Genomic DNA, 72,089 nt, shown 5'->3' with positions numbered 1-72,089 from the left:
GAATACTGATGGTGTTAATATTACTAAATGAGAGTTTCTTGGAATGAGTTAGGACTTAGTGTTATGTAAGGAAGAGCATTGTTCCAACAGGTGTGGCGAAATAAATCCATGGGGTAACGCAATAGTTTTGAATGGTTTATGTGGATGTCCGAAGGCCTTGCGTGACGTGGTAGCCAGTGCCTTTAACACATATACATGAATCTCTCGATTTCGACGGTTATAAAGCCTTTATGATGACTTAGATACGAATAACACGAAAAGTTTTATATAATAAGCAACGAAAGTTTTATAGGGATTGTTTATGGTGACAAAGTAAGAGAAGAAACGAAGTTCTTGGTAAATTAGGGTTAAGTACAATACGTATCGTTCAAAGTATAATATCCGTTGAATGAAAGATTTGATTTGTAAAAGTGAAAGTAAAGTTTCATATGTATTTATCAAAAATAAGTAATCATTTACTTTATTTTATATAACGGGTATGATTTCAAAAATTTGCATGAATGGCAAACAAAATAAATTTATTTTTATAAAGCTTTGAGAGGATAGCACAGTAAAAATAATGTGTGTAAAATTTTGGCAAACAAAATTTTCATATTTCGGAGGTTACAAGTTGGAAAAGATTGATGAGAATCGAGTAAAAGACTTTTGAAAATTTCGAGTGATATTTGAGGTAATAAAAACCATTGGATTTATATGTGATTGACGACTATTAGAAGGGCATAAATCTTTTTGACCAAAAATGCTTAAGTGTGAAGTTGTTGCTTATAAGTGAGTTACGAATGGGGGTGTATGAGATTGAGAGTTAACCACTCATTGATTTTTGGAAAATTTCGAACTGGTATGACTAATATTGAAGTAAGAAGGATGATGTTGTGGTTATCATCGAATAAAAATTTCTCGTAATAAGCTAGGATTTAGAGTTGCATAAGAATTAGTATCAAATAAGATTCTTGGATAATCTTTAATATAGAATTTGAATTGCTGAAGTAACGGAATAGGGTTTCCTTTAAGTATCGTTGTGCCAGGTTGTCCATTGTATCGATTTCTTTCATGGCTAGAAAGTGGGCAGTTTTGGTGAGATGGTCAATAATAACCCGAATGATGTCCTAACCGCCTACCGTTTTCAGTAGCTTCGTGATGAAATCCATTGTCATTCCTTCCTACTTCCATTGTGGGCTTTCGGGTTGTTGAAGTAACCCAGGTGGCTCTTGGCTTGTCATTCTCGCGCGGTATACTAAAATTTTTCTCACCATCAATATCCTTCGCTTTCATCCTTGAAAGTCAGTTCGTTCGTTCCAACTATTTCATCAAAGTTTCCTACTTGATGAGTATTAGGTTAATCTTAAAGTTCATCCCAACTATTGCATCCAATTTCCCTAATAGATGGGTGTTAGGTTAATCCTAAGGTTCATTCCAACCAATCTTATTATTCTACCGTGAAAATTTTATCAATCTTCTCAAATAACATATGCCTGTGTGTAGGTAACTAATCCTTTTCAACTACTATCTTAAAACTTCCAAGTTTGGTTAATATGATGTCATCTCCAAATGACCCACCTGTTAATCTTAAAGTACTACCTTAAATTATTCCTCTATCTTTCTCAGCTTACCATTTGCTTGTCCTATAGAATACTTAACCCTCATGGTTGTTATTGGATTATTAGTCATAACACTAAGGTTCTTAGATATGAGGTTTCTATTGCTCCAGTATTAAACAACCTTGAGACAATACCACGTTGTGATGAAACGTACCCTAACTAGAATCAGGATCCATGCGAGTTTCTATAACTGAGATAACGATTGCTCTACCGCAAGTTAGTACAAGGTTTTTCCTATTTGAGAACTTTTTCCTTAAATGTCCAGGGTGTCGATATCTATAACAAATTTTCGGGTTATCAATTCTGCAATCAAGGCCCTTCTTGTACAGTATCTGGGCTACGTGGTTATTCCTTCCCTACCTTTAACAGACTATAATGCGTATGCTCAAGTGATCCCTACCAAAGTTTCCCTGGATCACCTCATATTCCTCCTCTAGTAACATTGGAACTTCTGCATGATTTACTTCAATATAATCACGCTGGCCTGGCGTCATTATATTGTACTAAATCGTACGTTCATTCCAATATCACTTCATATGATCAATGTAACGTGATCACTTCAAGTTCTACTCAATTTCATCTAACGGTGCTTTACATGTGTTGTCTCAAAATAAAATCTACATAATTAATCTCACGGTTTCTCGGCGTGGATGCGTAAGTTCCATAGGTCGTGCATCAATGCCTAAGTGCTCCGAAATTTCTTCAAAATATTCGGGTTCAAGTAACACTGTTAGATTCCTTTCTCGAAACTCAATCTGGGTCTCGTGTCGAGTTGTACGTGTAGCAAGTAGTGATACGATATGTCTCGAGGTGACTCCCAAGTCTTTGGGTATGGCTGAGCATCAGTAGAAGACACTATGACCTTGTTAAAGGGAATGCCCTCTCGGCTTCTCCAATGTCTAGGAGTGTTAGGGACCTAAGTCCAGAAGTGTCGTTAGATCGTCGAGCAGTGGTAAAGAATGAAAGAGTTAAGTGACGGTCATGAAAGCGTACAAGGGTATGTGTCAACTGAACAATCTTCTAGATTGCGTGAAGTAATGTTTCGATCTCTGGAACAGTGGAGCAGTAGTAACAGGTGGATTACACTACTAGTTCTTAGGGTTAGACGAGCGGGAAAGTAGTTCAAGAAAACATCTGAACTGGGAAGGATATGCTCTCCACGTCGGTACAGCGAATAATAGACATGTAGCAAGCGCGTAATCAGGCATAACAAATACAGCAGCCTAGATCGTTTACAACAGTACGTAGCATGGCAATAGTAACAGTATCATACCGAAGTAACGTGTTAAAAGGAGATAGTAGCATGCAGTAGCGAGAGTAAGCAAAAGCATACAGCGAGTTTACATAACAGTAAAAGGGAACGGTAGTATGCAGTAGAAGCTTAGTAAGCAGTAACATGCAGTAAGTTCAGCGGAAATAAGTAAACTAGCAAGTTGTAGATTAGTCCTATTAGTGAATCCTACTCGGGTCGGTCTTAGACTCACTAATGCAACCTAATTCCCTACAACCAATGCTCTGATACCAAATGTGATGCCCCGTACTAAATCATCATATACGGACCATCAACAACAGGATCATTACAAGGTCAAACACTATATGCGTTTTCAAAACAAGTTTGCATTCATGATAAAAGGTGATGTCATAACCAACGTCAAATGTTTTACAACCAAAAGTATGCTTCTATGAATAGAAGCAAGGGTAATAGTACGTGACCCTTAGGTCGTTACAAATCATTGTTCAAAAGTAATTAAGTTTGAATGCAAGATAATATGTTTCATGCGGTGACAACTCTATTAAAGCGCAGCGGAGTCTACAAGGCATGACTAGTACAACAGCGGAAGCAAGCAACCTTAAGCACCTGAGAAAAACATGCTTAAAAACGTCAACACAAAGGTTGGTGAGCTATAGTTTAAGTATAACAGTAATGTAAGGTAGGCCACGAGATTTCAGTGCTACAAAGAGCGTTTCAAACAGTAATCCAAATCAGTATGATAAAGTATATGTTCAACCGTGGGCACTCGGTAACTAACTTAACGTTTAATAATATATCACCCCCTGAAAGTACACTTGGCAAGTGCGTATGTTTACAAAGTATTAAACACTCGTTAAATGCTAGCGTGACTAGCCTGAGTGGGGATGTCAAACCCTATGGATCCATATCTAAGATTCGCGTTCACCGGTTCAAAAACCAATGACTATACGTTACCGAGCTAAAGGGAATGTTTATGCCGTTATATAACCCACACATATATAAGTTTAAGTACTCGTGCCTAGTATGTAAAACGTAAAATGCGCATGTATTCTCAGTTCCCAAAATAGTTAAAGTAAAAAGGGAATGCTATAACTCACAGTGATAAAGTAGTGGTAAAGTATGAGTCGGGAAGTAAGCAAGTATGTAGGTCCAGAAAGTCCTCAACCTAAGTCAAATATTAATAAGTCAGTAAATCGTCCCAATATGTTTAAATGTATGTAAATTAGGTCTTAAAGGTCATCATCATTCATCATCAAACGAAAGGTATAAAGTAAGTTTTGTTCAAGGAAAGAGTTTAAAATAAGGGCTGATTTCGGTCAGTCGCCACGGTCTCTAAACAAACCGAACAGAGGTGATACCAGTGGCCATGGCTCCGTAATTGAGTCCTTTAGTTGTGGTAAAATTTCCAGAAGCAAATTCGTCTTAGTTTGACCGTGGCGACGGTCTAAGTGCGAGTAGGTCAGAATTTTTAGCACAGCGTTAAAAGGACATAGTGACGCTCGGATGGCTATAAATCCTAAACCGTAACTCGGATTAAGACGAGTCATATATGAAAAGTTATCTACTCGAACAGAGCTAACTGAAAATCACCGTTACCGTAGCCCATGTCGTACTGATCAGACCCAGCAATAGTAAAACAGTAGGTTCCGGTGGTTCTTGGTGCTTGATGTTCATCACGGTTCTCATCCTTGATGCATATAGCTTCAAGTGTACAACTCGTTGATGGGTTTACATCATCTTTACCAAGTTTTGAAAATCATAACACAAGTGCAAGTCTAAGACATGTAGCACAACTCAATTAAGTGTTGCAAGTGTTTTGATGAACCAAAGTTACATCAAAGTCTTAGATTTAACACATACATGAAGTATAAAAGTAATATTGAACTACAAACTAGAAAGTAAATTAACTAATCAAGATCTTAGGTTGTAGAACATAGTTCTTAGTTTGATCTTGAAGATCCAAGACTCAAAAGTCTAGATCCTAAGTTATTAAGTTAAACCTTAAGTAATAACACTTGAATCTTTACTTTAATGAAACCATAAGCTACAAAACTTAGATTATCATCTTGTAAGTGTATGTAAGCTCATAAGCTCTTGATTATGACAAAGTTAGAAGACCATAAGCTATATAAACTTATATCTTACATAAGTATTTGAAGTTATAACTAAAGAGTTATACTTCTATGTTCTTGAACCTTTAAAGTTAACTTTAGTTCAAGAAAGTATGAGATCAAAGTTAACTAGTAACACTTGACCAACAATCCATAAACACGAATTTAAATGTACAAGAAATGAAAAAATAAACAAAGTAAACAAGTAACAAGTCATGGGTGTTCATACTTTAAAGATTCAAGCCATAGTCTTGATCTTTAGGAAGTAAACTTTTAAGTTTACAACATGAGCTTCAAGTATGATTTTAACAACACATGAACTTACAATCTTTAAGACATTAAATGTAGAACATAAACTAGAAAGTTTAGTCCTTGTGTGTTCTTGTAAATACAAGATAAATGAAGAACAAACTAAAGAGTTTGATTCTTGATAACATGTAAGTAATAACTACAAGTAAGTAAACCATAATCAAAGACAAGTAATCTTAAACAAGCAAATGATGATAATGATGAGAGTGTGCTACGGTTTTGGCCAAAGAAAATGAAGAAAAAGAAGCTCTTGATACTTACAATTATTTGAGAGAAAAAGGGAGAAAAGTTGAGAGAATTTTCAAGTAACTTTGTGTGTGTGAAGAAGTGAATGAAACTAGTGAAAGAAGTAATACAAAAAAAAAAAAAAAAATGAAACACTCTCCCTTGTACACTCCTAGGTGACAGTTTGCATAAAAAAAATACGAGGGAAATGTCTACTAGGTTCTTGCATGCACATGCCTTAAAAGGTGGTTATTAGGGGTATTTGCATGGGAAAGATGTGTAACCAAACTAGTAACTAGATTCCTTATGTAATAATCAAACTAGTTAAGCCATAAGTAATACTTACATGATAAGTTGGGCTAATGAGTCCATTAAGTATGTAGGGTGGGCTCTTAAGTCCATTAACATTAATTCAAGCCCAAGTTTAAGTAACTAACAAGTAAATCCAACAAAGCCCAAGTAATTAACTAATAAACATAGTTAATTAAAAAATGATTAATAAAACTTAATCATGAATGCAAATAATATCTTAAATATTATTCGTGAAAAGTTCGTGTGTCGCAAAGACGTGTCGGGCATTTAAAAGTCAATCATGGTAACAAGTAAATGTAATAACATACATTCGTTAAATCACAATTATTAATAATAAACATTATTAATTAAAGATGGAAAAACCAGGGTCGTTACAAAGAAAGTGGTGTACAAATTTCGATGCTACCCTAAACGACAAGGTCACTCCAGATGACCTTGAACGAGACATCCTAAAAAGGATCAAGGGTGCAGGGTTAATCCTACGTGCATACTCAAATGTACCGCTGTACATTGGTAGGGTTTCAATCCAGTGGCCTTGGAGCGACTGCAATGCTCTCTTGATTGACCAAGTGAATAATGGTATATCACTTAAGCTTTTCACATTAAATTAATATGTAACATACGTTTCCCTTTTTTTCATAACCTTATGCATTTTGATTTTGCAGTGATTGATCTTGACCTAGTTATGAGGTCAGCAGATATTAGTAGGATTAGACCTGCTCGTTGCTTAAAAAATGTTGACGGCGAGATTATTCCTATTTATGAGCCAATCATCAATACGCTTACCATTTTTGGTGGTGAAGACCGCGGTAAGCGAAAAGCATCAGAGAGTGCCTCCACCCCTCGCAAAAGACGCATGGCACTATATCTGAACAAGAAATGAGTAAGTGATTTTCAATTCGCATTATTTTTATATTGCGCTTTTACCATTTTCGCACTGATTTACTGTACTTGCTTATCTCTTTTTAATTGTACTTGCAGACCCAACAGGTGAGGCTATACTGTTCTACAATATTACTGGAAATATCCCCGAGGATATTTTTGAAGAGCCTGGTAACGAAGACTAAACTCTCCTCTCTGACAATGAAGCATCGAACCAAGAGGAAGAAGAAGAGGAAGAGGATGCGGATGAAGCCGCGGAAGCAGAACGAGCCAATCGTTTGTACCACAAACTCTACAAATTCATCCCCAAAAATAACCAAGATGAATATCGCAAAATGACTTTTCCGCAAGCCGAAAGATAGCGACTTCATAATTGCTACCACGCAATTTGTTTGGCCATCGACAACGTTGAGCGTTTCAACGAAATATCCGATGAGTATGAAAAGAAGGTTAAAATTTCTAACGCTCATCAAAGGAAAGCGCAGAAACTTGAGGCTCAACTCAAAAAAGCTGCGAACGAAAACGTCAAACTCAAAAAGAGAGCGGAAGATGCTGAGAATGAATTTGCTCAGCTTGTCAAGTATTTGTAGGAATTCGGCGACAAAGTGATAGATTCTAAACCAGTTACTGAGAAGTTTGGGACATATGTCCAGGCAGCTAAACTCACTACTCGCTGCGAATGGTATGATCTGCTGTGCGAGCATGGTGATCTTTCTAAACCGCTTCCCTCAGACATGGCGGATGAAATAAGTGCCACCGACGATACCCGAGAAGCGTTAGCTAGAGCAAAGAAGGAGGTTGAGAAAATCACCATACCAGCATTGGAAGACCTAAGTCAACGCGAGGGCGTTACTTTTGCAGATATTAAAGCGTTGGAGCTTTAAATTATCTTAGCTAGATTGTAAATATTTACTTTGCAATCATAAATTGCGCTTTTGTAACTCTTCGCGCTCTTTCAGCGCTTATTATTATTGACATATTTTCGTTTCACAGTTGCAACTTATCGTATTTATATAGCGCTTTACTTTATCATGTATCCATAATTCAGACTTGCCCTTTGCAATTTTCACATTCGCTATTGTGCACATAACAAACGCGTACTTATGCGAAACAATCTTTTATTCATTATGAATCTTCTAAGTCCGACAAATCGATCCTTAGGCAATTTTAGCATTGCGAAGCATCTAAGTATTGGCAAGATCAAATACTTATGAAATTTTATCCTTTCGCAACTTTCACTGTTTAACACAAGTGGGCAATTTCATCACTTGGTTTTTAACGCATTATTTCACAATATATGTTTGCATTACCATAATTTTAAACAGGCCATGTTTAGCGAAAACCATGTCATTTGTTAAAAATATCCGTGGAGTTTTAAACATACTTACACAAACATTAATTCAGTGTTATGAAAAACAAGCAATTGTGTTCTGCAAAACAAGCACTACATGTGGCCACACGCAGTGTTTTTGCTTTGTATAGAAACAATCACTGAAACTAACTTTGCTTTATTCATTATTTTTTCGCGATACAAATTGCAGAAAATAAAAATAGCATATCAATCATTGATCAAATTTGACTAAGCATTTTGCCACAAGCTTTCTATTACAGATATTTGCATCATTCAGCGTTGACTGAATGCCCCTCAACTCCCCTACTTTCGGTCGCCATATTTATGGCACAAAAATGGCTCTACTTCCGCAGAAGTTAGCGTGCCTATTCCCTTATTAGCAGAGAATTTAACCATGCCATGTATTGTAGAAGGGATTGCGCCAAAAATGCGCAAAACAGTGCGCCCAAGAATCATATTGAATCGTGACTGATTTCGCATTATATAAAGATTCAACAAATCTTGGCGTCTTAGCGTTTCATTGCGATCATCAACCAGCTCAATATGAAATTCTAACTGACCAATAGGCCAAGTTAATTCTCCTAAAAATTCAGCGAGCGAAACCACAGTGGGTTTCATCAATGCTTTAATGTTTGCAGACAACTTGCTGAAACATTGCTCATACATTATGTCTACACTGCTACCAGTGTCAACGTGTACTTTCATAATCACAATACCAGTATTCGCAATGCGGCATGAAACCACCACTGGTTTATCCAAATCCGCACTCAAGTTTGCAGGAGTGAAGGTAATAGCAGGACATTTCCAGCTTGCAATTTGTTCAGATATTTAAAATACTGAAATTTCGCCTTGCACTTCTACCACATTAATGACCTGAATTCCGCGTTTATTTTCTTTTTTACTGACCATTTTTACCCCAAGATTCTTCACTGCGGGAGCTTTTCGATCAGCAGCGTTTGGCACTTGCGGAGCATTAGATTCTGCAGGCAAGATAATCGAATTCGCGGTGGTTACAGCACCTTGCGCAATTAAATGTTCTAACTTGCCTTGCTCATATGCCCCTGCGATCAGCTCCGCCAAGTCTCTACAACGATTGGTATCATGACCGTAATCGTCATGGAAAAATCAAAACTTAGATTTATCCCGCCTACTATTTTCCGCTAAAGGTTGAGGATCAGGAAATAAACTTAGCAACCCTTTCTTGCAGCAGAATTTCCTTAGGCATTTTTGTTAGCATCTGAATGATATTGAAAGACTCGTTGTTCCATTTGCGCATAGAATAGCGATCCCGACTGCCATATTCATGGTTATCATTTTGACCTTGATATCTATCATTTCGCGGATAACCACCACCGCCACTTTGCCGCGGATATCCAGAACCGCGGTAATTATCGCTATTGCCATCGCGAAAAGAATCATTGTCATCTCGCTAACTTTTATCTTTACCCCACCCACACGCAGGGGTGATAGTGCTATCCTCTCCACCTCGAAGATAGTCGTATGTTTCTTGTTGTACTTTAGTGAAAGTCGGTGGGACATCCCTTCGCAATCTTCGCACAAGTGTCGGATGCCGCTGTGGATTAATAGCATGCAAAAAACCAGAGATTTTTTGATCTTCATTTAAACTTGGTATCTTTTGGCACTCGTAAATGTACCGCGTTAATAATGCGCTCAAGGTTTCCTTGTTGCCTTGCTTAATATCATGACATTCTATATGTGTCTTTTTCTGCGGCAAAAGATTCTGAAACTGCAGCAAAAATTTATCGAGAAGATCAATGAAGCCAAGAATACTGCGAGCTTGCAAGCTGTGTGTGACGACCCGAAAATTTCTGACCAAATTTAAACTTAATCTTTATATGGTTTCGACACGATAAGCAAAGTCTGTAATGTTGAATCTCAAAATTTTGAACTGTTTTCATACAAACATTTAACTTCGACCATTTTCGACGATTCACGAACTATTACTTATAAATAAATAAACACACACACACACACACACACACACACACATATATATATATATATATATATATATATATATATATATATATATATATATATATATATATATATATATATAATACTTTGAAATATAGTTTGATATAATATATGATTTAAATTATAAAATGATATAAGAGATAATAAAATTTATTAATAGAATAAATCTATATATATATACATAAAAAGTATATTAAATATATATTTTGTGATTTCGAAGTTATTTAGTAAACAACGGTAACGCTCAATTGTCATATTGATTGATAATAAACGAGTTAAAACGAAACTTATGTGATTTTAAAATAAACGATGATTCGAAAATGAGTTTTATAAATTTTAGACTTATTAATAATATATTTAGAAGTTATTGGTTGAATTTTAAAACTTTTTATATTTTACTTGGGGTTGGGAGTGAATAATTAATGTAAATTTTATTTAATAATTAATGACCATATTTTATACCATAATGACTAAAATAGATAAAGATAATTTCTGTAAAAATTTAGGATTTTTTCGAAGACTTTTATTCGCCACTGAATTAATCAACGGGACACGATACACAGTCCGTGAAAACTGTCGGTAGAAAAATCTAAAATTTCAGGCGGCTTAACTATTGTTTCTGTTTCCTATCACTTCTTCTTTTGAGAAATTATTATTTATTATTATATTATTAATATTAATATTATTCGAGCTTTCCTACATGAATTAAAGGAAGACACATTATCATTATATGTGTGTTACTGTTATTGTTGTTAACTGCCATATCACTATCTATCAATATTTATTATCTTTATATATACATATACATAAACTATGATCTTGAATTAAAAACCACTACTAGTCTATCTTTTTCCTTCTTCTTCAAGAACACCATCGACACTCCATCTCTCTCTATCCGTCACTCTCTCTTATTATATATATTTTTTTTCTTTTCTTTCTGTTTCTCTCGTAAACTACTATCAAAACTGTCACCATTGTTCAAAATTGCTCATGATTTCTGTCATGAATTGCTGACCACTGCCGTTCCAGTTTCCCAGCATCAAAAACCACCATCTTTACCTACAACCACAATAAACCATCACTTACTGTATCTATTTCTATTCGGTTGAAACCAAAACCCACCCAACAGCCCGTTTTCTCGATACTTTGGTTATTGCTACCACGCTACTAATTGTCAAACAGAAACAATGGAACTAGACTAACTTCGTTGCTGTTATACTTTTCTTCTGTTTAACCCGAACACCAACCTTCATCTTCTAGCACCAAACATCATCTCCGGTAACCCGTCACCTCTACATACTACCACCGTGAACCATAACCATTAACATACCACCTTCATTATCTCTACTCTCTTTTCTTTCTTTCTACATGTTACAACTACTACATGATCATCTTGACTTGCTACTCGAACTATCTTTGTGTTGTTATACAGTCCATCATCACCACCATCCTCCTAAAACCCTCACCTTCCATCACCATTACAACCACCATTGATTAACCACCCAGGCTGTTGTATCGTGTGTCGTTACTACTCTACAGTCGTTAAAGAGTGCTGCTATCTCATTATTTAGTCCTTTTCATTTACCAATTAAAAAACGATTAAATGATGATTATCAATGAGGTATGTCGATGCCTTTTTGCTACTGGTTAAAATCGAAGGCCCCACCCACTAAGTTCCTTTCGACATGCTTAATTCACAAGGCTATACTCTAATTCATTGGGCCGTGATAATTGATTTAATCCATTTTGAGTCGGTTGAAAATAAACAAAACAACAACAGGATTTTTCTTTAATGATGTTATTGGGCTTATGAAGTTTATTTTGGGTTGTTAAGGTACTTGGGCCTGTTTTAGTTTTCTGTTTTCCTTTGGGCCGTTGATTTGGGTCACTACGTGCAAACCTATCATATTTTCTGTTTCTGTGATCTTGTTCGACCACAACACAAAAACACACGCTATTTAAGTAACGATGATGAACTAGAGTTAATGTTAGGGATGATAAGGATTATGATACGAGAATTAAATGATTTTGATTCACGATTAGATGATTAAGTTATGATATGATGATGATGGATTTTAACGAGTTGATGATGATGAATTTGATATGATAATGATGTTGTTTTGATGATGATTGGAAGTAGTCACGATGTTAGAATGATGATGATCGTGATCAGACATGGAACAATGGAGATGATGAAATGAAAATTCAAGATGATAAATAGTCCTGGGTTTTGATTTTAGGAGGAAGAAGAAGTCACTGTTAATAGTTTAATAAATATAGTTGTCTATAAAAAAACAGAAAAGTAAGTGGTAAACGAATGGCTTAGGTGTGTTGGTAGTAAGAGGGAGATCGCGGGTTCAATCCCAGGCGGTGCCATTTTTTTTTTTTTTAAAAGAGGTAAGAAGGAAACCGAATTAGTTGGGTTAAATAAAATTTATTTGGGGATTCAATCAGAAAAGCGTTAACAGAGGAATGGCTGTGTGTTCAGTGAACAAGAGGTCTTGGGTTCGAGCCCGGGCGATGGCGTTTTTTTTAGGAGCTTGTTTTAAGGTAGAATTCTATTATTATTATTATTATTATTATTATTATTATTATTATTATTATTATTATTATTATTATTATTATTATTATTATTATTATTATTATTATTATTATTGTGATTATGATTATGATTATAGTTACAATATTTATTATTATTATTATTATTATTATTATTATTATTATTATTATTATTATTATTATCATTATTATTACATTTATTATTATTATTTTTATTATCATTATTATTATTATCATATCATTATTAGGAAAATAAGTATTATTATTATCATTATTAATAATTAAAATTACCATGTTATTAAGATTAACATTATTAGTTAAATTATTATTTTTATCATTATTATCATAATTAGTATTATTATTACTCATTATTAGTATTGGATATTATTAACAATATTATTGTTTTCATTATAAAAATAAAATACCTTATTATTATTATTATTATTATTATTATTATTATTATTATTATTATTATTATTATTATTATTATTATTATTAAAGATTATCATTATCATTTATTATTAGTATTATCATTATTAATAAAGTTGTTGTTATTATTATTATTATTATTATTATTATTATTATTATTATTATTATTATTATTATTATTATTATTATTATTATTATTATTATTATTATTATTATTAGTAGTTGTAGTAAATTCTTATTTTTCAAAACTACCATTTTAACGAATAACTATATATAACATATAATTAAAGATATGATATAAGTATATGTTTTTAAATGAAATTTAGTATAAATTCTATATAACCACAAAAATATAAAAATAATATATATTAATAAATGAAATTATGTGATTTCCATTATATGTTGTAATAGATATACAATTGATATAGGTTCGTGAATCCGAGGCCAACCCTGCATTGTCACTTCCGTCGTATGCATATTTTTACTATAAAATATCGTATCGTGAGTTCATTTGCTCCCTTTTACTATTTACATTTTTGGGACTGAGAATACATGCGCTGTTTTTACAACTGCTTTATTAAATGCTTTTGAAATATATTTTGAACTGTGAATACATGAAATACTTTTATAAATGTTTGACGAGATAGACACAAGCAAAACATTCCTCGAATGAATTATTATGCAGACAGAAGTTTTGTGGATTATTATTGAATTAGTTGGACGTGATAATTGCCACTAATTGTTGTGAATATTTTTTCCCTGATTATTATTGCTTGGTAACCTAAGAATTAGAATCTGGTATGGCCCTAATTCACGCGAATCCTAAATGTAGCTACCGGGTTTAACACCCCCACCCAGAATGTTCACTAGACGGAAGAGCTAGTGGGCGTGGTGTTTAGTACTTTCAAGGTTTATATATTATACAGACGAGATGTCCTGTTTTGGGGATATTATTGATGCGCATTATATGTTAAGGTCGGTTACCAAGCCAAGCAATGAATGCAAAGTGAATGTTATGTATCGAGAGAATGATTTTATACACAGGTTATGTGTATGATATTTTGTACACGAGATATGTGTACGGTTACTAAGATTTATGAAAATGGTTTTGTACACGAGATATGTGTACTGTATTTAAATCTTGTGGTCTATCAAAATGATGAATTTTATTGCTTATGATAAACCTATGAACTCACCAACCTTTTGATTGACACTTGAAAGCATGTTTATTCTCAGGTATGAAAGAAATCTTCCGCTGTGCATTTGCTCATTTTAGAGATATTACTTGGAGTCATTCATGGCATCTTTCAAAAGACGTTGCATCCGAGTCGTTGAGTTCAACAAGATTATTATTAAGTCATTGATAGTTTGATATATTATGAAATGGTATGCATGCCGTCAACTTTCGATGTAATGAAAGTTTGTCTTTTAAAAACGAATGCAATGTTTGTAAAATGTATCATATAGAGGTCAAATACCTCGCGATGAAATCATATGTTATTGTATTCGTCCTTATGGATTAGGACAGGTCTTTACACTGTGAAACCACTCCCTTGCGGACCCTTGTAAAACCATAGAAAACACTCTACATGCAACCGGTTTATCCCAATTATAAGTGCTTACCACCCCTTCAAATCGCTGCAAAAAATCCAAGGGATCAGTTAACCCTGAGTAAACTCCCAATGTCGCTGGCACAATTGGCGGTGTAACAATTGGATAATCAGAAATATGTTAGACAAACTTGTCTGCAGCAGTGGTAATTTCAGTAGCCTTTTTTGTGCGAGTATCAGTATTGTCCGCGCAAAACTTGGCGATCATATCTTGCAAAAAATTCGGTTGTTCAAACTTATGTTGCATTGACTTAGGCGCAATGCTTCTAAAAGCATCCGCTAAAAAATGTTGAGCATTTTCTCTGCGAACAGCATCAGATGCTTCACCCGCATCCTCATGCCGAGGGAAAGGTGTTGGTGGTCGCCTTCGTTTAACATGTGGAATTTTTACAAATTCCTCTGCATTGTCCGAATCATCAGAAAACTCACTTTCTTCTCTTGGCGCTTTCGCAGTCTTCGAATTATAAACAGAATTTAGGATAACACGTTCATCCGCACCATCGCTCTCACTATCGCGATGATCAATGACTAAGCGATCAGCCTGTGATCCAGAATCATTCAACGGCCATAAGTAAGTTCGCGGTACGCGAGATTCGCGACAATCTTTTCTAGCTTGTTCAATAGCGGTGCCAAGTATTTTGTCTGCTTTTCCAGGCAAAATCCTTAATCGCTTGCCATCAGCGACAGTTTCTTCTCGATGTTGCTGCAAATTCCTGCGCGCGACCAATTTTTCAGCAGCAACCTTTAGTTGCGAATCAGCGTTAACAGGATTGCCACTAGGCGCTTTAGCTAGCGATTCTTTCCCTGAACTACCCGCGATAGTATTAACGTTTGCCTGCGTACTACTTGACAAGGCATTTTGCAAATCATTAACCAACGCATCATCATTTACGGAACTTCCTGTTTGTTTCGTGTTAGCTGCCATTTTCAACGATCAAATCAGCTAATACGCTTCAGCTACTTCCTGTAAATCATCGGAACAATACACGATTTAAATTAAACCAAGCAGTTGATTGTTTGACAGCACAAAACAAAAAATTTCAAGTTTAATTCGTAAAACGTGTCCCACGGATGGCGCCAATTGATCAATCCCTAATTAATGAGTTACTTAATTACGGATTGAGTGCAATGAGATTACGGAGGATGTGATGTTTGATGATTATTTTGGGCCCCGATGATCGTCTTTCACTTTATCAATCAAGTGATCAACCACCCCGACCCGGTCTTGATTGTCAATTAGCATGATTCACCTTAGCGCCATGTAGAAATCCCTTGGGCAAGATCACAAGTGAAAATCACAAAAGCTTGGGCAAATGGCAGAGAATCAACAACCTATAAATGAGAGGCCATGCTCTCTATTTATAGAATTCGAAATATCCGCGGTCTGCGGACTGCTTAACTATTCGCGGAAACTAAGCGGATTAAACCGCAGTCTTTTATTAAAGCGGAAACATAACCGCTGTACTCATTTTCAGCGAATATTTCATAACTTTGGATTATAGCTCGCGTAATTCTGCTCTTGGCTTTTAGCAAATAAAACATACATATACAATGCTATGTATATGATCAACAATCATTCCCCTTATTCTAGAATAAAAAGAAGTCATTTCTCTACTCCGAGTGAAACACCTCAATATTAGAAGAAATCATCCTCTCAGTGTTCTATGAATAGAGAGATTGCTTCCGAATGAACCTCCGACCAATAAGTAAGTTAAAAAAAGTGTGAGACGTCATGAAATAGTAGAATCAAATTTTCACGAGTTTTAAATCTATCTGAAGTTCAATTTAGACTTTAAACAATAGTTAAGTTGTCAATAAATCGATTGCTAGAGTAATGACCTGTTCATATGACAATATTTTAAATAGATAAAATTAAAATACTTAATATTACCAAAAATTCATAATTCTAAAATTGGATATATTAAGATATAGATAGAGATATATGAATGATGAAGAAGATGATGATATTATTTTGGTAGAAAAAAACATGAAAAACAAGAAATAAAGCATAAGAGTCCAATTGTCCACAAAAGTTTAATCTTCATCCCCTACCTCTACGATCAGTCCAATTTTAATTCCCGTTCCATTTTATTCTTTTCTTTTTTTCAGTTCTAATTTCTATTACAAATCCCAATTTTGCTGCAACAGCCTACCTAGGGCAATATTATATCATATAATTCATGAATAACATGGCTGCCCTTGAAACCCTAAGACCAATAATTCACGGCCAATTCCATTTAAATCACTCTAATTACAACAATTCAAAACATTCTTACAGGTACACCTCTTTCCGTGATAGATTTCGTGTTCTACACCAAAATTCAAATGTTTTCGTTACTAAATCATCGTTATCGTTATCATCTCGCTCAAATATGTCTAATTCATGTGGTCTAGGGTTAGGGTTTCTGAAATTGCATGAAAGTAATAAAAGAATTAATAGAATTCACGTGAATAATAGTTCCTGTGAACATGATACAGAATCATCTTCATCTTCATCATCATCATCTTCATCATCTTCAGGTGAAAAGAGTGAAAGTGAGAGTAATAAAGTGAGTAAAAAGAGAGATAAAGGGGATAAGAAAGGTAAGGGAGGAGGTTGGGGTTGGGGAAAAAACGTTGGAAAATGGCGTTGGCAACCGATAATTCAAGCGCAAGAGATCGGTGTGTTGTTGTTGCAGTTAGGAATTGTTATGTTTGTTATGAGGTTACTTAGGCCAGGGTTACCATTGCCAGGTTCGGAACCTAGGGTTCCGACTACGTTTGTAAGCGTTCCGTATAGTGATTTCTTGAGTAAGGTTAGTGGTAATCAGGTGCAAAAGGTTGAGGTTGATGGTGTGCATATAATGTTTAAGCTGAAGCAAGACCAAGTTAATGCGGAAAGTGAAATTAGTGGTGGTGGTAGTAGTAGTAGTAGTAGTAAAATGCAGGATTCAGAGCTGTTGTTGAGGAGTGTTGTACCTACGAAGAGAATCGTGTATACAACGACTCGTCCTAATGATATTAAGACTCCATATGAAAAGATGCTTGAGAATAATGTTGAGTTTGGGTCTCCTGATAAGAGGTCTGGTGGGTTCTTAAACTCTGCGTTGGTAAGTACCATTTTCGTATGCTTGCAGGATTATGCTATAGTTAGATTAGTTACTTATGAAGATTGCATATTAGTTTAATTTAGATAGTGAATAGTGATGTGAAAGCATGTCATCACATTTGCACAATTACCATTTGTGTTCAGTTTTAAAAGCTTAATTAACTACTATTGATGGCTAAATTTGTATTCAGTACTCAATTATTCTTGTAATTTGGGACCAAGATACCCTCGCCTTTGAGCATCCATCTTGTTTATCTTAAATACGATTCGATAATTTTTTCACAGGTCAATAATGTCATCTACAGGAGTAAACTCTGAATTTCTTATTTGGCTTTGCGTATTGCTTTTAATATTGTTTATCACTAACACATATTTTTGCTTTAATTGAAGACGCTAACATCGTATATAAAAGACTAGGAGGGTTTAGTATTTCTTTAAGATTGTAGAAATCCTGAAGTGGTATTTGTTTTAGAATTTATACGTGTTCAACAGAACTGATATAACTAAGCATATTGTGAAGTAATGTTTATTGCTAGTAACGTACATGATACAAATCGACAGAGCCCATTCCACTAGCTTTGGTAACCAATTAACCATACGATACTTATTATGCAATGCATATACTCAACTGACATAACATATCATGTTTGGTTTTATGTTTCTGTTAGCCCGTATCTACAGATTTCTAATATTTTAACTTAATCTTGCAGATAGCATTGTTTTACGTTGCTGTATTAGCAGGGCTACTTCATCGTTTCCCTGTAAACTTTTCTCAGGTGATCAATCATCAACATTTACAAATTACAGTCGGTATTTTTCAATGAGTGTTTGATCATTAACTTGATTTTGTTGACAGAGTACTCCTGGTCAGCTAAGAAACCGCAAGTCAGGTGGTTCTGCTGGGTCAAAAGTGTCTGAACAAGGTGAGGGAATTACATTTGCAGACGTTGCTGGTGTCGATGAGGCAAAGGAGGAGCTTGAGGAAATTGTAGTAAGTTCATAGCCTCTAGTTATTATAAAATATTACAACACACTTTGTTTTCAAGTGCTTCCTTCTAATTTGCTATTTCTTTTATATGATATTTAAAAAAATATATAAAAAAATAAAAAATAGGAATTTCTCAGAAATCCAGAGAGATATATACGACTTGGTGCTCGCCCTCCTCGAGGTGTCCTCTTGGTGAGTTTAATAATCTTATATTGCTTATTTTATTTCATCCTTTTTATGCTATTTTCTGCTCTAAATCATTAATACAGTTATTGATTTTGTTAAAATGTGTCTTAATGGAAATGTAATATGTGAAATGGCTTTGTTTAATTTACAGGTTGGTCTACCTGGGACAGGTAAGACGCTTTTGGCGAAGGCTGTGGCCGGGGAAGCTGAAGTGCCGTTTATTAGTTGTTCTGCAAGTGAGTTTGTAGAACTTTATGTGGGCATGGGAGCATCACGTGTCCGAGATCTATTTGCTAGGGCAAAAAAGGAAGCACCTTCAATCATATTTATAGATGAGGTTTGTATTTAAGCTTTCTGAGTATATATGATTTTTGGTTACATTAATTTAACTCATTTTTTATTTGCAGATTGATGCTGTAGCCAAGAGTCGTGATGGTAGGTTTCGCATTGTCAGCAATGATGAGCGAGAACAGACTTTGAATCAACTCCTCACTGTACGATGTCAACAGTTAATCTTAGTCAACGCTGTATTCTAGTCTTCTAAAGATGGCAAAAAGAGTGGGTTGAGCTGGGTAATGGGATGAAATGGGTTTGGGTTAAAACAGGCTAGTTTCTATAACACATCAATAGCTACGTGTTTAGTCGTGTTAGCCCTGAGGTTGACTCACAAGTTTCTTCATGCCTTAAGGATTTTGTAATAACCAGTCATAAGGTATCATAGATCATAGATTATTAATAATATAAGATTTGAAAATCAGATATATTAACCTAATTACAATGGTTATGTTATCTAAACTATTATCTGCTTTACCTGCAAATGGTTCTCTTTCAAAAAGTTGTATTAGTTTTTTTTTATGGGCATTATAGTTTTCCTAATAAGGTACGTATATAATTACTCTAGTTATTTAGATCTAACTATGAAAGGACAAAATCTAAGCGGGTCAACACAACCCAATTTGGCTCATTGCGACGAACAAATTCTTTGGCACATCATATCTTCAAGCTTTCAGATATCTTGTTTAGGTCAAACAATCCTCGAAGACTTGTGAAATTTCACAAGTTGACCCAATATCTGTCTTTAGGCCAAATTCCTTTTAGTGTATTCTGATATTGGTTTACTAATATATGCGTTTCTTATTACCTTGCAGGAAATGGATGGATTTGACAGTAATTCCGCTGTAATTGTTCTCGGAGCGACTAACCGTGCTGATGTATTAGATCCAGCACTTCGTCGACCGGGGAGATTTGATCGTGTGGTTATGGTCCGTCTTTTTCTCTCTTTTGGTACTCATCATTATACTTTTTTTTTACTGTTCTCCCAAAGTTCACATATTTCTGTATGTTCATGTTTTGTCTTGAATGGTTGTTTTTTAGGTAGAAACACCCGATAGGGTCGGAAGACAAGCTATTTTGAATGTGCATGTTTCCAATAAGGAGCTCCCTTTGGCAGAAGATGTTGATCTTTCCCAAATTGCTTCCATGACGACTGGTTTCACCGGGTAACCAAACTTAAATGACAATGGTTTATGAAACATCTTATACATGTTTACCTTAATAAGGAGTATATATTTGCACTTGAGCTGCGATTATTTTATTTGGACTTGCAGGGCAGACCTTGCAAATTTGGTAAATGAAGCAGCTTTGTTGGCAGGAAGACAAAATAAAGTGGTTGTGGAGAAACTGGACTTCATCCACGCAGTTGAACGCTCAATAGCAGTAATTCTCATCTAACTCTGTAAATGGAGGTGGCAGTTTTTGCCCATTTTTAAGTAATTGGGGGGATTTGGTTGCAGTTCTTTTCGAACTGGTTAAGTGGGTAGTATTTACTTCGTCTAGCTAAATTGGAATTGGCCGAAAGTTGCTTAAACTGTATTAAATTGCACAAATATTTTCAATGTTTGGTTGTTTTTTTCATTGTTTTTGACATTTTGCATTTCCTAACAATATGGTCCTTACGCACATATCTAGTTGAAGGTCAATCCAATAGGGCTCAAACAAATGACCTGATCAGACCTGGACCACGTTTTGACCCGTTACCAAAAAGTATACACTCACTGTAATTGATAAGGCACATTACCTGTCCAACTAGATTTTCTTCTGCACATCGAGACTATATCCTAGTTATTCATTCGAATGCGCTTCTGTGTAGAACAGTTTTTATTTATATTTTACACACTTATTTACGTTTTGCGATAAAATAACAGGGGATCGAAAAGAAAACTGCCAAGTTGCAAGGTATCGAGAAAGCAGTGGTTGCCCGTCATGAAGCTGGTCATGCAGTTGTAGGCACTGCTGTTTCCAAACTTCTTGCAGGTCAACCAAGGGTCGAGGTTAGAAATCTTAAACACAAAACTTTTCATTTATGTAATTCAGCGAACAATTACTCACCACCAATAAGATTATGTCTAGTTTACCCTGACAATTTTTTTTTTTTAATAATATTAGAAACTAAGCATATTGCCAAGGTCAGGAGGGGCATTGGGATTTACGTACACTCCTCCAACAACTGAGGATAGATATTTGCTATTTGTCGACGAATTAAGAGGACGTTTGGTCACCCTTCTCGGAGGACGTGCTGCCGAAGAAATTATTTACTCTGGCCGTGTGTCAACGGGTGCACTTGATGACATACGACGAGCCACCGACATGGCTTACAAAGCTATTGCTGAATATGGTCTTAATCCCTCTATAGGGCCGATTTCGATGACAACACTTTCAAATGGTGGCATGGATGATTCTGGAGGATCGGGTTTTGGAAGGGATCAGGTTTTATTTTTTTTCTGATTCGTGTTCTTCGACATCTTTGAATGTCTTATTGATGTGGAGCGTTTACATATTATATAGGGGCATCTAGTGGATCTTGTTCAAGGAGAAGTTAAGTTGATGCTTCAATCTGCGTTGGACGTTGCAGTGTCTGTCATGCGTGCTAATCCTACTGTTTTGGAGGGTCTCGGTGCCTATCTTGAAGGTAATGCTCTACTACTACTTGTATGAGTCTAGTGTATGTTTGGATGTGAGCCTTTTGGAGCTTTTAAGAGCTTTTATGTTTTATGAAAAAGATCATTATCTAATCTAAAGCTTCGTTTGGTTAAAAAGTTTAAAACTTTTAGACTCAGGGAAAAAGCTAAAAGCTAATAGCTACTAGCGTTTGAGAAAAAGCTCCTAGCTTTTTTTGTCTTTGTACTCTTTTTTTAACAGTTCCAACTACTCTTTTAAACACTTAAATGCTTCTAAAAAGCTGCCAGCTAGTTTTACCAAACATGCCCTACTTACTACCAGTGTGGCAGAACTCGGAATTACTTGGCGTCTTGGCGAGTACTCGGTTTTTTCAACTAGGGAAGTAGTCAGAGAGTAGTTGGTCAAACTTGGTCAAAATCAGTCAAACTCGGTATTACTCGTAAAATTGGTCAAAATTACCCAAACTCGTAATTACTTGGAAAATCGGTCAAAACCTGGCGAAACTCGGTCAAAGTCAAACTTGATCAACTCGGTCAAAGTCAAACTTGATCAACGTTCTCTACTCCTTGAGTAGAGATTTTTGCAACCTTGCTTACTACTTGTTTGGTGCTTTACTAGAGAATACATTTTGTTTTTTGTTTACATTTTGGGTACTCGTAGAAAAAGAGAAAGTTGATGGAGAAGAGTTGCAAGAATGGTTGAAGTTAGTGGTGGCTCCCGAAGAACTTGCTGATTTTGTTAGAGGCACACAAGCGACATTTCTGCCACTACAGTCAGCATCACCTCAACTGAATCAACTACTGTAACACGAAACACAACACAACATTGTCCGACTCTTGTACATTTAAATAGCCGGGTAATGTGGATATAACAAACATATACAGTTGACTCGTGTTCTGTAGTTTCAGATTCATGGAATTATATATTTTTTCTGTGTCAATATTTAGCCATTCCAGCTAGTTGGGAATCAAAGGCTGTGTGGTTGTACGTATACAACACCACATTTGTAATTTTCTGTGACTTTTTAGCAGTAAAATCATACCTTTCAGATGATTAAAGTCGCGTCTTTGACTTTGTACACTCTCGCGTAGTCTCCAGTTTTTTCGGAACTCAGAGTAAATGTATAATTATCATGCCGGTAGTTACATATCTTTGTTGGTACGCTTAGTTACAGAATTATTTCTTTTCCCATTAAGCGCCTCACAAATCATAGTTATGAATGAGTTGACAACCAACCCTTGTGATTTATAATTCATAGTTAATGGTGTCACTCGTTAAAAATCTCCAAAAATTTTATACAATCCACTAGTGTCACTAGTTTAAAACTCATTTTTTTTTACATCGCATATATTAGTCTACCACTGGACAATACTTAGCTTGTATATTTACTGTTTGACATACAATGTAACCGGTGTTGTAATAACATTATCTGTAAAAACATAGTTAAACAGAAGCCAAAAAGTTCTAAACATATTGAACGCTATGTTGCTATTAGTATAATGCCTGGACCATCTTTCAAATCCCACTTCCAGAAGAACCTTTGTAGAGGATCGAAGACGTCTGGGAAAGACATCATGATGGTGATAAAAGTATGACATGTGATATGCCTTATACTCCTATATCTTTCAAAAGTACCATTCGAAGTGCCTTATTTTGGAAGATCTACTTCATATATTTACTAGCAAATGACGGCAACAAAGACATGCAAGACATCTACTTCGCAAATTTACTAATTGTATGATAGCTTATATTAAAATGTATTGCTATAATAATTAATCATACACTTAACTAATAAATATTTACGTGATATAGTCATATTTGACACCATAATTATTTAGTATTCACTTCCAATTAATTAATTAAGTTTATTTTTCTAATTAACACATAAGTTTTCTTTAATTATAATTTAATTAACTGTTAACATATAACTCGGAAAACCTTATTCTATTAATTAAAAAAATAACATAATCTAGTTACAGAGTATATATGATCCTTTATGTCTTTAGTGACCTATTCTTACACCACCACCACCATCAACAAAATTCAATACCACATGAGTGGTGTATGAGAGAGGTGAGATGTAGACAATCATTCTCCTATCCGAGAATAAACACAAGTCATTTCTCCACCCATAGTGGAACACTCTCAAATGTAGAGAAAGTTATCACTCTTTATTCGAAGGATAAAGAGATTGCTTACGAGTTGACCTCCGGCTAATAAGTAGGAAATTTACAAAAAAAAAAAAAATAGTAAATTAAAATAAAAAATAAAAATGAGACGCCACGAAATGGTAGAATCAAATTTTCATGAATTTTAAAGTATTGAATAATAATAATAATAATAATAATAATAATAATAATAATAATAATAATAATAATAATAATAATAATAATAATAATAATAATAATACATCTAATATTTTTTCACAGATAAACTATGATTTAAGGAGTAACCATTCTTATTATTAATTGCTAATTATTAATTATTATTATTAATATTTTTTTTGTTATAATGAAGATTATAAACCATTGATATATATTTCCTTGTTTTTGTTATTGTGTTAGATTTTTGATTAGTTATTAATATTAATACATAGTTTCCTTATTTATTAATATTAATATAATTTATTTTTTCCTTATTTAGTTTAAATAATTATAATAATAATTTAATAATAATAATGTATAATTTTCTTATTTATTAAATTAATATGGCGGTTTCACATAAGCAAACTTAATATAGTTGCGCCACGTAAGCAGAAAAATCTTATTTTATATAATGTATAGATAGATAGATAAATGGATAGATATACAGATAGATAGATCAGATTTTATTAAATTAATCAATTTTTCATTCACTTTTTACTCCAATAAATTTATAATATTTTCTATTATTAATGGCAGGCTATTTTCCTAAATACTTAATTAATATTCCGATTAACGCACACATATGTCACGGACTTATCTCGATAAGCTCACCGTGCGGCACTTAGTCTCTACTAAGTCAGCCTAGCTCGGACCTTCTAATGATTCAAGTGACTAAAAGAGAACAAAATAGAGAACAAGTGGGAACTTAAAGAAAATGCTTATATTGATTATGTAAGCTTTACAAGAGAGAATACTTGAGTTTTGAGGTATGGTGTGCCAAATGAGACCACCCCTATTTATACTACTCCTAACACAAAATGGATGGCTAAGATTAATCTAAATCAATGGTTAGGATCTAAGTACTAGAAACTTCAAGTATATACATGGAGATAGATATTTCCATGAACATTCCATACCATTCTATGGAAGAACTCATGGGAAAGTTCTAGGGATCTTCCATGATGTTCTTGGGCCTTTCATGAGGTTCTTGGGTTAAAACTCTTAATTGGGTCGTAATCTTAGTGGGTTGGGCCACAAACTTATTAGGTTGTGACATTCTCCCCCACCTAAGCTCGCGACGTCCTCGTCGTGTGATCCTCGTGATACTTCTTGATTTTGTCTGTGAACTGCCACAATAAGTCTTCGGCTTCCCAGCTTGCTTCACTATCAGGCAAGTTACGCCACTTAACTAGGTATTCTCTATAGCTCGGCACACCTCGTCTCCGTACCGTTCGATGCAACAAGATATCTTCCACTTCACGATCGAACGAAGTCGCAACTGCCATTGGTGCTCGTTTGGAAACTCCTCGTTCTGGGTCTTCCTCGTCCCCATGATAAGGTTTTAGAAAACTTACGTGGAAGACTGGATGAATCTTTAACTTGGGTGGTAGTTGAACTCGATAAGATACATTCCCAACACGTCCAATTACCGGGAATGGGCCTTCATATCTCCGGATCAATCCTTTGTGCACCTTCCTAAATGTTTTGAATTGTTGAGGTAAAAGCTTCACCATCACTTGGTCCCCAACTTTAAACTCAGCATGTCTTCTTTTCTCATCCGCCCATTTCTTCATTTTCTTGGCCGCCTTATCTAGTGATGCTCGCGCCAAGTCGGCTTTTTCATGCCACTCCTTCATTATTCTATAAGCGGCTGGGCTGCTTCCATCATATGAAGCGGCCAAAGCATTCGAGGTCAAAGGTTGGCGTCCTGTCACCAACTCAAAAGGACTCTTCCCCGTGGACTCACTCCTTTGCATGTTATAAGAGAACTGAGTAATATCAAGGAGCTTAGCCTAATCATGTTGATTTGCACTTACATAGTGTCGAAGATAGAGCTCCAATAGTGCATTCACCTTTTCCGTTTGTCCGTCCATTTGGGGATGAAAACTCGTGGAGAAATTCAAGTCCGTCCCCATGATCTTGAACAACTCCGTCCAAAAACGCCCTGTGAACCTCGGATCTCGATCACTTACTATCACATGCGGTATCCCCCAATACTTCACCACATTCTTGAAAAATAGTTTTACGGTTTCATCCGCGGTAACTTCGGATGATGCGGCTATGAAGGTACCATACTTAGAAAACCGGTCTACCACGACTATAATACTCCCACACCCTTCTGACTTGGGTAAGCAAGTAATGAAGTCCATGAAAACACTCTCCCATGGTCCTTTCGGTGTAGGTAGCGGCTGTAATAGTCCTCTTGGTTGGCGTTGCTCTATCTTGTCTTGTTGACATATTAGGCATGTCCGCACGTACGTCTCTATGTCGTCTTCCATCCTTGGCCAATAATAAGTGCCTTCTACTAATGCCAGCGTCCTCTTGATACCTGGATGACTAGCCCACTTTGAATCATGACACTCCTTCAAGATTGTCCGTCTAAGATCACCCCACTTAGGCACATATAACCGGTCTTCTTTGGTGAATAATAGATCACCCTTGAGCCAAAATCTTCGCGTTTTCCCATCTCGAGCCAATTCAACAAGGTTTTTGGCTATAGGATCATGCTCTAATCCCTCCTTTATACGATCTTGAAGGAAGAATTGTGGTTTTGTGATTGCTGCAAACTCCGTCTTACGACTTAGGGCATCAGCTACCACATTGGCTTTCCCAGGCTTATACTCCAACACATAGTCAAATTCGGCTAGGAAGTCTTGCCAACGAGCTTGTTTGGGACTCAACTTATTTTGGGTTTGAAAATAACTCGTTGCCACATTATCCGTCTTGATCACGAACCTTGATCCCAAAAGATAATGCCTCCATGTCCTCAAACAATGAACCACCGCCGTCATCTCCTTCTCCTACACAGTGTACTTCCTCTTCGTCTCATTAAGTTTTCGACTTTCGAACGCGATCGGGTGACCCTCTTGCATTAGAACTCCTCCAATAGAAAAGTCCGATGCGTTTGTGTGTAACTCGAACGGAATGGTCACATCCAGAATTCTCAACACTGGTTCTTCCATGACCGCTCTTTTCAACTCTTCGAATGCTGCTTGACATTTCTCATCCCACAACCAAGCTTTGTTCTTCTTTAACAATTCTGTCAATGGAGCCGCTTTCGCCGAGTATCCCTTGATAAAATGACGATAGTAGTTTACTAAACCAAGGACGGATCGTAAATCAGTCACCTTCGTTGGTGCCTCCCACTCTTGAATTGCCTTAACCTTAGCCTTGTCCATGAGTAATTTCCCATTTTTAATTCGATGTCCAAGAAAATCCACCTCCTCTAATCCGAATGAACATTTCTCTAGCTTCACATACAACTCGTTGTCCCTTAGTACTTGGAATACTTGCTTCAAGTGCCTCAAATGATCTTCCATGGTGTCGCTATACACGACTATGTCATCCAAGTACACCACGACAAACTTGTCGAGGAACGGGTGGAATAATTTGTTCATCAAAGTACAAAATGTGGCAGGGGCATTGGTTAAACCAAAGGGCATGACTAGGAATTCATAAGCACCATACCTCGTCAAACATGTGGTCTTAGCCTCATCTCCTTCGGCAATTCGGACTTGATAATATCCCGATCTCAAGTCTAACTTGGAGAAGTATCTCGCCTTCCCAAGTTGATCGAACAAATCAGCAATAAGTGGGATTGGGTATTTGTTCTTGATAGTTACCTTGTTGAGTGCCCGATAATCTATACACATCCGTAAGGACCCATCCTTCTTTCTTTGAAATATCACCGGAGCACCATACGGGGATTTTGACGGTCGGATGTATCCCACATCCAGCAACTCCTTGAGTTGTCTTCGTAACTCCTCCAACTCGGGTGGTGGCATTCTGTATGGGGCTTTGGAAGGTGGTTTTGATCCCGGCTCCAACTCGATCACATGGTCAACCTCCCTCCTATGTGGTAACTTCTTTGGTAACTCCTTGGGCATGACATCCTTAAACTCATCAAGGACCTTCTCAATTTCCTTGGGTACCTCTAGTTTTCCCTTATCTTCGACCGTCTCTTGCTTTGCTACCGCTAAATAGCATGTCTCATTCTTGCTGTACCCATTCTTGAATTGCAAGGCCGAAAGTGACTTGGATGCACTCTTACTTCCACGTTCGGTTGACACCATACAAGTCTTCTCACCATCTAAGATACACAGTGAGTTAGTGAACGGTATAGGGAAACCGCGTACCTTGTCTAGGAACTCCATCCCAAGTACTAACTTGAAGTCATCTATAGGCACGACCGATAGATCAATCGTTCCTTCCCATTCTCCAATCTTCACTTGCACATCTTTAGCCACCCCACTAATCGGTTTAGCATTCGCGTTCACCATCTTCATCATTTCGCCCTCCTTTATCTCTTTAATCCCCAATCTCTTAGCTTCCTCGATGGAGACAAAGTTATGAGTAGCTCCCGTATCTACCAAAGCTCGTACCCAGTTTCCTCGAACATAAACTTCCACAAATTGGAGTCCTTTAGCCATTACCTTGGGTACCTCCACCTTGGCCTTGATAGTGTTGAGTATTTGCATCGATCCCATGCACACATCTTCATCCTGACAACCCGCCTTTTGAGCTTCCATAGCATGAAGGCTAGCTTTCTTCAGACAATCTCAGGCTCTATGCGGTCCATCACATATGAAACATCCATCATTCTTGTAAGAAGTTTTTATGCTCTTGTTATTCCCGGTTGGTGGCTTACGTGTATTATCATTCCTTGATTGGGCGGGCTTATCTCCCCCACCTTTCTCATGGCTCACCTTCTTATCTTTTGACTTGAACGAATCTTTCTTATTAGCATGGTCGACTAGTGCCTCCGCTTGAGCAATTGCGGTGGCAAGGTCTTGGACTCCTCGTCTCTCCAGCTCCGTTTTAGCCCAAGGTTGCAAACCATCGAGAAAATAGAAGAGAAGAATATCATCGGGAATATCTGGGACCTCAAGGCTAAGGTTCGTGAATTCTTTAATATACTCCTGAATTGTCCCGGAATGATGTAATTTACGTAGACGACTCATCGCATCCTTTTGAGCATTTTTGGGGTAGAATTGATTCTTAAGTTCAGTAAGGAAATCATCCCAAGTATCAATAGTAACCGTACCTTTCTCGATATCTCCATATCGACGACGCCACCATAATGCTGCGGTATCCTTCAGGTAACGGGTTGCCGTCTTGATCTTCATTGCATCATCCACTATGTTGACTCCCTCCAAGTATTGTTCCATCTCCCATATAAAATCATCAACCGCTCAGGCTTCCCGCTTCCCTACGAACGGTAACGGCTTGGGAACATCCACCTTCGGAGCATTGGATCCAGTGTTGCCACCCCCACTAGCCATGAATCTCAAACAAGAGTTCATGTTGGTTTGTAAATCCACGAGGCGTTGGTGAATAGTGGAGACCTCCCCCTCCATTTCGCCTCGCAACTTCATAATCTCACCCATGAGCGTACCCCTTAAGTCATGGATCTCACATCTGATGTCAACGTCTAGCACGTTGATTGCACTCTTGCAATCATCTTTCAATTCGTCAAAGTCCCCGTCCAAACCATCCAAACGTTGGTGGACATCTTCGACCTTTGCTTTCACGTCGTCCATGGATGTCTCTACATCCATGATCCTCTTGTCCAAGTTTGCGACAAAGTCTTTGGACGTACCTCGGTTCTTCATGGCTCCTTGGCGAGTCTCTACCCGGCCACGAGTCTCATCACCCATCACACCACTTGTTGCGCTCACATTCTTCTCGGTCTCGATTGCCATCTCCTTGAATCGACCTTACTCTTGATACCAAATGTCACGGACTTATCTCGATAAGCTCACTGTGCGGCACTTAGTCTTACTAAGTTAGCCTAGCTCGGACCTTCTAATGATTCAAGTGACTAAAAGAGAACAAAATAGAGAACAAGTGGGAACTTAAAGAAAATGCTTATATTGATTATGTAAGCTTTACAAGAGAGAATACTTGAGTTTTGAGGTGTGGTGTGCCAAATGAGACCACCCCTATTTATACTACTCCTAACACAAAATGGATGGCTAAGATTAATCTAAATCAATGGTTAGGATCTAAGTACTAGAAACTTCAAGTATATACATGGAGATAGATATTTCCATGAACATTCCATACCATTCCATGGAAGAACTCATGGGAAAGTTCTAGGGAGCTTCCATGATGTTCTTGGGCCTTCCATGAGGTTCTTAGGTTAAAAATCTTAATTGGGTCGTAATCTTAGTGGGTTGGGCCACACACTTATTGGGTTGTGACACATAGTTATGATCATATTCTAATATGAATATATTTGTTGTCATCGAATTGTATATTTGTATGTATACACAAAAGTTGTAACAGACTAGTCAGTTAAGTGATTTTGAGAATGTAGGTTTATACGTTACGACTTATTTTTATTACAAGGTGTGACTTTTGATAATATTAAGTTTAAAAAATATCTAACATTGAATTATCAAAAGGATATCTGTTAAGTTGAATAATCCATCGAATATCGATATGAATGGATGAATTAAAATTAAATTGATATGAAAATAGATATGTATATAGATGCTACTTTGGTTAATAGATATGGATGTGGATACGACATAACTCGATCTATACCCGATTCATTGTCATTCATATCCGACGTAGTTTGTCGAATTTGATGTTAAACCTTAGTATATGCAAAAGAGGAGTGTTTTGTCAAAAAATGTTTGATTATTGTTAGATTTAGGGTTTCGTGCAATTTCTGGAGGGTTATTTGCAAGGGCGAATTTTAATAGGGGATTCGTAGTCCTTTGAGTTACGAACATTTGGACTTTTTAAACCAAATCAGTATCCCTATGAAGTAGATATTCCCAAAATGCTGAAGACGCACTGAATTTGTGAACTGTCACCGTTTTAGTTTTATCTCTTTCATATAGACTCATAAGTTGATTCAAAATCTCAAATGCTCGCAACCCAAAGAGCAACAATTTCAATTTTATGGTTACATGATATTCTAATCAATTCGCCGTCAATTAAGTATTTTTTTATAAATAAATACGTATATATTTTTTAACAAATTAAAAAATTATATTATACGCAAGAAAAAAATCATTTGATCTTCTGACACCCAAAAATGTTTAAGCTCGACACTGATAATTTGATTACCTATTTTATTAATTTAAAATTTGCAAAGTTTAATTAACAGAATTTGACAAGTAAGCATATATCTCTACCCCTTACAAACCGTGTGGCTTTTTGCCACTTGTCACACACTCATTCACTCACCCTCCATCCTCCTATTTGTCAACATTTTATTGGCTACTTCCATCCAACCTGGCCCACATTTTCTAGCTTACACGTGGCACATCAAAAACCTTTTTCAACACTCCTCCCCATTCGTAACTGCACCAAAACACATTTTAGGGTTTCACAAGCGGAACACAATTCCGCATCATTCAACGATTCGAATTGCTATTGAATCCAATTGCAATTAAGATGGAATAGTAATCGATTTATCTACCAACCACATATTCAAATAAATTGATCAATGATTCATTCATTCGATAGTTTTCTGTCTGCTTCTCATTATCGGTTATCGGTGTACAATAGTCAAACAATTCGTAAGTGTTGTTGTTCATCGCCATAGTTACTGCGCCAGTACTGCATTGGTTAAGGATATTTCGTTTCTTCAACATCAGAGGTATTTTTATTTTTTTTATTAATTTTTCTGGGTGTTCATTGAAATTGCGTGCTTCAATTCATTGTTAATTTCATACATTTTTGATTGCACTCTGATTGTGTTAATTTTATGCTTTATCGTGTGCTACTTCAATCTCCTAATTGCAACTGTTAAGGTTTGTCTTTAATAACACAAGTTTACATTTTTAATTAGGTTAAGTTTATGTTGTTTTGATTAATTTGTAATAAGTAAACAAGTATGCTTCTTGATTTGTTTTAGTTACAGGGAGGGATGATTAAAGTTGCAGGGTTCCGTTTGGTAACACTGTTGTAGATTTTATTGAGCCTAAAAGAAGTGACATCACACGGAGATCATGCTTTTGAAGAAACAATGGTATATATCAAGTAACTTTTGCTATAAGTGATGGTGCTTTTATCAATGCTTTTCCTACAATTATTGGATTAAAGGTTAGTAAAAATTTTGTTTTTTTTTAATTCATATATCTACGTTCATCTTACCATCATGCTCATCCTTATCTATAGTAAATAAAGACTACCGGTCACCCAGGTCATGGAGTTGAAAGATCGGTTACTTTAAGCAAGACTCATTATTTGACCTAATTTTTTGCTTCTTTTTTAGTCTTATATTAGTAGTTCATATGTGTGCAGACTTTCATAGGATTTAAGAGTTTAGGTCAAGTTCTATACAAGGATAGTTATCTACAACTTTCACTGAACATGATCAACCCATCGGTTAGTAAATGGGTCAACATCACCACCATGTCTAAATGATACTAACTGCATTTTCAAGTTTTAGATGTTTGACGTTCTAATATTTTGTAGTTTGAAATACCAGTGGTCAATAGGCTCGAAGCTGTTAACGAAAAGAGGTCTGGAGTGGTGCAGATGGTCAAGTTAGCTGATAAAGAAAGAGATAGTTTAGAGCTTATAACATTCCTGTTAGTTTATATACTTATATTGATTCACTTCTGTTTTTATTAAATGATTAGTGTGATTGATACTGTCAGAGTGTGAATAAAGAAGTAGAAGATTACATGTGTAGAGACCCGTCCTAATCCCTCCGGACGAAGTCCATATCGATTATGAACGATTCATAACAGTTGATTACATCGCGAGGTACTTGACCTCTATATGATACATTTTACAAACATTGTATTCGTTTTTGAAAAGACAATCTTTCATTACATCGAAAGTTGACGGCGTGCATACCATTTTATAATATATCTAACTATAATTGACTTAATAATAATCTTGATAAACTCAACGACTCGAATGCAACATCTTTTGAAATATGTCATAAATGACTCCAAGTAATATCTTTAAAATGAACAATTACACAGCGGAAGACTTCTTTCATACCTGAGAATAAACACGCTTTCAAGTGTCAACCAAAAGGTTGGTGAGTTCATTAGTTTAACATAAATAATCATTTCATAATTTTAATAGACCACAAGATTTCATATTTCCATTTCTCATAAACATACGTCCCATGCATAGAGACAAAAATATCATTCATATGGATTGAACACCTGGTAACCGACATTCACAAAATGCATATAAGAATATCCCCATCATTCCGGGATTCTCCTTCGAACATGATATAAATTTCGAAGTACTAAAGCATCCGGTACTTTGGATGGGGCTTGTTGGGCCCGATAGATCTATCTTTAGAGTTCACGTCAATTAGGGTGTCCGTTCCCTAATTCTTAGATTACCAGACTTAATAAAAAGGGGCATATTCGATTTCGATCATTCAACCATATAATGTAGTTTTGATTACTTGTGTCTATTTCGTAAAAACATTTATAAAAATTGCGCATGTATTCTCAGCCCAAAAATATAAAGGGTAAAAAGGTAAATGAAAACTCACGCATATAAATATTGTAAATTAGTTAATAAAGCATTTGCATGTATTCTCAGCCCAAAAATATATATGTAAAAAGGGAATAATGAAACTCACGCATATAAATATTGTAAAACAGTTAATAAAGCATTTGCATGTATTCTCAGCCCAAAAATGTAAAGAGTAAAAGGGATCAAATGAAACTCACCTAATGTATTTTGTAGTAAAAATACATATGACGACATTAAACAACTGAACAATGCAGGGTTGGCCTCGGATTCACGAACCTATATCATTTGTGTATATTTTAACATATATAATGGTAATCAAATAATTTCACCTATTAGTTATATAATATTTATATTTAGTGTTGTAGTTTATATAGAATTTGTACTAATTCCAATATACATTTTATTTATGTATAATATCTTAAATCATATATTATATATTTTTATTTTGTATATATATAATAAAAATATTAATATGTTCACTATATAATTATAGGTAATATTATTGTATATGTATTAAGTATACTTTTATGTACAAAATCTTTATGTGTTATATTTTAATAATAATAATAATATAATAATAATAATAATAATAATAATAATAATAATAATAATAACAATAATAAATAATGGTGATAAACTACCTCACAAAGAGTGAAAAAAAAATGTTGCCATCCACACCCAAGCTCGGGCTCGAACCCTCAACCTCTCGCACATCCGAGTTATCCCCTAACCATTCCTCTACTTCGATTTTTCTGATTTTTAAACACAGATTAATTTACTTAACACCTTTCCTGTTATCTTCTTCTTCTCCAATTCAAATTACCAAAAACGAATTTCATCATCATTCATTATCTATGTTATGTATCATTAACAGATCATCACCATGAATTGTATCTTGATCAACATCTAAATTTCTATCTTCATCTTCATTACTTAACCATAAACATCATAATTATCATATTCATAATTTTCACAGTATCATCATCAATTATCATACCTTCATCATCCTCGATCATACTTCATCTTCATCATGTTGTACCATCTATCATTCTCGTAACACCATCATTATCACCAAATCACCTAGTCACCATTATCTTAATCACTGTTCCTCTTAATCGAAAATGCATCATCATCGTTTATTTTCAAATTTTATTATTATCTTTTATCGTCATTAATCATAAACCCTAATCCTCATCGTTCATATTAAACCCCATCATCTTAACACCCGTGAACACCACAGCTGCAACTGATTGTTCGATAGTTCGGTTCAAAGCACGTTTGAAACAGAAAAAAATAAAAGAAATCGTGCAGCATGCGTTGATAATAATCAGAATATAATTGGTTCAATATGGCCCATCTTCTATAACATACCTATACGGACTCAAGGTCCAAATCTTATATTATCGGCCCATCATGATAACAAGAAGATCCATAACAAATCTTAAACAAATTTATAAAACTCTGCACTTGTTTTCTTTATTGACTTCCATATGATATTCAACCAAGAAGAATACAACCACTTTACAGCTCATTACCAATCCATTCAACATTGTCTGCCATGAAAGTTCCTTAATTCCCACTTGTTTAACTTTCGATAAAGTGATGTCCCCTATATCTATATCGACAATCATTAATCTGGACACATAAACTATCTATATTCCTTTGTTTTAAATACTCGACAGAAGGAATAAAAAAAATAATAGTTATGATCAAAACAAAAAAAAAATATATCGGAAAGAGGTTCAAGTGATGTTGTGTTTAATGTGTGAAGTTTGAATTGCAACAACAGCCTGTCTTTTGTTTGCCGTCGATTAGAAAAAAAAATTGTATGCAGCAGTGAAGAAGAAAACGAGTAGATGATTATGGATTGGCGTTTAAATGGTGGATGATGGTGTGTTTATGATGATGCAGTTCGACAGACACAGGAAGGCAAGTATCAAGGGGTGTTTGGTATAGTTTTTGTTCAAACCAAAAATTTAACTCAGAGGTGATATAGGTTTGGTTCAAAGAAGTTAATGGTGTTTGTGGGTGGTGGTATACATATGTATATGTATAGCATGCGTATGTATTTATATCTATAACGAGGTGGTGAATATTGTGATCGAGTTTAAGTGTGATGATGGAAGCCAACGGTTTGGGTTTGGTTTTGTTATCACAAAATAAAAATCAAGGTGATATCCCTTTTTTTTATTGCGTTCTTGCAGTACAGTTTTATTGTATGATTAAATGGTTGATGTGATAACCATAATTTATTAACATTGTGAAGTTGATATGTAACAGAATGCGGATAGAGTTCTTCAAACAACGAAGAAGAAAACAAGAAAATTAAATCAGATTATGACTTGTAGCAAAATTCGTACTCTTTATTGACTTTGAAAGAGATTTGATTTGTACGATTGATTTGGGGATATAATAAATCCAGAGACATGATACAAAATAGTTTACAGTTTGATTGGAATGTAAAATTGAATTTGATTCTTTATTTGTTTAATATCTAGCACTGTTTGTATTTGGTTGAACTAAAATCTCTATTGTTGATTCTTAACAGATTACATACATTTATATATATATATATATATATATATATATATATATATATATATATATATATATATATATATATATATATATATATATATATATATAATATAAGTATTTTAAGAAGAGTACAGTTAATAATATTAGAAATATATAAAACAATATATATATATATATATATATATTTACTAAATGATAATAATAATAATAATACCATTATTTATAATTTTTAAATATAATAAATTATATATATTTCAAATAAGAATTTAATAATTTTAATAATACTAATATTAATACTACAGATTTTGATATCAATAATATTAAAAGCAATTATAACAAATATATTTTTTTTAACTTGTAATTATATTTAATTATTTATATGATATCATATATTGAAAGTTTAGTATTTATACAATTACCATATAATAATTTTTTTTTTTTTTAAGATTCATATATGTACATATATAGGTTAATATCATATATATATATATATATATATATATATATATATATATATATATATATATATATATATATATATATATATATATATATATATATATATATATATATATTATTTTGTGAACTATTTTACATTTTTTTTATACAATTACCTTTTATTACTTTCAATACATACAACTATATTTATTTATATATATATATTTATTTATAAACTATGGTTCGTGAATCGTCGGGAATAGTCAAAGGATAATTGATTACATAAACACAGTTCAAAGTTTTTAAGATTTCAACATTACAGACTTTGTTTATCGTGTCGGAAACATATAAGGATCAAGTTTAAATTTAGTCGGAAATTTCCGGGTCGTCACAACATGCTTAAGGAGTTGTTCTTAAAATGGCAAGAAAAGCTGTAAAGTTTGCCTATGAGGATAACGCCGTTAAAATGGAAGAGATCCAAAAGGATGTATTTGGTTTGGAAGAAAATTTATCTTCTGAAAAGTAATTCCTATTTCAATTATGACCAAACCTTTTAAATGTTTCCAGAGTAGGTATTTTTTTTGAAATAAAAATGATGAGATGCTAACTGAAAAATTCCTCTTTCTAACATAATATCTTAATTCTTCTTACATTTGCTTTAGGATTTGGACTCCCATCTAAAACGGTGCAAAGATGATTTTAAAGAATTTGAACGTCAAAATGTGAAGCATCGTGAAGATTTAAAGCATGTGAAACAAAAAAATAAGAAAATGGATGAGAAAGTTGAAAAGGTAAGACATATATCTTCTCTACTTGGGTAAATAGTAAACTTAAGAGTTAACTTTTTTATTTGACCTGCTCATTTACTGCAACTACGGTTAATGCCTACTCGACCTTGACTAGAAAAAAACAGAGTTGTACCATTTTTTGTTGATCTGCATCTTATTTCTTAAACACGATACCACATGTACCTTTTGCAAATTATACTAGAAACTCTTCGAAAAAAAATTCAAGTCGTTATCAGACCTCCTCATTTGTGTTTAAAGATGCGAATATAGTTTTGAAAGGAATATTATTCGAATGAAGGTGGATTCATTGGGTAAGTAGTTGCGGTAGCTGATGATTTATAATTTGTTGTGTTATAAAATTTTTACAGATCGTTTGGGCTTTGGATGGTTAAATAGGTTGGGTTGGTAACAGACGACTCGAATGAAAGTTGGCTTTATGGTATTAGGTAGTTGCATCAGCTGATAATCTTAGATTTGATGTGGTTTAAAATTTACTTGATCATTTGGGCTATATTTAGAAAGGGAAAAAAAAAATAAAAACTAAAATAGGTTGGGTCAAAATGGTTGATACACAAGAGGTAACAAATCTTTTATTCTGTCTATTTCTATTTTTATGTATTTCGATATTGCCCAACAGGTATACTAAAAATCTGATTTCATATTGTCCTAACTTATTGAACTTTTAATCGCCAAGTTCGTTTTTCTATTTGTTTATGAATATTCGTTATTTGCTTTTCATACTTACATAGAGGAGAAGCAAACGAGCATAGATATTGAGAGCATATATGAATTATTGGAGCATATGTGAGATACTGAGACCATGAGACATGTTGTCTTTTCGGCCATTTTGTAGATACAAATTGATTACAAAGTCATTCAAACATGGATCAATGGATGAGGTTCTACATATTTTGCAATAGGTAATTTATCCTTGAGTTATCATTAAACTGTTCAACCCCAAAGTTTTTCAACACCTTATGGGATGGGAAGTTTGGTTATGCAGTTTGGACTAATTTTCGATTAACTTGGTGTTAAATGGGAAAACGAGTTTGTTATTTCGTTTGCCTTCACTACTTTTGAAAGTACGAGTTTGTATATTTTTAGTTACTTGCTACATTTTTATGTCTGGATCTAAACATTTGGTTTTAGTACTATTATAGTATCTTTTCTTCAATATTCAAATTTTTTTCTTCCATATTGACTTGCAGTAGTGCATCATGATAAAATATAGTGATTATATTTATCCGTGGTTTATTAACAAAATTACAGTTTATGCAAATTTAATGCAATGGTTTTGCTTATCAAAGTATGTCATAAGATTGTTCCCATCCTAGAAATAACATGTTAGTTTTATCCTACAAATATGACTGTGAATTAACGTATTATCAAGAAATTCAATAAGAAAAGAAAATGATTATTGTCAACCTAGACGACCAAAGACATCTCAAACTTTCGACTTGACATCTTTGACCCGTAATTTGGACTGACCCAACCTCCCATAGAACTGTAGCTTTTTCAAGCTATTTAGACCAAGAAATGTTTTATGTGTTGTAGAAAGTTTTTGTTGGATGTTCACGTATTATATCATTCGTTTTTGCACAATTTTGTGTTGGCCAAATCATTCGTTTTTGCACAATTTTGTGTTGGCCAATCGGGTGGGTGATTCCAGTTTTATTTGTCTGGTATTGTCATCGAGGCAAAAGGCCACAGGTACTCATTGTTTTCAGTGATTCGGCATGCTAAAAAATAAACTCAAGATTTGGCCCTCCATATTTGTGCTCCGCGCCTATTAAGGTTTGTTTTCTTGCGTCCAGGACATTTTCACGTTTTAAGCAGTGTTTGAAATTTTTATACTAATATGTTTAGCTAACTGTGAAACTTACTTTTCAGTACCAATATGTACATTACACCAATCCTAAATACAGAGTTACGGGAGTCGGGAGAAACATCGTTAAAACTTGAGTTGATCAATCAAAGACGTATGACTTCTCTTTTGAAATGTTCACAGGCGGATTATCAACTGTAAATCGTTTCTTATTCCACTTAAGTTGCATTTCTTGGTCCATTTTAATTTACAAAATTTTGGTCATATGTATTTGGACAGCCAAAGCTGCTGTGGCACTTTCAAATAAAGTTGCTTTCGCAAACCCAAATGCACCAAATTTCCCGCGGTTTGCTCAAGGAAAGATGTGGGATGAAGTGAGTTTCACATCTACTAATGTTAAAATTAGTAGCTTTAATCTATATTTTTTGTGTAAAGCAAAAAAAACTTAACCAAATTATGTTTATTTCATTCACAACAATATTTGTGATACTCTCTTTATTATACTGTAATTGATATAGCACGAGCTTTTAATGGCTAGTAAATGTATGTAGTACTAGAGATAGGTATATTTTAATTTTATTAAAGTTAAAATTATTACTCCGTATTACCACGTATATTATAATATTTTATAATTTATATTTTTTTTTTTTTTTTTTTTTTTAACGGCCGGTTAGTTGGTTAAACGCACGCACCCGCAAAGGAGGAAACCCACTCTCGAATCCCCGAAGGGGAGTTGATTTTATCTGAAGTCCCACCCACCTAGAAGTTATATTGTATTGTATGAGAAGTTAAAAAATATATGTACGTTGACGGATAATAGCAGAAATATCCTTAATAGAGTTTAAGTAGGAAGTTACCTGATTTGTGGAGTAACTAATGGATATGGATAATCCTAATTAACACATGTTAGTATACTGTATATTGGATTGGATTGGATTGGATTAGATATAAAATTATAATGCAACAAGAAATGCGAAATTGAAGCGATAAAAGATTGACAAGTTCGGATATAATTATAAAATCATCCTGAAGAATGTTTCAACCAAGCTCTATAAATGAGGCCATTTGTAAATCAGCAAAAATAATTACACACACACATTTTTTAGTAAATTTATTTCATACACATTTCCTCCACCACCACCACCACCATGCCTGCTCAGGTAATGGCCGTCAATGGCAGTGCCGGCGAAGGTATTCCGGCCAAACTCACCGGTCAAGTAGTTGTTTGTTCTATTATCGCCGCCTTCGGTGGCCTCATGTTTGGTTATGATATTGGGATTTCAGGTTATCCCTCATTCTTTTAATTACCTACGTTCATTTTATTTTAATTTTTATTATAAAAAAACCCTAAACCTAGATCCAAGAAAATTCATTTCTATATTCTATAATTTGACATCCACAAAAATATTAATTATAGGATTAAATATTTTGAATCATCCATAATGTATTATTGATCTTTGTCTTAATTTAGCACGTTACCAATTTATCAAAAATGGAATTATGTTTTTGTTGCTGTTAACATCATATAATCTAATATGTGTGTATATTACTTTACTGTTATATAATTAATGTAGGAGGAGTGACATCAATGGATGTGTTTTTAAAAAGGTTTTTTCATTCGGTTTATGTAAAAAAGAACCATGCAAGAGAAGATAATTACTGTAAATTCGACGATCAGTATCTCCAGCTCTTCACATCGTCGCTCTACCTTGCTGCCGTAGTTTCTAGTTTTTTTGCTTCGAAATGCTGCAAGAAGCGTGGCCGGAGAATCACAATACGACTAGCCGCAGTGTTCTTTTTAGTCGGTGTAGCTCTTAATGCGGCGGCCATGAACCTCATGATGCTCATCGTTGGAAGGATTCTTTTAGGCTTTGGAGTCGGATTCGGTAATCAGGTATATAAGTTAATTAATAATATATACGAACAAGTTTACTTATTAATAATATATCGAGATGATGTATGTATATACTCCTATTTAAAACTTGCTCGAGTCATTGACAAAGTGCATGTAGGATATATAGTTTATAGGAACAAGTTTATATATTAAATGAGATGAGATATATACTCATATCTAAACTTGCTCGAGTCTTTGACTAAGTGCTTTTAGTAAGTGTGTATATACTCTTAAGATAATGCAGCAATTTATACAACAATAACGATACTTGATCTTACGGATGTATAATATATTATAAGTGTGTCAGATCTGAGACGTTGACAATCAAATATAAAAAGAAATCATTTGTTTAATTGTGTGTAATGTGTTTAATGTTATACATGTATTAAAAATCTACTTTAAGAATCCAACTTTACTTGAATATTTAGATAAGTGTTGCACTGGCAATATCCAACTCAATTCATTTATCTAATCTAAGATATGTTGGACGAATGTCATTTTAGCTCTTATATTCAAGTCAAGTTTGACTGAATTTTTTTTAAGAAATAAATGATTAAGAGTAATAAATGATGTATTGATGAGTAATATGTTGATTTTAATGATATTTTGTAGTTATATTTTGCAAGTACACAATTATTTTGGAATAAATATAAATAATAAGGTGAATACTTATTTTGGGACGAATGGAATATTTAGGTAGACATAAATTTGTGACGATCTATATATATATATGTAAAAAAGATTGATCTCTACTAGGTGATTAATTTGTTGTTTCGAACGTGTGTAGGCAGTGCCGTTATTCATATCAGAGATTGCGCCACCAAAGTTTCGAGGGGGATTAAACGTCTGCTTTCAGTTATTTGTAACTGCAGGAATTTTATTTGCAAACATAGTTAATTATTTCACCTCAAGCCACCCTTATGGTTGGAGAATATCATTAGGTGGTGCAGCCGTCCCAGCTCTTTTTCTAGCCATCGGTTCATTGATGATTGTCGAAACTCCAGCCAGCTTAATCGAGCGTAATCATCCCGAACGTGGGCTAGCCACACTTCGAAAAATCAGAGGGGTACAAGATGTCCAAAAAGAATTTGAAGAAATTGTAGCTACTACTGAGTTAGCTAAACAAATCAAACACCCTTTTAAGAACTTGATGAAACGATCAAGCCGGCCTCAGTTGATTACGTCAGCGCTTCTACAAATATACCAACAGTTTACGGGTATTAATGTGATTATGTTTTACGCACCTGTTTTGTTTCAGACGATGGGGTTTAAGAGTGATGCGTCGTTACTTTCGGCTGTTGTCACTGGATGCATTAATGTGGTGGCTACATTGGTGGCTGTATTTTGTGTTGATAGAGTTGGAAGAAGATTTTTGCTTATTGAAGCTGGCATCCAAATGCTTATCGCTCAGGTAACAACTTGCATTCACTATTCGGTTTTACGTGATATAATTAGAAAACCGAACCAAATGAAAAAAAAAAAAATCATTTCGAATTTTAATTCGGATAATGTTCCGTTTTAATTTGATTTAAAAATTGAATTCCATCTTCGATTCAGTTTTCGGTTTAACCTTTTTGAGTTCATTTAAATTAAAACTGATTTCAAAACCGAATTCAACTAAGAATATATCGATTTCAAAATCAAAAGTCGAATTAAAAAATAATTATTTAATGAATATTTTAGTAAAATTTTTATTTTTTTATTTTTCGATTTCAACCGAAATCTAGCAGAATTTCAAATTCGATTTTCGATTCAGTTCAATTCCGCAAACAGAAGGATCCGAAAATTGAACGGATTAACACCCCTTACGAACATCTATTCACCTAATAGAAGTAAAATAACTTTTATCATTAGAAAAAATACATTTCTACACACTCGTTTTAAACAAGGTAAATAGCTTAGCAAAATATGTATATTCATGATCAATTGTGAAATCAATAAGATAATGTTGCAGGATAAACATTTCACTTCGTTTTAAACCATTACCATATAACTTAGCAAAATATGTATATTCATGATCAATTGTGAAATCTTATCCCAAGATTAAGGTTAACATCTTTATGTAATTTTTTGACTCTGTATGCAGAGTATAACCGGAGTAATAATCGCGAAGTTTTTACATGCTACAAATGTTCTACCAAAAACGTACTCGTTCGTTGTGCTCTTTCTCATTTGTTTTTTTGTATCCGGGTTTGCGTGGTCTTGGGGACCGTTAGGGTGGTTGATTCCAAGTGAAATATTCCCACTAGAAACAAGAACTTCGGGTTTCTTTATAGCGGTTAGTACGAACATGATATGCACCTTCATAATTGCTCAAGCTTTTCTTACAATGTTATGCCGTATGCGAGCCGGGATCTTCTTTTTCTTCTCCGTATGGATTGTGGTCATGCTTATATACGCTATCGTGTTTATTCCCGAAACTAAAGGTGTTCCGATTGATGAAATGAACGAGAAGGTGTGGAAGAAGCATTGGTTTTGGAAGAGATATTTTAATGATGAAACCGAAATGTGTCGAGACAAGCCTTGATGTTATTTATGTCATTTTATTTGTTTTTTTTTTCTCTTGATTTGTTTTTGGAAGAGAAATACTTCATTCACAAACTTTTTGAGGAAAGTTATTCATAAGTGAAATTAATAGGTGTTAGAATTCAGCAACATCAATGGGTCAAGTTACCATTTTAGTTAACGAGACTTTTGGGATCAAAAAGAGGCTTTCATCCTTTCCCGTTAAAGACTAGTCACAAGGTCAAAGCTAAGTGCCAAACAAACGGTTCCAACTAACCAAGCTACAGCATATAATTCCTTAAATGTAATAGGGGGTTCCAAAAGTATAATGCAGCCATCCCTAAACAAGAAATAGCTGTTATCAATATTTGTGTATAAAACATCTCATAGTCAAATGTATAGAACACAATACAATTGTATGAAATTATTCAAAATCAATACAAGATCATATTCATATTACACTTATAAATTTTTGATATGGTATCAATCCTCTCTCAACTGTTCATCTTCTCTACGGCAACCCTAATTTGTTAATCTGGTAATCGATCTGTTTTCAAGCTCTTTGTTTCTGTTTTTCGTAATATTTCCATTTGATTCTTATTCACCATGTCTCACATACCGGTTTCACCCCTAACTCCTAAATCTCGTGTTAACATAAACCGTCCAAACTCTGCCTTCACTACTGGTAATCATCACATCAATTATAAGCCTATCAATGAAGGTGTTTGGGTTAAAGTTGATCATAGCAAGCATTCTCCTCCTAACAACCCAAACCCTAGTCGATACCCATCTCAGCAGGCGAACCCTAAAACAAAAACCTCTCAGTTTTCGTCAAAGTTGAATTCATCTTATAATCAAATCTATAACAATTTTAAATATCGTGAATCTGCCATTAATCTTGTCAAACGGTTCGGGAACCCTAGCTCTGATTCGGTTAAATCTAATACAAACCCAAACCCGATCCCAATTGATAAGTCAAGAATAACTTCTTACCTCTTCCATAACTTTCCTGACAATTGGTGCTCCATAGACTTCTGGGACATATTCAAAAGATATGGTAATATTCATGAAGTCTATATACCTAAGAAGACACTGAAAAATGGAAGAAAGTTTGGTTTTGTTCGGTTCTTAGATGTCCCTCCATATCACAAAGAATCTCTCGCAAGAAGGCTTAGTCTTATAGTTGCAGGTGATAATCTTCTCAAAGTTTACTTGGCTCATGATTCTGAAAGAAAGAAACCTGATGCACATCCCAACAAATCGAATTCTGGTACAAGAAACAATGTCAAGTCAGCCTTTACTTCTCATGTGGATGACAGAAAATTCAAAGATGTGATCCTCAACAAGCCGGCCTCGAACGAAAGCATCCCTTCGATTAAGGTAAACTCTAATGATGAACTTATTCAAATACTTGGTCAAGCGGTAATTGCAAAGGTCAAAGACCTTGAATACTTGGAATATTTTAGCGAGATATGTGAAAGTGAAATCCTTAGTGGGTTTACTATCAAATATCTAGGCGGGCATGATCTAATGCTTATATTTGAGGAATCCAACCCGGCCCTTGATTTGATCAACAACTCGGATCACCCACTATGGAATTGGCTAGAGGATATTAATCCATGGGACCCTGAAATATATAAATCCTCCGGTAGACTCGCTTATATTAACATATTTGGGGTTCCCATTACTTGTTGGCTAGAATCCACCTTCATTGACATTGCCAAAAATTGGGGTGAAGTAATTGAAACGTTTAATTGCTCAATAACAAATGAGAACAATCAAGATTTATCTCACGGTTCGGTAATTGTCAAAACGAACAACTTCTCACCGATAAATGGACAAGCTATTATCAATCCCGGTGACATTAATCAGACTAAAGCATATATCATTGAGGTTCAAAACTTTTCTATGTTTAATCCATACGGTGAGATTGATGACTCGTCAAATTGGGAAGCCGATAGCCTCTCGGATGGACATATCTCAGACGAAGAGTCACATTTAGATTGCGAAAACCGGGTTGAAGGAATTGATGAAAAGAACACCTACGCCAAAAATATTGGATTCACGCACCCACAAAGTGATAGTTCTCCGGCTAATCAAACATCTACCAACTCCTCAAAACGTATGAATACCCTTCATTTTGAAAACATAGCTCATAACCAATCTCGCCAGCCACCTCAACCTCCAACCGATAATGACTCAAAGGAACCACCACCCATCCCTGATTTCAACTCCAATATACCTTACACCACCTCCTCAAACCCATCGAAACTAAACACCACAAAGCCTACACCTTCTGTTACCCATACCCCTATATCTGATATAGCCGACACCAGCCCCAAAACAACAAAATTACCAGATACCCCCGAAACAGCCTGCTTCAGCCCAACTAACATGGACTCAAAAATTCCTGAAGCCCAAGTACCTGATACCCCCGAAACAGTCTGCATCAGCCCAACTACCATGGACTCAAAAATTCATGAAGCCCAAGTACACGCTGTCTCGGTTACTAGCCCAATACCCTCTAAGGATATTACGGGTAACGATATACCCAATGATTCCATACAAAATGATATAAATGAAACAGTAAACTCACTCAATAGTGACACACTCGAACATACTGAGCACTTAGCTGACCCCCACACTACTCAAAATCCAACCGACCCCACTCATGACTCACCCTTAAACTCTCATACCAAATCACCTTTAACCTTTATGCCCGCCCCAAACGCCACGCAACAAACAAATTCCGACCCTTTTAACCTTGAACCTCTACTATTTCCGGATATTGCAATATCAAAAAAGAGGAAATTATCCAATACCACTGCCAAGCCTATTCCTAACCCAAAAAACACCCTACAAAAACCGGACATAAAACGACCTAGATCCAATATGCTTTATATGAAACACCTAGCAAGAAGTGGGCAAAAACTCAGAATTTCACATCTAGCTAAACGTAATAAATCCTCGTCTAATGGTGGAAGTAACACATCCGGCTACTCGAAGGGAGCTCACATAGACACGACGCGTAACAAAAAGAATAATAAATCAGGCTCCACCTCCAGCAAAAGTTTAGACACGTTTGAATTCGGGAAATGCATCGGGATTCGACGCAACCTCCAATGAATCCATCCTCCTTCACATCGATATTTGTAAGTCTTTTTCTCATGTGTACAATTTCTTTAAATATTCGGGGTATTGGACAAACGGGTAAAATAAGTTGGCTAAAACGTATCTGCAATAAAGAAAAACCAACGATTTTAGGTCTACAAGAAACCAAATGCGGACAAACAGGTGATAACACCATTGAATCTTTCTGGGGTAATTCTGATTTTAAATTCGTCCAAAAGGACTCGGTTGGTGCTTCCGGTGGTATCTTAACTATTTGGGATACTAATATCTTTTCGTTCAATTATGCGATTGAGGGCGAATTCTTCTTAGCAATACGCGGAACATGGGCAGGGCATGATTCTGAAATTGCTTTCATTAATGTATATGGTCCTCATTCTTCCTCAAAAAAACTAAGACTCTGGAACGAACTCTCATCTCTCATTAACTCTCTTAACATTCCACACATTGTCTTTGGTGACTTTAATGAAGTAAGAAACAAAACAGAACGCATGAATACAGATTGCAATCAACATTGGGCAGATAATTTTAATAATTTCATAAATAACTCCGGATTAATTGATCTTCCATTAGGTGGAAAAAGATTCACAAGGATATGTGAGAAAATAATGAAATTCAGTAAACTTGACCGATTCCTTGTCTCTGATGGCATTTTCACCATCTGGCCCAATACATCCTCCAAAACTCTTGATCGTGATCTTTCCGATCACTGTCCTATCATTCTAAGAAATAACCTCCTCGATTCAGGCCCTAAACCAATACGTGTTTTTGACACATGGCTCGACCTTAAAGATGCCGACATTGTCATTGAAAGAGCCTGGTCGATTCCGACTACTGGTAATAGGCCAGACTGCATCTTCCGTAATAAATTAAAAAACGTAAAAATGGAGCTCAAAAAACATAGTATTCAACTTGATAACATTGACTCACAAATCCGAGATCATATATCTGAATGTAATAATTGGGAACAAACTGCCGAAACCAGACCATTATCTGAATCGGAAAAACAAAAATGGATCGATGAAAAAATGCAGCAAACTGTCAAAGAAAAAAAGAAAATAAACATGCTTAAACAAAAATCCAGAATCAAATGGGCGCTTGAAGGTGATGAAAATTCAAAATATTTTCACAATTATATTAAAAAAAGAACAAGTAAAAACAACATCCACGGCCTGTCAATCAATGGAACATGGTCTGAAGATCCTAATCTAATAAAACAAGAAGCATATTCTTACTTTAAAAACGTCTTCCTTTCCAAACATCTTCGTGACGAATGCCCCTTCGACAATGTACCACATCTCGATTACATCACCTCTTTAGACAATCAACTATTAGAAGCTAAATTTAATGAAACATAAATATGGGAAGCCATAGGTAACTGTGATAGTTCCAAAGCTCCCGGCCCGGATGGCTTCAACATGAAATTCTTCAAAAAACATTGGGAACTGATAAAAAACGACCTAATTAATTGTTTAGATTGGTTCTGGACAAACGCGGAAATCTCCAGAGGTTGTAATGCTTCCTTCTTCACCTTAATTCCGAAAAAATCTAATCCAATTGAACTAAATGAATATCGACCAATATGTCTAATAGGTAGCTATTATAAAATCCTCACCAAAATACTCTCCAATCGCCTTGCAAAGGTCATCCATAAAGTCATAGGATCTGAACAAACTGCTTTCCTCAAAGGCCGCAACATCCTTGATAGTGTCCTAATTGCAAACGAAATAATAGATGAATTAAAACGTAAAAAACAAAAAGGCCTAATCTTTAAAGTTGATTTTGAAAAAGCATTCGATTGCATTGAATGGGACTTTCTATTTAAAACCATGCAATCTATGGGTTTTGGTTTAAAATGGATTGGTTTCATCCGGGCATGTCTTTCCTCATCGTCTATATCGGTCTTAATTAACGGGTCTCCCACCAAAGAATTCTCTCCCGAAAGGGGAATCCGACAAGGTGATCCCATATCGCCGTTCCTATTCATCATTGTTGCTGAAGGTCTTAACATACTTGTCAAAAGAGCATTAGCCAATGGTCATTTGCAAGGGTTAAAAATCGGACATGATAATCTCACTATCACACACCTTCAGTATGCAGACGATACAATCTTCTTCGGTGAGTGGTCTAAACGAAACGCAAAACACATCTCCAAACTCCTTAAGTGCTTTGAAAATATTTCGGGGCTCAAAGTTAATTTCCGCAAAAGCAAGCTCTACGGTATCGGTACCTCTTTGATCGAAACCGAGCAAATGGCTCAGTACATTAACTGCTCTGCTGGATCTACCCCTTTTACTTACCTCGGACTCCCTATCGGAGTCCCCACTTCACACTCTTCGTCTTGGCAACCAATCGTTGAAAAATTCGATAAAAGACTAACGGATTGGGCTGCCAAATCCATTTCATTCGGAGGCCGTCTTACGATAATCAAATCTATTCTAAGTAGTATCCCTTTATACTACTTCTCCTTATTCCACGCACCATCCGCTATCCTTAAGGTTCTCGAATCTAAAAGGCGGAAATTTTTCTGGGGAGGTTCTTCAAATGATAATAAAATTAATTGGATTAAATGGGACCAAATAATCTTACCTTACGAATGCGGGGGCTTAAACGTGGGATCCCTTTTTGCTAAAAACATATCACTACTTTGTAAGTGGTGGTGGCGCTTTAAAAATGAAAACAACGCATTATGGGTAAAAATAATCAAAAGCATTTATGGGCCGGGGGGGGGGGGGGTTGGATACTAACATCTTGTGCAGGAACATTTCAGGTCGAACCATTTGGAAAGAAATTATCAAAGCCGGAAAAACTGCGGACAACGTAGGCACATCCTTCACTTCCTCAATTCAAAGCGCATCGGGAATGGCACTTCAATTAGTTTTTGGAATGATATATGGATCGGAACTGAGAACTTAAAAACATCATTCCATAGATTATTCATGTTGGAATCCCAAAAAGAAGCAACCGTAGCTGAAAGAATACTGCGTAGTAATTCCACTTCGACTGGAAACTGGGACTGGTCCAGACCTCCTAGTGGCCGCGCATTGGATGAACTCACGGAACTTAATAATCTTATAACTTCTGTAAATATTTCAGATTGCCCTGACTCATGGAAATTCTCCCTCGACGCATCCGGAATCTTCACTACATCAACAATGTCAAATCTGATCAATACTCTGAAATTTGGTGCAAATTCAAGAAACCTGTCAATAACTCGCAACAAATACGTTCCACAAAAGGTCTTCATCTTCCTATGGAGGGTGACCCAGCAAAAAATCCCTGTTAGAAGTGAACTTGATAAAAAAGGAATTGACCTCGATACGATCTTATGTCCCTTATGCGAACATCATATCGAAACCACTGAACATACATTGGTAAATTGTCAAAAAGTGTCTCCAATTTGGTCACAAATTCTCGACTGGTGGAATCAAAACAGCGCATTTATATCTAACATCAACGAAGCCACCATCACCGATCAAGGCTTCACATATAACTCAACCGGTTCGTCCCTTTGGCAAGCTACTAAATGGATCACGTGTTACATTATATGGAAACACAGAAACCTGAAGATCTTTTCCGGAAAAATATGGAATCCCGCAGCAATAATTTCTGAAATACAAACCCAAAGTTTTAGTTGGATTTCAAACCGTTCAAAAAAAAAATACCAATCGAGTGGCACCAATGGCTTCTCAACCCGTCATTCTATGTATCATCTCCCTCATCTCGCACGGGTGTCGGTTAAAATGTAGATAGTTTTAATCAGGTAGTGTTCGTTATTCTAGTTAGCCTATGTGGGGTAGATTAAATGGGTTGGTTGTGTGTCAACTTTGTCGCCGCTTGATCGGCACGGTTGCGCCCTCCTCCCCCGCTTGAATACTCAAGTTCGTTCCCTCATAGTGTTAGCTAGTATACGTCACTCCAGATTCTCCAATTTAGTTTTATCTCATTCCACTTTTCCGACTGTTTCGATTGTCTATAGCAATGTATAGTAGCATATAGGGACTTGTAATACTATAATTCGAGTAATATTAATAATATTCTTTTTGCTTTTCAAAAAAAAAAAAATCATCATTTACCAAAACTAAAGCTACCATGTCAAAAATTGACGGTAGCTCAAACCAAGCTGCCATGTCAAAATTGGACGGCAGCTCAAAACAAGATGGAAGAACTTACCTTGATGTTCTTCGCCAAACACCACTCATCGTCAAAACTGAGAACAAGGTCACGAATCTAGCATTACAACCATTGAGTTGTATTTATTGTGGAAAATCATATCACATCGTTATCCAATGTTTCAAGCTTATCGGTTATCCCAAAGGGTGGAACAAGAAGAAGCATAGCAGAATTGAGATAATGGGAACAAAAGCAACCAGCGGCCACCATGAGGTTACCAGCAACGGTTGCTCTACATCATCTCAGAAAAATAAAAGAGGTATCTCAAATTCTCAGAACTTGCTTCAAATTAAAAGGAAAAACCCCAAATTAAACAAACCTGTTGAATGGGTGAGAGTTAAACCCTCAAACCCTAAAACCACGAACACCCACAATTCGACCAAATTAAAAGAAGATAATCCCAATTCCATCAAAGAAAACCATAATCGGTTTTCTTGCCTCCAAAATATTGAAGAAGATGAAGGATTAAAACCTCATCTTAAATCAATTTCACCCATTCAAATCGAAACCAAGAACTATACAGGGAATAATGAAAGGTTTGGGAAAAAGAAATTTGGGGAACTGGATAATTGGGAACGTGGGTGTACCCGTGATCTCTGTAAAACCTAAATAGAACGTGACCAATTTTTTGGGGAACGGAAGTAGAGAAGAAAGGGATCACGAGGAGGTTTTGGGGAAGAGAGCAGACCCGGCTGATAACATAAAGAATATAAAATATAATTACGGGTTAATTAATACTAGTAATAAAGAGTCAAAGGGTGGGGATTCTAGTGGGCCAAAAGATGACAAGCCCAAATTAATGGACTTGACTAACCCAGAAAGGGAGACCAGGCCTGGTTTTTTAAAAAAACACTAATGGACTAAATCTTTTAAAACCAAAAACCCCATTGTCTAATTTTGATAAGGCCCGTACTAAAAATCATGTTATAAAAACTGATAAAGCGTAAAATTCCGTTTTTTATAAAAATAAATATTCGGATAACGCTTGTATTACCGGAAAAGCGAATATGATTTCAAACAGCGTAAAGAATAGGGAATGGATTTTTGATTGTGGTGCTACTCACACCATGACTTTTGAAAAAGCGGATTTTTGTTCCAACTCAAGACCTCGGGTTAATAAAATTCAAACGGCCAACGGGGGCATTGTACAAGTAGAAGGGGGAGGGAAAATCGAAATTACTCCGACTATGAAATTATCCGATTGCTTATATATTCCAACACTGTCCCATAAATTATTATCCGTTAGTCATGTTACAAAAGAATTAAACTGTTCCATTTTATTACACCCAACTTTCCGTATCCTCCAAGATATAAAAACTGGGGTAATTATTGAGCGTGGTACCGAACGGGGTGGGTTGTACTATGTAAACGAAGTGACCCAACAAGGTACCGTGATGCTTGATCACGGAACACCTACGAGTAAAGCTTGGTTATGGCATAGGAGGTTAGGTCACCCATCTGCCGGATACTTACATGCGTTATTTCCAAGTCTTTTTCCATCAAACGTTACTTTAAATTGTGAAACTTGTATTATGGCTAAAAGTCACCGAAGTACTTTTAAACCTGGTAATACAAGAAAAGATATTTCTTTTGCTTTAATCCATTCGGATGTTTGGGGTCCTGCACCGGTCACTGGAGGGAAAAACTTCCGATATTTTGTCCTGTTTATTGATGACCATTCACGCATGACCTGGATTTATTTTTTAACTCACAAATCGGAAGTGTTTGAAATTTTTTCTCATTTTTATAAAATGGTACAAACCCAATTTAATAAAAACATACAAATGTTAAGATCCGATAATGGGGGTGAGTTTGTAAACTCATCAATGAAATCTTTTTGCGAAAATAATGGGATTATTCATCAAACCTCGTGTGCTCATACCCCCGAGCAAAATGGCGTAGCCGAACGAAAAAATCGACTACTTTTAGAAATGACAAGAGCATTATTAATTGAATCCAAAGTTTCGAAGAGTTTTTGGCCCGAAGCTCTTGCCTCCGCTACTTTTCTTATCAATCGTTTACCTACCAAAGTTTTGGGCACAAAAACCCCTAAAGATACACTTTCCAAATTTCATACCCTTCCGACTTCATCTAGCATCGAACCTCGAATATTTGGGTGCTCGGTCTTTGTTCACATTTCAAAACATGAGCGCACCAAACTAGATCCATGTGCGGAAAAATGTGTCATGGTTGGCTATGGAATCAATCAAAAAGGATATCGATGTTATAGTCCAAAAAGGCGTCATGTTTTTACCACAATGAACTGTGATTTTGTTGAAAATGAATATTTTTACAATAACACCCAACTCACGAGTGAGGGGGAGAATGAAAGTAATGACACTCTCAGTTGGATGCCATGGGTCCCACATCAAACACCTGAACCACCTCAAACACGAGAGCCCGAGCCAACACAAAACCCCGAACCTATACAAACTCCAATACTAAACCCTGAGCCAACACAACCAACACAAGATCATGAACCCATGAAAACTATCCCACCAAACCATGAGACTACTGAAACCTCCTCGAACAATGAACATCAAACCCATGAGGAACAAAATGACACAAATTCGAATGAAACCACCCAACGATATGTCCTACCTCAAAGAGTCAATAGAGGTGTCCCACCTAAACGGTCGTCACCTGAAAAAGAAGCGCAAAGATCCAAATATCCTATGGCTAATATAGCACAGGGAAATTTGTCAAAAGAAGCTCATCAGTTTAATTCTGCAATTTACTCTGAAAATATTCCAACTTCCGTTGAACAAGCTCTAAAATCAAAAAACTGGAAAGAAGCAATGGAAGTTGAAATGAAAGCCTTGAATAAAAATAACACGTGAGAAAAATGTGTCATGCCTCAAGGAAAGAAATAAGGCTAAAAAGGAACATATATTTTATAGCAATATCCCTTCTAAATAATAGGTTTTCATATGTAATTGTATTATATTTTCATTGTAATTGTTTAAATAAATAAGTGCGAAGACAAAAGGCGAAAACGAAGATTTGAAGACACAAACGTCCAAAAAGCTCAAATGTACAAGATACAATTCAAAAGGTTCAATTTATTGATGAGAAACGTCTAAAAATGACAAGAGTACAAGTTACAAAACGCAAAGTACAAGATATTAAATTATACGAAAGGACGTTCGAAAATCCGGAACCGGTACCTGTAATGACCCGCACTTTTTCGATCGTTCTATACTTATAAGATTAATATTTATATAAATTAAACCTTACCAACATGATAAGCAATCCAAATTGTTGAGACTTATGTTTTCGAAAAGAGTTTTACACAACGTTTGACCGTCTAGTTTGACCGATGATATCACGAACTATACAATATATGATAATTATACGTTTGTGTATATATATGTATATATACATATTTAACATGATCTAAGAATGTTTTAATATCTCATTTTGTATTAATAACAATAAGTTATAAGTATATTTTGAAACTACTAACTTAAGTTTTCAAAACGATAACCATACGTAACGTTCTTTGACTTAAATACTTATGACCTATAATGTTTATACATATATCGTATAAGTAATGTATTTAATCACTTTTAAAGACTTAAATACATAAAACAATATAAGTATATTTACAAAAGATAGCTATATTTGAATCCTCGTTCCGTTTTCTCAAAGATTTCTATACGTATACCTAGGGTATATGTACCCGTATCATACGCAGCTTCTAGATGTATTTACTATTGGTATATACCAATAAAAATCTGCTCCTTAGCAGCCTTAAATGATTAAGAAACATGTGGAACCAACCATTTGTCAAGTAGCATGAATTATTTAGCAAGAAAACAAAGTTAGGTATTTTTTTTTCCTTTATAACCTAAAAACGTTTTTATGCATGCACACCATTTCTTCACCCCATTTTCTCATACTTACACTTCCATTTCTCTCTCAAAATACTCTTAACTTCATACTTGATCATCTCTAAGCATTTTCCCCATCATTTAGCTTCAAAAACAACACTTAAACCTCATAAGAAAACCTTACAAAAACACTTCAAGAAATCCTTCCAAGAACACAAACTTACTTCCAATCTTTCATTCAATTCCATCACCCTTTTGGTTCTAGCTTTTTACTCCTCTTTTACAGCAACCTTGTCCAAGGAACTTGTGGTAGTAACTATGTTCATAACCTTATTCGATTCATATATATATAGCTATCTTATTTTGTGGTATAAAATTTTAACAACAAGAACATAGTTTGAATGTTTTCAAACTTGTTTGCAAACTAAATAGATTCTTATAACTTAACTTTTAAAATACTTCAAGACCTGTAATATAACTTAAAAATATGCTAATTTAACAAGGCATAACTTGGTTTTTCAAAGAACACCTTAAAAACTGTTTTTACGACGTCGGAGTGCAACCGGGGGCTGTTTTGGGTTGGATAATTAAAAACCATCTTAAACTTTGAATTGGAGGTTTATTTTCTGGAAAAATGATTTTTACTATGAATATGATAACACATAAAAATTTCATGATTTAACTCAAAGTATAAGTATTTTTAGAAAAATAATCATTTAAGGTTGTTTACATGATGGAAAATGATTAACTTCATAAGTTTCACTAAAGTTTGACCTATGACCTGTGATTTCGAATACAAACTAAGGTATTTACAGTTCATAGTCTTAAAGAGGGACTCGATCCAAGGAAGTGGCAAGTTGAATCAACGAAAACGGAGTTGTAACGAAGAAACTATGACCAAAACGAGATCGGATATCTAAGACTAGTTTGGCTACGAAAATAATTGGAGAAAATTAAATAAATCACATCTTTTTAAAATAACATGATATTTTATATATATGTACTCATAATTTAATTTTATATGGTTCAGGATCACCCGTAAACAATACGAGAAGATTAATCATAAGATCCCATGATTGTACGCAACACGTCATTTGACAACACCGGTACTTTATGTACGCAACACGTCATTTGACAACACCGGTACCATGGGTCAAGATTAATCTCGACCAATACATATACGATGGGGGTTTTTATTTATTTCATTGGGGGTTTATTAAACACCTAAAAATGAACCATTAAAATTGAATTACTAACATCGGACTGCTAACTACGGACTAAGAAATTATTAAAACTATTAAAAGTATAAAAAGTATATATATGTGACGATTGTTTAAAATAGAAATATATTGATAAACTATATATGGATAGGTTCGTGATATCAATCGGAGACCAAGTCGAAATTACATATCTTCAAGACGAAAGTGAGTATATAGTCCCACTTTTAAACTCTAAATATTTCGGGATGACAATACATGTATTTTATGTTTTACGTTATGGACACAAGTAACTGAAAAATATATTCTACGTTGAGTTATACCACTGGCATACTTCCCTGTAGCTTGGTAACTAATATTTACAGCGGTGTTGTAAACGCGAATCCTGTTGATAGATCTATCGGGCCTGACAACCCCAACCGGACTGGACGACCAGTATTCAACGGTTGCACAGTACTTCGTTTCGTGACTACACTTGGTACGGTGTAGTAAGATTTCATAATAAAGGGAATATGCGACGTGATTAAATGTTAAGTATGGTTACCAAGTGCTCAACCACTTAGAATATTTTTATTAAACTGTTTATATATGAAATCTTGTGGTCTATATATATATTGCTGCCGGCACTAAACCTATATCTCACCAACTTTATGTTGACGTTTTAAACATGTTTATTCTCAGGTGATAATTAGAAGTTTCCGCTGCATTATGTTGAATTTGAGCAGGATCTTGCGTACGCATATTTGTGTCAAAAATAAGACTGCGTATCCAAGAACTTGTGTTGTAAAATATGCTAGAAATCGTGTTGTTATCATCATTTGTAAAGTTTGTAAGTCGAAGATTATCGCTAAACGATAATCATCTTTATTTTGTCCAAAGCTTGTATCAAAAATAAGAATCATGGTTTGTAATGTATAATATATGCAGTTTTTCTTTTAAAAATGTCGCATATATAGGTCAATACCTCGCAATGAAATCATACGTTATCTAACACGTTCTTACGGTTAAGGACGGGTTATGACATGTGGTATCAGAGCGGTGGTCTTAGCGAACCAGGTTTGCATTAGTGTGTCTAACTGATAAGTCGTTAGGATACATTAGTAAGTCTGGACTTTGACCGGGTCTGATTTAAAAACCATTGCTTATCATTGTTGGTTAAAATTTATATGTAAATATTATATAGTACTAATGGGTTAGTTGTTGTGTGATAGATGTCGGGCTCAAAACTTGTTATCACATTCAGCGACTCCGAACCAGAATCTTCAGATGGTGTTCCAGTCATTAACCTATCCAATGACGAAAATAATATCTTTGGGGAAGACTCACAAATTCCGGATGAACCGAATATAGAGAACCCGGAAAGTGAACCCGAGGAGGAAAGTGAACCCGAGGAGGAAAGTGAACCCGAGGAGGAAAGTGAACCCGAGGAGGAAAGTGAACCCGAGGAAGAAATACAGGAAATTACAAAAGAAGAGTTCGAACTAGGAAAGAAACGAAAGGCTAATGAATTAGAAAATTCAAATCCTGAGTTTAATAAGGATGATGTGGCACCAACTCCACTAGACACTACCACCCCTATTCCCGCTATTCCTATTCATTCTATCCCGGCATCCAGTTCCTCAGTCCCACAGCCAAAATATAGGCAGACAGCCAGGATAAGCGTTAAGCGATTCTCTGAACCTAAACGTCCTAGAAAATAGACCAAACGATGTGCTGCCGTATTAAACCATGGGATCATATAATGTTTTGTATAATATTATCAGTGTGGTTTGCTTAATGTTCGATGTAAGATAAGCATATGTAAAAATAGTGAAGTGTGAAATGCAATAATTTTCCATGGTTAAGTATTATTTAGATGATAGTAATTGATTCTGTACTAAGCTATTAAGTATGGACATTAACGGGTAGGTACTACCCTAGATATAATTATAAAACGCTAATAAGAAGAAAAGGCTTTTATAATAATACCTGGTTCATATTATTAATAAGCTATAATGTACTGTAAATATACACTACATCTATAATATTCCATGTGAATAATTATTTTCTTTTCATTCTTATAGAAGAATATGGCGCGATTGAACCGAATGACGGAACAAGAAATCCAGGAACTCATCAATCAGCGAGTGAACGACAGAATGTTATGGGTCGAGGCTGCAAGAGGTGCTGCAGTTAACCCAAATCCTCGTGTGGGGTGCACTTACAAAACTTTTCAAGCTTGCAAGCCCTCATCATTCAGTGGAACAGAAGGACCGATCGGTTTAACCCGGTGGATAGAAAAGATGGAAACTGTGTTCAAAATCAGTGGTTGTGTTGAAAAGGACATGACCAAATACGCATCGTGCACTTTACAAGATAGTGCACTCACGTGGTGGAAAAATTATGTGAAGGCTGTAGGAGGAGATGTAGCTTATGATACTCCGTGGGAAGAATTCAAAACAATGTTAATCAACGAATATTGTCCAAGGAACGAGGTTAGGAAGTTGGAAGATGAGTTACGAAGTCTGAAGGTTATTGGTACTGAAATCACCAACTACAATCAGCGATTCATGGAATTAGTTTTGCTATGTCCTGAATTGGTTCCAACCGAAGAACGGAAGATTGAAATGTACAAAGATGGTTTGCCCAAAAAGGTCAAGGCAAATGTTACAGCATCGAAACCTAAGACAATTCATGAAGCTATAACCATGGCAAACGAGCTAATGGATCAGGTCATCATGGATAAGAAAGTATCCAATACTGATGTGAAGGTATCAGGTAACAAAAGAAAGTGGAATGGAAATTATGATCGAGGTAACCAACAACAATCTTTTAAGAAACAAGAAAACACGCAAGGTACGGGTAGTGGTTTAAGCTTTGGTTATAAAGGACAAAATCCTTTATGCAACCGATGCCACAAACATCACTCTGGTTACTGTAATGTGGTATGCAACAAATGTAATCGAAAGGGTCATCTTGCTGAAGATTGTAGGGCTCTCGTTACAAATACAAATGGTACCAAGACTCCTGCCACCAATGCAAATAGAACTGCTTTGGCTACCATTACTTGTTTTGGGTGTGGAAAACAAGGTCACTATAAGAGCCAGTGCCCGAATCCAGAGAAGAATATCGGACCTGCACGTGGGAGAGCATTTGTTATTAATGCTAGAGAGGCATGTGAAGACCCGGAGCTTGTTACGGGTACGTTTACCATTAATAACTTATCCGCATCTATTATATTTGATACTGGTGCTGATAGAAGTTACGTGTGTAGAGACTTTCACGCTAAATTGAATTGTTCATCATTACCTCTCGATGCTAAGTACATGATTGAGTTAGCTAATGGTAAACTAATTAAAGCCGATAAAATTTGCCGTGATTGTAAAATAAATTTAGCCGGAGAAACGTTTAAAATTGACTTGATACCCGTAGAATTAGGAAGTTTTGATGTAATAGTCGGCATGGACTGGATGTCCAAAATAGGAGCTGAAGTTGTGTGCGCCAAGAAGGCAATTCGCATTCCTCGTAAGGATAAAACGCCAGTAATGATTTATGGAGAGAAGGGTAACTCAAAGCTAAAACTCATTAGTTATTTGAAAGCTCAAAAGTGCTTGAAGAAAGGGTGCTATGCTATCTTAGCACATGTTAATAAAGTCGAAACAAAGGAAAAAGTGAAGAGCATCAATGACGTGCCTGTGGCAAGAGATTTTCCTGAAGTCTTTCCGGAAAAGTTGCCGGGATTACCTCCATTTAGATCTGTAGAATTTCAAATAGATTTAGTACCAGGAGCTGCACCAGTGGCTCGTGCTCCATATAGACTTGCACCGTCCGAGTTAAAAGAACTTCAGAGTCAGTTAAAAGAATTACTGGATCATGGATTCATACGACCAAGTACTTCACCGTGGGGAGCTCCGATTCTATTTGTTAAAAAGAAAGATGGATCTTTTAGGATGTGTATAGATTATCGTGAATTAAATAAGTTAACTATCAAGAATCGGTATCCACTACCGAGAATTGACGACTTATTTGATCAACTCCAAGGATCATGTGTGTACTCAAAAATTGACTTAAGGTCGGGCTATCATCAATTACGTGTCAAAGAAGAGGACATTCCGAAAACTGCTTTTCGGACACGTTATGGTCATTACGAATTTTTGGTCATGCCGTTTGGGTTGACAAATGCGCCAGCTGTATTCATGGACCTCATGAATCGAGTTTGTAGTCCATATTTAGATAAGTTTGTTATCGTTTTCATTGATGATATTCTTATCTATTCCAAGAGTGAGCAAGAGCATGAGCAGCATTTAAGGTTGATATTAGAGTTGTTGAGAAAAGAACAGCTATATGCTAAATTTTCTAAATGTGCTTTCTGGTTGAAAGAAGTGCAATTTCTTGGCCACGTTGTTAGTAGCAAAGGAATTCAGGTTGATCCAGCAAAAATTGAAGCCATTAAAAAATGGGAGACTCCTAAGACACCAATGCAGATACGCCAATTTTTGGGTTTAGCCGGTTATTATAGAAGGTTTATTCAAGATTTTTCCCGAATAGCTAAGCCGTTGACAGCGTTAACGCAAAAAGGGAAGAAATATGAATGGACTTCTGAGCAGGAGAGTGCATTTCAGTTACTGAAAAAGAAGTTGACTACGGCGCCTATTTTATCGTTACCAGAAGGGAACGATGATTTTGAAATATATTGTGACGCTTCGCGACAAGGTTTTGGTTGCGTTCTTATGCAACGAAAGAAAGTTATTGCATACGCATCCCGACAATTGAAGATTCACGAGCGGAATTATACGACGCATGATCTAGAACTGGGAGCAGTCGTGTTTGCATTGAAGATATGGAGACACTACTTGTATGGGGTTAAATGCACTGTGTTTACTGATCATAAAAGCCTTCAACATATTTTTGATCAGAAACAGCTGAACATGAGACAACGTAGGTGGGTCGAGTTAATAAACGACTATGATTGTGAAATTCGTTATCATCCCGGGAAAGCGAACGTGGTGGCCGACGCTCTAAGCAGAAAGGAACGAGAACCAATTCGAGTACGAGCGATGAACATAAAAATTCGCATGAATCTCAACTCACAAATCAAAGAAGTTCAACGAGAAGCACTTACTAAAGAAAATATAGGAAATGAAATAATGAAGAAGTATGAGAAGCAACTCGTTATGCGGGAAGATGGAATTCGATATTTTGCAAATCGTATTTGGGTACCGAAGTTGGGTGGATTAAGGAAGTTGATATTAAATGAGGCACATAAGACAAGATACTCGATACATCCTGGAGGTGGAAAGATGTACCAAGATCTTAAGACACATTATTGGTGGCCTAATTTAAAGACAGACGTTGCAACATATGTTGGGGAATGTTTAACTTGTTCCAAAGTCAAAGCTGAACACCAGAAGCCGTCAGGGTTACTTCAACAACCAGAAATCCCAGAATGGAAATGGGATGGTATTACCATGGATTTCATCACGAAGTTACCAAAGACTGCCTGGGGATACGACACCATTTGGGTGATTGTTGATCGTCTCACCAAGTCTGCACACTTCTTGCCTATAAAGGAAACAGATAGAATGGAGAAACTATTACGATTGTATATAAAGGAAGTTGTTTCAAGGCATGGAATACCTATTTCCATTATATCCGATCGTGATAGTAGATTTACATCAAAGTTCTGGCAATCACTACAGGAGGCCCTAGGAACTCGTTTGGATATGAGTACCGCGTATCATCCGCAAACCGACGGGCAGAGTGAAAGAACGATTCAGACTCTTGAAGACATGCTCAGGGCATGTGTGAACGATTTTGGAAACGGATGGGATAAATATCTACCATTAGCAGAATTCTCGTATAATAATAGTTATCATGCGAGCATTAAAGCTGCGCCATTCGAAGCATTGTACGGAAGGAAGTGTAGATCTCCTATTTGTTGGAATGAAGTAGGAGATCGACAATTAACTGGTCCCGAGATCATACACGAAACGACTGAGAAGATAGTACAAATCAAGGAGAGATTGAAAACAGCCCGTAGTCGCCAAAAGAGCTACGCCGATGTTCGAAGGAAACCATTAGAGTTTCAGATCGGTGACATGGTTATGTTAAAAGTGTCACCTTGGAAAGGTGTAATACGTTTTGGAAAAAGGGGTAAACTAAACCCAAGGTATGTAGGCCCGTTCAAGATCATCGAACGCATTGGACCGGTAGCTTATCGACTCGAGTTACCGCAACAACTCGCCGGAGTACATAATACCTTTCACGTCTCAAACCTTAAGAAGTGTCTTGCAAAGGAAGACCTCACCATTCCTCTTGAAGAAATCCATGTCGACGAGAAACTACAATTCATCGAAGAACCAATCGAAATCATGGATCGTGAAGTTAAACGGCTCAAGCAGAGCAACATACCGATCGTTAAGGTTCGTTGGAATGCTCGAAGGGGTCCCGAGTTTACTTGGGAACGAGAGGATCAAATGAAACAAAAATATCCACACTTGTTTTCCGATGACGCAAAATAGGTACAATTTTAAAATTTCGGGACGAAATTTATTTAACGGGTAGGTACTGTAATGACCCGCACTTTTTCGATCGTTCTATACTTATAAGATTAATATTTATATAAATTAAACCTTACCAACATGATAAGCAATCCAAATTGTTGAGACTTATGTTTTCGAAAAGAGTTTTACACAACGTTTGACCGTCTAGTTTGACCGATGATATCACGAACTATACAATATATGATAATTATACGTTTGTGTATATATATGTATATATACATATTTAACATGATCTAAGAATGTTTTAATATCTCATTTTGTATTAATAACAATAAGTTATAAGTATATTTTGAAACTACTAACTTAAGTTTTCAAAACGATAACCATACGTAACGTTCTTTGACTTAAATACTTATGACCTATAATGTTTATACATATATCGTATAAGTAATGTATTTAATCACTTTTAAAGACTTAAATACATAAAACAATATAAGTATATTTACAAAAGATAGCTATATTTGAATCCTCGTTCCGTTTTCTCAAAGATTTCTATACGTATACCTAGGGTATATGTACCCGTATCATACGCAGCTTCTAGATGTATTTACTATTGGTATATACCAATAAAAATCTGCTCCTTAGCAGCCTTAAATGATTAAGAAACATGTGGAACCAACCATTTGTCAAGTAGCATGAATTATTTAGCAAGAAAACAAAGTTAGGTATTTTTTTTTCCTTTATAACCTAAAAACGTTTTTATGCATGCACACCATTTCTTCACCCCATTTTCTCATACTTACACTTCCATTTCTCTCTCAAAATACTCTTAACTTCATACTTGATCATCTCTAAGCATTTTCCCCATCATTTAGCTTCAAAAACAACACTTAAACCTCATAAGAAAACCTTACAAAAACACTTCAAGAAATCCTTCCAAGAACACAAACTTACTTCCAATCTTTCATTCAATTCCATCACCCTTTTGGTTCTAGCTTTTTACTCCTCTTTTACAGCAACCTTGTCCAAGGAACTTGAGGTAGTAACTATGTTCATAACCTTATTCGATTCATATATATATAGCTATCTTATTTTGTGGTATAAAATTTTAACAACAAGAACATAGTTTGAATGTTTTCAAACTTGTTTGCAAACTAAATAGATTCTTATAACTTAACTTTTAAAATACTTCAAGACCTGTAATATAACTTAAAAATATGCTAATTTAACAAGGTATAACTTGGTTTTTCAAAGAACACCTTAAAAACTGTTTTTACGACGTCGGAGTGCAACCGGGGGCTGTTTTGGGTTGGATAATTAAAAACCATCTTAAACTTTGAATTGGAGGTTTATTTTCTGGAAAAATGATTTTTACTATGAATATGATAACACATAAAAATTTCATGATTTAACTCAAAGTATAAGTATTTTTAGAAAAATAATCATTTAAGGTTGTTTACATGATGGAAAATGATTAACTTCATAAGTTTCACTAAAGTTTGACCTATGACCTGTGATTTCGAATACAAACTAAGGTATTTACAGTTCATAGTCTTAAAGAGGGACTCGATCCAAGGAAGTGGCAAGTTGAATCAACGAAAACGGAGTTGTAACGAAGAAACTATGACCAAAACGAGATCGGATATCTAAGACTAGTTTGGCTACGAAAATAATTGGAGAAAATTAAATAAATCACATCTTTTTAAAATAACATGATATTTTATATATATGTACTCATAATTTAATTTTATATGGTTCAGGATCACCCGTAAACAATACGAGAAGATTAATCATAAGATCCCATGATTGTACGCAACACGTCATTTGACAACACCGGTACTTTATGTACGCAACACGTCATTTGACAACACCGGTACCATGGGTCAAGATTAATCTCGACCAATACATATACGATGGGGGTTTTTATTTATTTCATTGGGGGTTTATTAAACACCTAAAAATGAACCATTAAAATTGAATTACTAACATCGGACTGCTAACTACGGACTAAGAAATTATTAAAACTATTAAAAGTATAAAAAGTATATATATGTGACGATTGTTTAAAATAGAAATATATTGATAAACTATATATGGATAGGTTCGTGATATCAATCGGAGACCAAGTCGAAATTACATATCTTCAAGACGAAAGTGAGTATATAGTCCCACTTTTAAACTCTAAATATTTCGGGATGAGAATACATGTATTTTATGTTTTACGTTATGGACACAAGTAACTGAAAAATATATTCTACGTATACTTCCCTGTAGCTTGGTAACTAATATTTACAGCGGTATTGTAAACGCGAATCCTGTTGATAGATCTATCGGGCCTGACAACCCCAACCGGACTGGACGACCAGTATTCAACGGTTGCACAGTACTTCGTTTCGTGACTACACTTGGTACGGTGTAGTAAGATTTCATAATAAAGGGAATATGCGACGTGATTAAATGTTAAGTATGGTTACCAAGTGCTCAACCACTTAGAATATTTTTATTAAACTGTTTATATATGAAATCTTGTGGTCTATATATATATTGCTGCCGGCACTAAACCTATATCTCACCAACTTTATGTTGACGTTTTAAACATGTTTATTCTCAGGTGATAATTAGAAGTTTCCGCTGCATTATGTTGAATTTGAGCAGGATCTTGCGTACGCATATTTGTGTCAAAAATAAAACTGCATATCCAAGAACTTGTGTTGTAAAATATGCTAGAAATCGTGTTGTTATCATCATTTGTAAAGTTTGTAAGTCGAAGATTATCGCTAAACGATAATCATCTTTATTTTGTCCAAAGCTTGTATCAAAAATAAGAATCATGGTTTGTAATGTATAATATATGCAGTTTTTCTTTTAAAAATGTCGCATATAGAGGTCAATACCTCGCAATGAAATCATACGTTAACTAACACGTTCTTACGGTTAAGGACGGGTTATGACAGTACCCGAGCCAACTATCAACGCTCGACGCAACGGAGCTGAAAGTACAAGTCAACTATGCACAAGAATATAATATAATATTTAAATAATTCATAATAAGAATAATAATAAATAATAAAAAGTTGTTAATTGAGCATAGTTAAGGGGTCATAAGTGAAAATTTCAATTCAATATTTGCCTATAAAAGGCAATTCATTTGATCGATTTATGTACACCTTTCTTCATATTTCTTTCTCTCTTCTGTAATATGTAATATATATTTATATTATAATTTTAATATAAGTTAATTTTAATAATAAAGTTATGGTTTAGTTGGGTTATTGTAAGAAATATTTTACGGGTTTTAAGTCAAAATTTTGTCCGTGCAACGCTACGCGATTAATAATCACTGTAAGTTATGTTCTTCCTTTTTAAATTAATGTCTCGTAACTAAGTTATTATTATGCTTATTTGAGCCGAAGTAATCGTGATGTTTGACTAAATATTAAGACGGGGTTATTGGATTTTGTACCATAATTAAGGTTTGGGCAAAAGACCGACACTTATGGAAATTGGACTATTGACTATTAATAGATGGGGGGTATTGTCTAATTGAGTGACAACTCATTGGAGTCTGTCGAACCTATCTTCAAATTAATTATCCTAATAATTAATAATGATTATGGTTGTCCTATTTAGTGACGTTCATATGGAATCTATTATAATCATTTAATTAATTATTCGGGTTGGGTAATTGATTATTCAAACTGATCAAGTGGGTAAATTAATATTCATATCTAATCAAAACAGGGGTGGATTACATACAGTGATAACTGGTGTAATTGTTGACATAAGTGATAACTGCGTCACAGTTTAAATCCTTAATTAGTTGGAATATTTGACTTCGGGTATAAGGGTAATTTGACGAGGACACTCGCACTTTATATTTATGACCGATGGACTATTATGGATAAAAACCAGATAGGTATCAAATAAACCATGACAAAGGACAATTAACCCGAGTAACAATTAATTAAAATCAAAACGTTAAACATCATGATTACGGAAGTTTAAATAAGCATAATCCTTTTATTTCATATTCTATCGCAATTTTATTTATTGTTATTTTATTTATCGTCATTTATATATTTTACGCACTTTAATTATTGTCATTTATCTTTACGCTTAAAAATATAAAATCGACAAACCGGTCATTAAACGGTAAAAAACCCCCTTTTATAATAATATTACTACTTATATATATATATATATATATATATATATATATATATATATATATATATATATATATTTATATAAATATAGTTTTATAAAAATATAGTACGTAATCACTAGCTCCCTGTGGAACGAACCGGACTTACTAAAAACTACACTACTCTACGATTAGGTACACTGCCTATAGTGTTGTAGCAAGGTTTAGGTATATCCATTCTCTAAATAAATAAATATCTTGTGTAAAATTGTATCGTATTTAATAGTATTTTCTACTAAAATATAATAGCTATTTTGTAAATAATGCTATTAAAAATACTTGATGTGTGCAGCGGGGTATACGAAATACTATTAAATTTTACAAGAAAATACTATTAAATACGATACAATTTTACACAAGATATTTATTTATTTATAGAATGGATATACTTAAACCTTGCTACAACACTTATAGGCAGTGTACCTAATCGTACAGTAGTGTAGTTTTTAGTAAGTCCGGTTCGTTCCACAGGGAAAATCTTTAAACAAAGCTTAACGCTATATTAGTTTACTTTTATAAAAATACAAATATATATATAAATAATATTATTATTATAAAGGGGGGTTTTTACCGTTTAATGACCGGTTTGTCGATTTTAAAACTTTTAGTCGCAGTTAAAACCAAATGTAAAATAATAAATAAATACAAGACTTAATTTAAAGCGTAAAGTAAATAACGATAATGAAATTGCGATTAATAAAAATGCGATAAAATAAACTTGCGATAATTAAAAAGTACGATAATTAAAAGTGCAATTAAATACAATAACAATAAAAATGCGATAATTAGAAGTGCAATTAAATATAAAATAAAGGAAATTAAATATGAAATAAAAGAATTATGCTTATTTAAACTTCCGTAATCATGATGTTTGACGTGTTGATTTTAGTTTTATGCCCATGGGTTAATTGTCCTTTGTCCTGGATTATTTAATATGTCCGTCTGGTTTTTGTCCATAACAGTCCATCAGTCATAAATATAAAGTGCGAGTGTCCTCGTCAAATTATCCTTATACCCGAAGTTAAATATTCCAACTAATTGGAGACTTAAACTGTAACAAGATTTTAATACTTTGTTTAATAATTACACCAGGATGTCGACTGAGTGTAACCCAAGGTTTTAATATTTTGTTATCAATTATACCAAGTGTCCTTGTACATAATTTCACCCCTGTTTTAATTATTCTAGTGGCTATTAATCCATTCCCGTGTCCGGTTAAATGAACGATTATTCGTACATATAAATACCCCGCCCATCGTGTCCGATCGAGTGTATATGGTAATTTATAGGGACGCCCAATTGTAAATCTTTATATTAACATTAACAAACTATCATTTAGTTAAACAAATATAAAGCCCATTAATAGCCCATAGTCTAATTTCCACAAGTGTCGTTCTTTTGTCCAAACCCCAATTATGGTACAAAGCCCAATTACCCAATTTTAGTAATTAGCCCAACATCATGATTACTTCGGATTAAATAAGCATAATATTAACTTAGCTACGAGACATTAAATTAAAAAGGTTGAACATAACTTACAATGATTAAAAATAGCGTAGCGTTACACGGACAGAATTTCGACTTACACCCTTACAATATTCGCTAACATACCCTTATTATTAGGATTAAAATTAAAATTAAAATTAAAATTAAAATATAAATATAAATATTTACGTATAGATATAGAGAGGATGGATATATATGTGTTTTTGCGATCAGAATTCGTTTGCTTTTATAGGGAGTTTCAGAATTTGGGGCTCCGCGACTCGCGGCCCTTTTTGCCTTCAAACTCCGCGAGTCGCGGAGTTTGTAAATACAGCTCACTCCATTTTGGCTCTTTGTTTACCGGTTTATTATATAAATATAATATATATATATATATAATTTATATAATTAATTATATATTATATTATATTTATATACATAGTTAACTTGTAATTTTTAGTCCGTTGCGTCGAGCGTTGAGAGTTGACTCTGGTCCCGGTTCCGGATTTTCGAACGTCCTTGCGTACAATTTAATATCTTGTACTTTGCGTTTTGAATCTTGTACTCTTGTAATTTCGAGACGTTTCTTATCAATAATTGGAACATCTTTGATTGTCTTTTGTTCTTTTGAGCTTTTTGGTCGTTTGCATCTTCAATTCGTCGAATCTGTCTTTTGTCTTCACCTTTTATTATTTAAACGAATATAACTTGTAAATAGAACAATTGCAACTAAAAGCTTGTCTTTCTTGAGGAATAATGCTATGAAATATACGTTCGTTTTTAGCATTATCAAATATTCCCACACTTGAGCGTTGCTTGTCCTCAAGCAATATCGTCTTGAAATACTAGAATCACTTCTTTATTCTTCACACTTTGTACATCAGTGATTTCTATACGGCGGTATAAACAATGGTAGTAACGATATGGTTTACAGTCCCACATGACTATAAAAATTTAGATCCATTAAGGAAATTGGATCTTTATGAAAACATTTGATCTTTTGAAAATTAAATCTAGTTTTTACCCTAGATAAGTTTTCCGGAATAACCCTTTACCGGTGTTTGCAAAATATTTTTGTGGGTTTGGTGGGTTTCAGATTTGAAAATTTTAGCCCAAAACTTGCGGTTTTGTGTCACCCACTTGCTAACCTTGTATTTGGAAAGCAACACGTCTAGTTTACTTGTCCCGTATATTACCTTTCGGTAAACTACCGTCCGGTTGTAAAGGAAAGCGTTGAACAAGCAACTGTTAAGGCAATGTCCCCTGACATGCTTTTAATTATGGTCTATAACGTGTCGGACGCAATTACTATCCTTGGTAGGAGCAATAGTAAAGCTCACCCTTATGATTTTTCGGTCTGGCACAAGGTCCTGTCTTTGACCACTATGCAACCACCGTTCTTAAGGTTGACACCCGATTTAGTTCAGGTGACCTAATGAATTCCAGGTGAATTCCTAGGATTTTACGTTCAATGGTAATGAACGCATTGAAAATAGGGTTTTCAGAAAACAAATCGGTTTGTAATTTTATCAAAATATTTTCTCGTTCAGGCTCGAGTTTAGATATCATTGAATTCCATGAGTTTGAATTCTCAATCTTTAAGGTCAATCTCTAGGATTGAGTAATATCAGGCTTAAAAGCTGATTTTTGATCTTTTAAGGAGATTATCCTTTCTGGGGATCTGATTCATTAGTCTTATCCAGCTAATTTGCATGGTGCCTCCCATTTTACGAGATAAATCCTTCTCATGGTTAGGATAAATCTGACCACTTGGCGACCCTATTTAATGCTGAGGTCCGTGGATTTCCTGCTGATTTTAGTGATGACTTTTCTAGATTTTTCGTCAACCTACAGCTGGTCTGGACGACAACTTCTTGACCTAAATCAAGAAGCGCGTGTCTTTTTCTGAAGACTTTACTTCCTTTTAATGATGGAATTGATTCATCGTGTAGATCCATCTTTCTTACAGTAAATCAGGTAAAACTTTTTAGTTTAGTCCAAAGCAAAAGTATTTTCAGTTATTTGTACAAACATATGTGATATATGTTTTGAATAACTTGGAGAATTTTCCCACACTTGGCTTTTATTTTCCTTTTTATTGTCCTCTATTCCATTTTAAATGAATTTTAACATTTTGGTTTGTTTCTCAATTTATGTCCTTTCTGAGGTTACAATAATTTCGGTGTTAAAACCTAGTTTTATCGTTCATAAATATGTATAAACATGATTTTGAATTCATTTAATTGAAAATTTTGAAAAATTTTACTAGAATTGCGTAGTCAGTATATAAGACTAGGGCTGTTCTTTATTATCAGAGAGCACTAGATTCTAATACAACTACTGCTTTACTAGTATTTTTAATGGTAACCCAGTGTTCAAGATAAAAATTTTAAAATCCGAAAGAATTTAACCCCTTTCCACACTTAAGATCTTGCAATGCCCTCATTTGCAAGAAATCAGTAACAATTTAAATTATTGAGGGTGATTTGTGTGAAAATGATTAAATTTTTACCAAAGTTTCCAAATATATTGGCGTTTGTTTGCTGAATGATAAATGGTGCACATCATTTGTTCATTCCGTCTTGTTGTTATTTCACATATATTTTGCATCTTGTCGTCAAAATTAGTTGCTTTTGCTGAACTTAATGCCAGTCTTTGAAAATGCGTTGTTTTACCCTGTTGTGTACATAAGATAAACTGCAAACATATATACATATTTTTGAAGTTTGGTATATTACCCCACATTCAAAAATTATTAAAATCTAAGAATAAAAGTTAGAAAATTATAAAAACTATTACAATATTAACATAAGTATTAAACGTATCAACATTACAAATTACAAAATAAATAAAACTAAATAGACTAGGGATGATACTGATACCAATAGGGGTTCCATGCATAACCATAGGTGCTATAAAATGCTTCGGCAGGGTTATACGTAGGATACGGTGGTTGCATCTCTATAGACCAGGGAGGGAATATGGGCTTTGGAGTAGGAATATAGTTTCTACCTATATGTTGGCAATAAGCTATGATTTGGTTTTGATGAACTTGCCAATCTTCAAATGCTCTTTGTCTAGCATTTTCGTACTCCTGTGCAGCTATAAACCTTTGCATTTCTTGCATTTCATTTCCCCCTCCTACATTACCTTGCTGTTGGTTTCTCTCAACCTGTGGATGTCTACCATGGTATTGTACTGCGGCGTTATTTCGCCTCTTCAAAACTTTCGCACCATGGTATACATTTAAACCTATAGTATCGCGGGGTTCTGGTTCTTCGACTAATAATCCCCCCCGACTTATATCCACACCGAGATATTCAGCAATCAAAGTAATAAAAATACCACTTCCTATTATGCTATGCGGTCTCATCCCCCTAACCATAGCTGATAAATAATAACCCACACAATAAGGTATACTTACAGCGCTTTGTGGGTCTCGAATACACATATGGTAAAACAAATCCTGTTCATTTACCTTTTCCTTGTTCTTACCTCTTTGTGTAATCGAATTAGCTAAAAACCTATGAATTACTCTTAATTCAGCTCTATCTATATCCAAATAAGAGTAATTTCCCCCTTTGAATCGGTGATGGCTTGTCATTTGACTCCATACACCATGTGTATCAAAATTTTCATCTATCTTTCTACCATTTAGTATCAACCCTCTACAATTGGCAGATGCTAACTCCTCAGGCGTATATATACGTAAGGCCTGAGCCATGTCTAGTAAAGACATGTGGCGCATCGAACCTCCTAACAAAAATCTAATAAAAGATCGATCGGTTAAACTAGCTACCCGATCATTTAATTCTATACTACACAACAATTCTTCACACCATACTTTATATACAGGTCTACGCATGGTGAATAAACGTACCCAGTCATTAA

At 35.0% G+C, this 72,089-nt stretch overlaps 2 protein-coding genes across 2 annotated transcripts; both read left to right on the top strand.

The window, feature by feature from the left end:
- Positions 1-16,604: 16,604 nt before the first annotated feature.
- Positions 16,605-23,017, top strand: LOC139855686 (ATP-dependent zinc metalloprotease FTSH 9, chloroplastic-like). The gene is made up of 13 exons (XM_071844935.1): positions 16,605-17,725; positions 18,435-18,500; positions 18,581-18,715; positions 18,839-18,904; positions 19,050-19,235; positions 19,306-19,392; positions 20,047-20,160; positions 20,273-20,397; positions 20,506-20,614; positions 21,103-21,228; positions 21,344-21,664; positions 21,743-21,866; positions 22,517-23,017. Exons 1-13 carry the CDS (start codon positions 16,817-16,819, stop codon positions 22,660-22,662), a joined length of 2,514 nt encoding a protein of 837 aa, XP_071701036.1. The 5' UTR covers positions 16,605-16,816; the 3' UTR covers positions 22,663-23,017.
- Positions 23,018-40,439: 17,422 nt separating this feature from the next.
- On the top strand, positions 40,440-47,866 carry LOC139854045 (sugar transport protein 8-like). The gene is made up of 5 exons (XM_071843371.1): positions 40,440-40,560; positions 40,851-41,170; positions 41,958-42,581; positions 43,257-43,662; positions 47,778-47,866. The coding sequence occupies exons 1-5, from the start codon at positions 40,440-40,442 to the stop codon at positions 47,864-47,866; spliced, it is 1,560 nt and encodes a 519-aa protein (XP_071699472.1).
- The last annotated feature ends 24,223 nt before the right edge of the window (positions 47,867-72,089 follow it).

Source organism: Rutidosis leptorrhynchoides, chromosome 6, assembly GCF_046630445.1.
Source record: "Rutidosis leptorrhynchoides isolate AG116_Rl617_1_P2 chromosome 6, CSIRO_AGI_Rlap_v1, whole genome shotgun sequence".
Lineage (NCBI taxonomy): Eukaryota > Viridiplantae > Streptophyta > Magnoliopsida > Asterales > Asteraceae > Rutidosis > Rutidosis leptorrhynchoides.
This window is presented reverse-complemented; position numbering and strand designations above follow the sequence as displayed.

What these genes read in the sequence shown, in the direction of transcription:
- LOC139855686 (XM_071844935.1), top strand. Translation starts at nt 16,817, where the DNA reads ATGAATAACATGGCTGCCCTTGAAACCCTAAGACCAATAATTCACGGC. An exon ending in CTTTGAATCAACTCCTCACT is followed by an intron (nt 19,393 to 20,046) that starts GTACGATGTCAA and finishes ATTACCTTGCAG; the next exon opens with GAAATGGATGGATTTGACAG. An exon ending in CAGGTCAACCAAGGGTCGAG is followed by an intron (nt 21,229 to 21,343) that starts GTTAGAAATCTT and finishes TAATAATATTAG; the next exon opens with AAACTAAGCATATTGCCAAG.
- LOC139854045 (XM_071843371.1), top strand. Translation starts at nt 40,440, where the DNA reads ATGGCCGTCAATGGCAGTGCCGGCGAAGGTATTCCGGCCAAACTCACC. An exon ending in GAGTCGGATTCGGTAATCAG is followed by an intron (nt 41,171 to 41,957) that starts GTATATAAGTTA and finishes GAACGTGTGTAG; the next exon opens with GCAGTGCCGTTATTCATATC. An exon ending in TCCAAATGCTTATCGCTCAG is followed by an intron (nt 42,582 to 43,256) that starts GTAACAACTTGC and finishes CTCTGTATGCAG; the next exon opens with AGTATAACCGGAGTAATAAT.